Source organism: Anopheles cruzii, chromosome 3, assembly GCF_943734635.1.
Source record: "Anopheles cruzii chromosome 3, idAnoCruzAS_RS32_06, whole genome shotgun sequence".
NCBI lineage: Eukaryota > Metazoa > Arthropoda > Insecta > Diptera > Culicidae > Anopheles > Anopheles cruzii.
This window is the reverse complement of record NC_069145.1, coordinates 10006962-10079050: the sequence shown is the minus strand read 5'-3', so window position 1 is coordinate 10079050 and position 72089 is coordinate 10006962. Positions and strand designations below refer to the sequence as shown.

The following is a 72089-nucleotide window of genomic DNA, read 5'->3' as shown; positions in this document are numbered from 1 at the left end:
GGTATGTCGGTTTCTTATTTTCCCATTAGAAGGTTTGATAATTAAATGAATTGTCGGAGGGTCGAAATGGATATACTGCCTGACGTACAAAATCCAATTTGGAACCTGATACTATTTAACCGATCAATACAGAAGCATTGCATATTAGGTTGTGTGTCGGTGGACCGATGGATTCGAGCAAGTCCTTCTCGTTACTCTGTGCATGAATTGATTTTTCCAAAACACAAAGTGTATCTGAAGTTAAAATCAAGAACTCCCTTTCCTGAAGAAAAAAAAAACCATCTGAGAGGCAAACAAAACAAGACTTCCCCTTCAGGAACAATGTTGCAAACAGGAACGCTTGCTTTTGTGTTTTCTTCAAAAGAATTCAGCACGAGCTCCGTCGAAACCGATGGCAGCAAAACCTCAAAGAGATTCCAATCGCTCATAAGATACCTTTGTTTCGTTTGTTTAGCCAAGCGCGAGAGCTCGTTTCGGTTTCAATTGCTCCATGCGAGTAGGTGACGTTTCCTGTGATTGAAGCACATAATACTGCATGTAAGGGGCTCCGGAGGGCTCGCCACGAGTGTGCAAACAATAGCAACATTGGTCCGTATTAAAAAAAAAATTCAGAAAAGAAGGCATTCCAAAGTATACCTTTCACCGGCACCACATTACTGGGAATGGTTGAAAAACAATAGAACTTGGTGTTGTCCGAAGAAACCTGAAACCAAGATTTCTTTTCTCGTGACGACGGGCTGTTGAACCGATACGAACAAAGAGCAAGTTTCGATTGCGTTCGAGAATGCAGCAGGTTGGGCAAAAAGTAGCAAAGATAAACGTTGACAAACTCAGTGTGGATTGCGTTTAATATTGTTTTTCAAGAAACCTGAAACTGAATATGTTTTAACTGACCACCCTGGTTACGAGTTCTTGATGTTGCGTAATATATGATTCATAGAATGCGGCGTCTTGAAAAATCCAGCAGCGTACGGATTAGTTCCATGTCAAAGGCGTTCAATCATGGCGACTTGCATAACGGTTTTGCTTTGCGGAAAGCATAACAAGTACCACTGCGTTCTCAAAGGTGCTGGCGTCACTCCAAACGCTGTCGCTGTTCGATATCAATCCGATTCGTTTCGCCAGAAGATGAGCGGTTTATTTTCTCAACTACCGAACCACAAACCTCGAACGGGAACGCGCCGGTCTCATGAAGCCCGTTATGCTTCGCCTTCATCGTCAGCACAGAAAACGCACCCAAAGTGGGTCGCTTCAACAGGGCCGTTCAGCTTTTTGACGCGTCCCGCGAGGCCACAAACCCCGAGGGTGCGTTTCCCACAAGAGCGGCCCTTTGGAGCGGTGGGTTCCGGTGGCCTATCGCAAGGCGCGGTTGGGATTTGGCGAGCGTTCCTCCGTCAACAGTGCGCTGGCTCCTGTTTTCGGTCCCCAGGAGGCCGTCCGCAGGGAGCCTGCTGCCGGGTGTGTGTGTGTGGTGCAGGATCTGCATACTTCACCTTCTTCGGGCCGGTGGATCTTCAACAACGCTCCGCCACACTAAAAGTCGGGCGTTGGTGCGTGAAATGCGAACATCCTTGTGCGCCGGTACGGTCGCCGGGCCCCGGGCTTTGTGGAGGATTGTTGATAGAAGACGCTGCGTTTGCTTCAACTTCTAGCCTTGCGGAAAGGAGGCAAAAGTTTGTCGTAGGCTCACACACGGCTCACCTGTTTAGCTTTCTCGTGACGTGCAAACACGTAACTTTCACGACGTCATGTCTAGGTGTGATTTCAAAGGTGGTGCCGAGAGCTACGCTTGGCGATAGCGTTTAGTCATACGTTGACGCGTGCCTCGAAGAAGCGGAATGACACGATCCTTGACACCGCTTTGATCAAGGCCTTATACAGAAAGGTGGACGCTTTCCTGTCGAACAAACATTAAATGATTTGTAATTTTATATGAAAATTTTTCTTCGTTCGATCAGCGAAGATAGAGTGCAGCTTTTCTATGAATGTAATCATGCACATGCACATATAACTACAGTTTTCGGTTTGTCATTTTTATGGTTTTCTTCATGTTAAGAATCGCTTCGTCCATTTCTTCTATTCGTTCCATCAAACTCTACTTCAACAAGCTTGCAAAACCTTCCTATGTGTACCGGGTTTTCGTTCCTCCTCTTCAAACAGCGTCGTTTCATTTTATTTCTTCATCCGTGACCGACATGTTTCGCGTATCAATATTGTATTTCTCATGCATTGCAAATATTATCACGAACGATACGCCGAACTGCCGGTGGTCGGGATGTGTGCTTTGGTTGTGCCGCTACCGTTGGCCAAAAATCTCAGCGGTGAAGTAGAGAAGCTCGACGCCTGGCGCTTCCCAATTTCAGTCGAAGAGAGAAAATAGGCAAGCAATAATGCATGCGACCCGGTACCCTGGGAAACACCAAATTTTTGCCAAGAAACGCGGAACGTGGTCCGTGTTGAGCAAATGCTTGTTCGAGTTTTTGATGAGCCAACACGCGGCAGTGTGCCGTCCGCAAACCACTGGCGAATATTTTCGTCTTTTTCCACCGGGACTCATGCTTCACCCTAATTTGGATTGATATTGATTTTGAATTCATACGGGCTGATTATTTTATGGTTATAAAGTTGAGCGTGTTTCCATGAACAAGGAAGCGTAATATCAACTTCCACGAACAAGGAAGCATGCTTCCCGCAGGTTTGTTTTTGCGTTGCATTTGCTATGAAAATGCTTTTTTTACTTTATGGCAGGCACGTTGCAAAAAAGTTTTGCACAAAGATATTAAAAACAATTCTCTGCTCAACTTTGGGTCCATTTGTCGATTGCATACGTAAATGGCACTTTTGGTCTCCTCCTCCATAATCGATTTTACAACAGTCATAAAGACGATTATTGAAGCGTATCGATCATTGGGCTTTTGTTTGCTACATTCAACGAATTTTATTGCTGTCAGCAAATGGCGCTGTAAACTAATCGATCGAACCCTGCGTGATGCCAGAAAGGATGCCACCGTTGTCCTGCTACAAAATCGTACCCAAAAAGTATGCTCAAAAATCAAAACGTTGCTTTCCGTTTAGTTCTTGTTAAGGTGTTTCCGTGCTTCCAAAAAGCAAACAGCGATCGATCCGCCAATTACACCATTGCGTTGTGACGAATTCGTTCGAACACACGGTTTGCTTGTTTTGCTTTTAGCAGTTTGATTGGCACAACAAAACGGTACACCGTTCCATTCGGGGACATTTCATGTTTTGTAAAATGTGGAACTATTTGGACTTGGGCGTAGGCTCGATTTCGTTGGTCGTTATTTGCGGGTATTGTTTCACCAAAACATGTTACGTCGCTCGAAGCGGTACGCTTCATGCGGTTGCAGCTCTTCCGTTGCTAATTGATTGTAGCGTTCTGGTTATGATTTTTATCGATAACAAAACGATCGCTATGAATCCTTTTCCAAAATCGAACAAAGAGAAAAGAATCGTGCATGATTTATGATGCTGTGGGGTATGTTTCCCAGTAAAGAGGGAAAAATATCAGACCATACATTGTACCGGTCTGTGGCGAAGCGATTTCCATCAACGGCCACTTACTGTTGCTAACTTTTACCCTTTTCCGACTGGGCTCGGGATTTATTGATCAATAAATCTACATTTGCTTATCTACTCTCAATAATCAATGGCAATTGAACAATGGCTTAACAACAACCGATCCGTTTGCCGCACGCCGTTCGAATCATTTCTCGACCTCATAGTTTATTTAGCTAGCCCGGGCAGCCCGAAATGTCCCGGAGCTGCCGAAGTCCTGTCTCAAGGACTTTCAAAGCCCGTTTTCGACCGGAAAACGGGACAGTGGTGAGTGAAAACCTTTTCAAAAAACGGAACCAGGTCCGGTTTCGATTTAAGCCACGAAGCCACTAAGGATGACTGCTGCTGCTGACGTCTTCCCGGGCCCCCCCCCCCCCCCACCGAATGAGTGCGCTTCGTCCGTAAGACGCGCTTTGGTCAACGTCTAGGTACATTCAAACGGGATTACTTCCATTTCAGTGCTTTCCCGACTCGGCCCAGCCCGGCCAGGCTTGAATGGAAAAAGGATCCGCTCTTGACATAAGTTGCCGCACTAGAAACTACACTAATGCCGGTCGGTCGGGAAAGGAATGGGAGAAAAAATTGCCCACCCAAAACACGAGGCCACCCTGGTTCTTGGTCGGTGTCGCAAATCCGACCCTCCGGTTCCATAAAATCGGTTCTTTGTCGCCGGAACGCCGCCGTGCCGTGCGTGCCCACCGGTGTTTGTTCCGCCACTCTGTCCCCACGCGTGGCACCCTCCGTTTTATGGGTGTCAAATTGAATTTTATTGCTTTACATGACATTTAACATTTTTTGGCCCACCCTCGGTTTAGGCGTAATGGCGGACGGTTCGACGATGGAAGGAAAAATCCTCCCGCCCGCGTTGGCGCAGGTGGTTGGTTGGTTAGGTTTCATTACGATTGAGGTTAAGTCGTCGCCGTCGCCGTTGGTCGTTGGCCCCGCCATTGAGCTGTTCGGTGGAGGGGCGAATCCGCTCGTTTTTGGGGCGAAATCGAACAACAGTTTAATCCAATTTCAGTGCGCCGAAACCTTACAACGGATTTCCGGTCGTTCGGTGACTCGGTGTGTGTGTGTGTGATATGTTGTTTTATTGGATTCGTGACGTCGGGTTGGAGGTCGTCAAGAAGGAGAGACACACTTTGGCCGGGCCCTTATCCTTGAGCTCACGATTTTGGTCCGTTGTGTGCGTGCGAGCGTTCGGGTCATAAATTTTAATCACGGGACGTCAAAATTGGACGGGAATCGGATGGATTAACGAATCAGTTTGTAGCGAACCGGATGGGCTTTAATAGGGCGATGAAAAACGAAATCACTGGAAGAAGTATTATTATAGTGTTTGCTTCTAAGTTTTACCATATTTGAAGGCTCGCCGTGTCTTTTATGTTGTTCAAATAATTTCGATTTTTTATTTAATATATTTTACAAGCTTGTATAAAATCAAATGCAAGAGATCTGTCATCGAGTAAAAATGATGGAATTGACACAATTGAGTTAAATCGCTTCACACGAAATACATAATCCTTCTTGGGCCCCACATTGTTACGACATTCGTAATCATGCCACCCAGCGCGGCGGCTGCTGGTTTTTTTCGAGTAATATTCTCCTTCGAATATCCTGCCAGGGCAGTCGGATGTCAAACAACTTGAACGATATTGCCACCGAAAGCCTACCCAATGGCCCATCATCCAGCCGAGGCACTGCGCATCGGCAGACGTGGATCGGTTTTGGGATGACAAAATCTGTTTGAGATTGTTATTGATCCGAACCCCGATCATAGCCCGATGAGCGGTACGTACGAGTGCCCCTTTGGCCGCTGCGCTTTATTCTGTCGGCTCTGGCCCGATTATCCCAACCGCACCCCGTTCGCCGGCAACAAGGGCGGTGTCCTTGGAAAAGACAACCGAACCGGCTTCGGTTCTGGTCCCTGGCGGCGTTCTGCGTCTTGGGACCCGGTGAGGCCAACGAAGGCACACCATCGCCGGCATCGTTTGTTGCCCGCCCACTAACAGGATAAAGGAGGATACTGAGAGCGATTGAGCTACTGTTTGCCTGCTACTTACGCCGGATACCGATGTTGCCACCGGTCGGTCTTTGCTGCTGATACACGGGCTGGATGGTTGCCCGCCATGCTTATGGGAACCATGCTTTTTTGGTGGCATTTGATGTCGCTGCACCTGGCCCGAGGAAGCGCTTGATACCCTGTCCCTTCCGATGCCTGGGGGGTCCTGTGTGACAATGTTGTGCACGGAAACAAGCTTCTCTTAACGACAAGCCGCCAGCGTGCACGATGTTTGTTAGTCCTCCCGGACTCACGGCCGACACGGTCTAATCCTTCGGTTCAGCTGAATGAATTTCGCTTCCCGGGCTGAAGTTTGATCATCGTCGGTTGGCCTCCGGATCACAACTTACTACGGCCTCTCCCTTGTTCGGGTGCATCACCCGAAGTAGAGAAGGGTAAAAAATCATAAAGAGACGAGCGAGTGCGAGCTGATGCTCTTGGCGAGGAGTGCATGTTGATGCCGATTTTCGACAACAAGATACGGCGTTGCAAGTGTTCCAGTTTGTCGTGACATTGTTTGCGCAGGCTGCCACTCGTAACAGGCCTATCCGTGCTGGGAAACTGTTGGCAGGTTAAACTTGCCGGAACCATTTCTGGGGCGTCGTTCGAGGATCGTACGGGTTTAAAAGTTTGTCTTTGCTGGAATTTCGAGCTTCAACAATTATCGACAAAGTGGAGAATTAACTAGTTTGGTGAGCCTGTATCCATGTTTCATATCCAGTAGGGCTCAGAGTGTAGTAATTAGAAATGCTTCGTGATCAATTTAACGTACAATTGATCTATTTTAGTCGATGGTAAACTTGATTAATCCGTGTTCAAAAGTAGAATAAACAATACTTTCCGTAATTCCACTCAAAAGTTCCTATCATTTTCTAGGCAAAGGAGCCGCAACAATTCCATTCCATTCTTTTTCATTCCATCTGGACTTCCGGTCAGTCTTTTCTTTCAAGTGCTTTTGCATTTAAATCTTCTCCCTTATTTTGTCCTCTGCGTTCGGGTTTAGGCGCGTCCAAACTGCCTTCCAGTAGTCTCGTGTTACGACGAGTTTCAGCTAGCCTATCCGGTTTGTCTGCTTTAATCGTGAAACGTCGCAGTAATTAATATTCACGCTTTTCTATTTTTACGACCCAAGGCGTCTTCCTCGTGGACTAGCGCTTTTCCTTTTGTTACTTGGTTGACCTCGTTTTCTTCTCTTTCTTTTTTATGCGTTAATGCGTGAATTTTGTCTGTCGAATTGCAGTTATTGCTGGATAGAATTAATGGTCCGAACAGGCTTTAGTCTCTGTACCCATCACCATTAAAAGAGTTCCCAACTTCATCAACAGTTGATTGACAATGCAGAGCAAGGCAGCGAATGGGGTTTAAGCTTTATACAGGGCCACCTGGCAACACGCAATAAACAGGCAGGCTCAAATGTTGCAAGTCCAATAACATAAACAAAACCTATAAAAAGGTCACCTTTCGCTTCACGGCGCCCAAAGTTCAACGCCATACACGAGCCATCGCAGTTTATTAGCGAAAGAGGTACAACCGGGCTTGCGCATAAATCTTCGTTCAAACACCGTTTTTGCCCTTCCGCGAACGATCGCTTCGCTACGTCAAAGTAATGGGTCACCCTTGGTCCCGGAAATGGCTATAAAATTACTTGCCCAAAATTGTCGGCCAGCCAAAAAACAAGGGGGCGCACCGTGAAACGGAATCCATTCGCACCTACCTTAAAGGTGCGCAACCCCCCGTCGATGGTGGTGGTCAACTGCCCTTCGACAATGCTAAAGAGTCACCCACGGGGGGATGGTCGAGCATAAACTCTTTACGATCGGCCACCAAAGACTTCAACGGGCGCATCACCCATTTAGAATGGCATCTTCTTCACCGGCGCCGGATCCGGGATTGTTTGGGGCCGCGCCGCGAATGACCCACCATCCGTCACCCCCTTTTCCACTTTTCCAATACAATTGCCCACCGGTTTACGGGGTTGGTCCGCCCACCGAGGAGGGTTGGTTGTTTTATCCCGCCGACAAGCATCGGCGGTCGGGAGCACCATTTTATGGCGGGGTCAAATCATTCCGGGGCCCGGGGAGAGAGCACACGCCACAACGCGAGCAAACAAAACAACAAAATGGCACTTAATGGTGGCGTTGGTCGGTAGCCCACCCTCTCCCCCGGGGGAGGGACAGTGCGCTTCTCAGCGGATGGCGTCAGTGACCCCGTTTCTTGTGTTTTGATGACCCAGCCCGGCAGCCTTTGTGTAGGGCTGGGGATGGTTGTGGTTGGAGGATTGGAATTATGCTTAGCAATGCAAAAACCTCATAATCTGGTTGCCGCTTCGCTTCCTTCGGGTGCGTGTGAGTGAACGGGGACGGCGAAACACATAATTGCGAAGCAAGCGAGGACGTCTTCGAGGACAATAAAGCATGTGGCTGCCCGAGTGGGAGGGAACACTTACGGTACGATCATAAATAATGCTGCTCAGCCTTGCGGGGTGGTCCGTTGACGTGTCGCCCGGAATCACTCCAAGCCGGTGGCGGTCGCGATTCCAAGGGAAGATTTCTTTCGAATCTCGTGCGATTTAGCGATTTTATGGTCTCTGCCTTTTCGCTGGCCCCGGCCCCAGCATTACGGTGCTGGGGCCGTAACCACACACGGCGATGTAAGATCGACCATAAATGCGGCACATTTCGCGAACCCCTTTCGCTGGGTCTCCGCGGGCACCATTTTAGAGTCGTCCGCTTTACGTACAAACACCGGTCGTCAAGTGCCCTCGGAGGTCACGGCGCCCGCAACGCTCGCGTCAACGACGATCGAAATGTGAGAATGATGCTTCGGCTACCATTTGGGGCACATTTATTGATCGCGTGTTTAATATCATCCCACCCCCGGGGGGAGGCAACGCCTGGAGACGGCGTCGTCGATTTGGCGCGGTTGGCACCCGAAACGGAAACGCAAAAGAAAGGCCATAAAGCAGCGGAAGTTTAGGCCACACGGCCCAACTGCCGTGCCTAAGCGCAACGCGGGGCAATATATGTGACATCTGTCATTGAGATATTCCTCCTGGGAGGGGTGGCCGGCGTTTGCTGTTTGCCTGCGCACGGGGACTTCCGGTGGTGGTGGTGGCTCGGCTGAAGGCGGCAAACGGCGAAAAACGAACCATCACACGAACATTACGGGGTTCCCGGGGCCGGCAGCATGTCACGCATGTGGCTGGTTGTGTATCATAAATTTTCAATCAAACATAAGTGGAAATGATGAATGATGCTACACGTTAGTGTTGCCTCCGCCTCCCGTCGCAGGGCGTCGCTAATGCGAGTCAGCGGTCCTTCCGTGGAATCGCGGCACCGTGAACCGACCGGGACGCACCCACCGTGTGGCGGTACCACCACCCATATTCGACACTTTACTTGTCAAACAGAATTTTCAGTCAAATATTTCAAATTCAATCTCCCTCACGGTGAATTGGTCGGGTGAATTTGCACAGACTCGATTGCGACCTTTCATGGTGCCGCGTTGGTGGGGGGTCAGCGAGCAGTGCGCAGTGGGGTATGCGTTAGGATGGCGAGTCATCGTTGTTGACTATCAAAAATTCAACGGACGGCTGGGTGGTGTGCGGTGATATATAATTTGTCACTTCGGCTCGGTGGTTTAAAGAGGCTGGCGCCAGTGGGAGGGAAGGGTTTCATACCAGGGCGCACCGCGAGGGCCGGATCATAATTCGGTTTCCGGTGAGGTGGCAGTGCCATTGACACCTAGTTCCGGGAGCCAACGCCTACCTTTTTTTTTTTTTTTTTTTTATATAAATTGCGTTTATTGGGAGTTGATTTCGTAATACATCGAGGTTGATTAATCGAATGGGCTCGGCTAAGGCCTCTCCACATTATTATTGAGAATTATTACACATTATTATTTTCAGGTGTTGTTCGTTAGTGTACCTAAGTGTTTGATTTGTTTTCTTGATATTTTGACAGGGGCCCATTGGACCTGTCTAAGACTTTTTTCCTATGCCTTACATACCTAAGCCTACCTACTGACTAAACTATTTACATTATTTAAACTACTATCTACAACTACTACTACTTTAATCTACTAATTAACTGTGTCACTGAAGACGGTATTTCAATTCTTTGTTTTTACAGCAAGCGGACCAGTACTTTTTGTTGAGTTTTAGGGTGTGTTGAGCTATTTTTTCTATTTTAGCTAGTTTATGTATTTTTTCTGTGCTATGCCATGGAGGCTTATTTAGAATAATTTTTAGGAATTTGTTTTGGATTCTTTGTAACCTTTTTTTGTGGGTATTCGCGCTGGTGGCCCATATGGGAGATGCATAAGTGATGGTGGGGCGGATTATAGTTTTGTACAGTAACAGTTTGTTTTTGTTATTTAGTTTCGATCTCCTATTTATTAGGCTGTAGAGTATTTTTAGGTGTTTCTCGCATTTTTCTATTACGTGTTCGAAGTGTGTTTTATAGGTTAATTTCTTGTTTAGGTGAAATCCGAGGTATTTGACTGATTCTTTCCATGGGATGTTTGTTTTGTTTATTTTTGTGTAGCTAGTTGGGAGGCGACGCAGGCAACTTCTTCGTGTAAAGAAAATTGCCTCTGATTTGTCGGCGTTAATTTTGATTTTCCATGTTTTACAATATTTTTCATATTTCCGGAGGCTGTTGTTTAAATTGGTGACTATCGTTTTGGGCATTGTACTTGAGGAGCTTATTGCTAAGTCGTCGGCATATAGAAATTGTGAACATTTTGTGTGTGTTGGAATGTCGGATATGTAAATATTGAAAAGTAGTGGGGAGAGAACACTACCCTGCGGTACCCCTGCATCTGGGGTGTAGATGTTTGAGCAGGAGTTTCCTATGAAAACCTGGTTTTTTCTATTTTTAAGGAATGATTCTACTAATTTAACGATGTTTTGTGGGTATTTTAGTGTAACCAGTTTGTAAATTAAACCGTCTTGCCAGACAGTGTCGAAGGCTTTCTCGATGTCCAGCAGGACGAGTCCGGTAGATTTTTTGTTATTTCTGTTTGACCGTATATTGTTTGTCAACCTGTGGAGTTGGTGAGTGGTTGACAGTGATTTTTGAAAACCGAATTGGTAGGGTTGGATTATGTGGTTATCGTTTGTGTGTTTGTCTATTCTGTTTGCTATACTTTTTTCCAGAATTTTTCCCAGGCAGCTGAGCAGGCTGATGGGTCTGTAGTTTTCGGGGAGGCTGTGGTCTTTGCCTGGTTTAGGGATTGGAACGATTTTTGCGTGTTTCCATGCGTTTGGGAAGTACCCTAAGTTTAGACAGGCGTTGAAAATATGTGTGATTTGTATTATGGCTTTGTTTGGTAGATTTTTGATACTTTTGTTGTTGATATTGTCTAAGCCGGTGGATTTTTTGGTTTTTAGTTGTTTTATAATCCTTTTGATTTCGATTGGTTTGATCAGTAGGGTTTGGGGAAGTGTTTCTTGGTATGAGTTTTTGGAACTGTGGGCCGCTTCTTTTACTGTTTTCTCCATGGTGCTCTTTGTTTGCGCTGTTATTTTATGAGAGTGTTTGAAGTGTGAGCTTATAGCCTCACATTTTTCTTCTGAACTCATTTGGAGATTTCCGTTCATTTTTAAAGGCGGGATTGTTTGTTTTTGGTTTTTTAAATTTTTTACTATCTTCCATAGGGTTTTGTTGTTGTTATGTTTGGTGTTGATGTTGGATAGTGTTTTGTCCCAGCTTTCGTTTCGTATTATATTTGTTTTTTCTTTGATCGTTTTTTCCAGTGAAGTGAAGCACGAGTTTGCTAGTTTGTTTCTTCGGTTTCGTTGCCATATTCTTCTGAGCATGTTTTTGACTTTGATCATTTGTTTTAAATTTTCTGGGAGTTTGATGTTATACTGTCCAGGTGTGATGAGTGGTATTGATGCTTTGTGGGCGCTTTGAATTGTTGTTGTGAGCTCGTTTATCGTTTGGTCAATTTTCTGAGTGGTATCTAATGTAAAGTGGTTCATGTTTTGAATGTTTACTTCGTTGTTTATGCATTTTCTGAACTGTTTCCAGTTTGCTGAGCTGTAGTCGTAGATCTTTTTCGTCGGTTTTTCTATTGTGATTGTGTGGTTTATGTTGAAAATTACTGGTTCATGGTCGGATGAGAGTTCGGCTATTGTGATAGGTGTTGACATTTCATGATTTCCGTTGGTGATGGTTAGGTCTATTGTCGATGGTGAGAATCTATTGCACTTGGGGAAATGTGTGGGTGTCTGTGCGTGGTGGATGGCGAAGTTTCCTCTTTGACTCAACTCAAACAGGATCCTGCCTGCCCCATTTGACGTTTTACAGTGCCACATTCGATGTCGGGCGTTCAGGTCGCCGCAGATGAAGTAGCTTTTGTTGCTTTTCGTCAGTTTTCTTATGTCGTTTTTGTATTTTTCGAGGTCCTTATTTCCTCCCGGGTGGTATACTGATGTGATATTGATGTTTCCTTTTTTTGTGATAACCGAGATTCCGATAGATTCTATTTTTTCTAATTTGAGGTCGTGAAGAATATTGTGTTTGATGTTTCGCCGCACCAGGATAGCTACTCCACCTTTGCTGCCATCATTTCTGTCTTTTCTATGTATGTTATAGCCGGGGATTGTAAGTTTGATTTCAGGTTTGAGGTAAGTTTCGGCTATTGCCATTATGTCAATTTTATTGCTTTCTAGGAAGTGGATTATTTCAAGTTTTTTATTTGAAATACTGTTTGCATTCCAGTGGCAAATTTTGAGTGAATTTGATTTATCCATTGAAACAATATTTCTGGATGACTTGGAAAATCACTGTGATTTGTTGTTCTTTGCTATTACAGTTTCTCATGAGTGAGAAGGTATCAGTTATTATGTTTGTTATTTCGTCTGCTGAAAATAGATTTGGCCCTTGATTGGCCCACTGTGCGGGTCTGTTTGTATATGTCGAGTTTTTTGGAACTGCCGCTTGTTCACTTGGTAGATGTGGGTGAGACGGCAGGGATGGGAAGTTGGTTTCGTCGAGCTTAGGAGCGGGACGATAGATTGTAGGCGTTGGTGTGCGTTGTGGACGCGCTGGGCACTTATAATAGTTGGCGGTGTGACCGCCGTTACAGTTTGCACACTTTAACAAGTGTTCGGGAATTCTGCCTTTTTCTTCCACCGTTTTTTCGGCGTGTGGGCAATCGTCTGCTTTGTGTGCCCCTGCACATTTCAGGCACTTCGGCTGTGTGTAACAGTTATTGGCTCCGTGGCCGTACTTGAGGCAATTTCTGCACATCATTGGTGTGCCGTTTGTGTGGTAGTGGTTCCATCTTACTTTGCAGTATCGGATCGCGTGGATCAGTTTTAAATTCCCGAGCGTTACCGTGCCCACGGGGAAGTGTAATAAAAATGTGGCCTGATCATCGTACCTCTTGTTTCTGATGTTTAGCTTTTTGATTTCGCTTGGGTAGACCTCCTTTTCGTTTAACGAGGTTTTTAGTTCCTCGATGTCGCAGTCGGCCACACCGCTCAGTACTATTTTTGTTGTTCTACTCTCGGGTAGCTGACAAGTGTAAAATTGCACTTTGCGCGCGTGTAGGGCCTGCACCACCTTGTTGAAGTCGTGTGTCGTGGTTACTTGTACCTGAATTCCCTTTCTGGTGACATTTGTCATGTATTTGATGACTCCTGCGGCTATTAATTTGCTGTGCACATCTCCTACCGATGTGCCCGTTACGTATATCGGTGGAGTTTTTTTAGATTCTGTTTGTGGCGGAGTGGAGTTTTTCTGCTCGTGTTTGGAAATATTCTCCCTTGGTATTTGCAGATCGCCGCTGTCATCCATTGGGAGAGCTTCGAAAATATTTTCGCTAGCCACCGGCTCGCGGCTTCTCTTACTTTCACTGCGCAGCCCGCTCTCTATCGGCCGTTTCAGTTTGCTTGTTGGAGCCATTTTTTTTTCCGGTAGCCGGCCCCTGGCTAGCACTGTCACTGTGTCTAACTCTTTGCTTTTGTTCACTATCACACCTGGATGGAGACGAGCAAACAACCGCTCCCGACGGTGGTTTGTTCGAGACTCCCAACGCCTACCGTAACGTCAATAATGTTAGGTTTGCATTGGTTTTCATTTGCTTTCTGTCCCTTTCTCTCGCTCCCTCTGGTTGCGAATCATAATTAATCAACCGTTGATGACACTATGATGATACGGTAATGATTTAGATACACGTAACGGTAACCAAATGCACTTATTGATTGACTCTTACGTTGGATGATTTAATAAAATAGTCATGATGTTCGATTGCATACTTTTGGGCGCTTTTGTGTGCTACGATTATTTAATATTCTCTCATATTATGGTATCTTTTATTTTTATATTAGCCGATTCGTCGAAGTTCGTTTCGCTCAATGTTGGTTTATAGAAATAAAAGCAAATGTTCATTGTATACAATAACAATTTTTTTATTTATTTTTTTTTTCTATTCAAAAAAATAAACAGCTAATGTTTAAAGCTAATTGACAATCGACAGCTTAATGTAACTTAGAACTAGAACTAACACTAACAATAAACACAACTGGCGAAACGAACGCAGAAGCTGGTAACCGATACTTAAAGGGAAACATTCACGAATACAAGAATTAAACAATCACATGAACGAAACAGTTACTAAGCAGACATGAAAGCAAAACACATCACGACACAGACCAAGGGACACATTAAAGTCAAAAAATGACGAGAAATGTTCATACGTACGACAGAGAACAAGTAACGGGTCATCATGTCCGATGAGGAACGACCACGTATAACTTCTGAGTTCCACGTTTCCTCCAGATGCATAGACAAACAAATCTGATGGTTTTCTAGCTCATGAACAGGAAAATCGAACCAGTTCCTAGGTTCAATCCACATACTTCTAACGATTGTGCGTGCGCCTTGTCATTGCCAAAAGCGAGTCGCTCGGAAAACTGCACACGTTCATATTGAAAAGGCGTGTCCGTCATGTTCGAATTCATGGTAGTAGTATATCTTTTCCTTTGTATTATCCAGTCAAAATGGTGGCTTTGATTATAATTCATTAACTTTGTTTATGGTAATCTGAGTACCATTACAAAGTTTCGGCGGATTAATATTTCTCAAAAAAAAATCTTAGCTCTAACCTTCAACTTTAAAGTATATAAGTAAATCAAGCCAGTTAAAAAATTCTTTTGGATAATTTACTTCTACATCCTGATTTACCACCGTTTCGATTGACGTGAAAGTCATAACTTACCCAGGTATTCGATCGAGAATACTGCAATTGATATTATTTTTACTGCCAATACAGCGAATACTTTTAGTTCACTCAGCAACTGATAATTCTTGTGATTTACTGCTATGTTGTCAGCCAGTTGATTTATAGTCGAGAACATTTTTGCGCACACACACAGACTAAAGTAATTATCTCAAATTATTAAATTTATTATATCCTTTTTAAAAGCAACATAAAATTGGAAAACAAGTTCAAGTCCTTATTTGATGCAGGTTTAATATAGCTACCACCGAAAACAATCGTCTGCCAGTCAAACCCCCTTTTCCCAATGTAAATCGAGACCGTGGATGTTAATGTAAGAGCAGAGAGACAGAGAGAGAGAGCGAACAATAAAGTGTCTCAATGAGTGTTCAGTCAGCACAATGGGGTGAAACTTGCATTAAGGGAAAATTAAATTAATTTACAATTGCATTGTAACAGTGGAAGAGAAAGTCCCGGTGGCAACAGCAAAAAAAAAGAGTGGCCAACCAAACCCAACGACACCAGCGCCAACGCTCTGCCACTTACACTCTCTGTCACTAACGACATGCACGACCGGCGGCCGGCGGCGTGCCTTGGCATACGAAAACGGCTTGCAACGTTGTTTTGCAACGAGCACCTTCCACCGTCGTCGTCAAGACACATACACACAAACACACGCGCACAACGGGCCACAAAGAGCAGTTTCCCGAGAAACAATCATTCCCACCGTGGGTGAGGCGTCGAAAAACGGGTTTGAATAAGTAATTTGCTTCCACAACCACCAGACGGCAGGCTGGCACGTCGGGCAGACCGCTCCGTTATGCAACGCCTTGTTTCGGGTCTTCGGGCTACTTGGACCGATAGTTGGCCCGTGTTTTGGAAGGGGCTAATGAATAAATGACTTAATGACAGCTACGTTCAATGCATGCGTTATGCGTTTCAAATTGCACCCCCGGGGAAGGGAACAGCCAACCCTTGGACGGTGAGCAAAGATTTTATGCTGATTTTCTTGCCCATCGCCGGAACCGGAACAAGCTTTTAGCATTCATAGCTCACGGGCTGACGTTTTAAAACATCACAAGAACCGGATTATCTATCATCGAGTAGATCGAGCAGCACGGATCGATGTTTCGGTGTTCATTGGTTGCTCGCCGGTTGACGAGCTTGTAAAGTGCAACACCGAGAAGTGACCGGGTGTTACTGGCCCCAGGCCGTGCCCAGGATCTTCCCTCGTAAGCCACTTTGCAGCAATTGGCTCACTCTCGCCAACACACAACACGTCTGCAATTGAACCCACAGATAGCTTTCCGGTGAGCTGGCGCTGGTTGGTATCTATTCTCCTACAAACCGGAACGAATTGCGAACCTTTCGTGGATAGTGGGGAGCAAAAGAGCAGCGCAGTGCTTTCCTAAGTGCTTCTCCGTTTGTTGCTCCATTCAGCGCAGAAAGTGCACGGCTGCGGATCGGGCAAAGAACGCCCGAACGGGCGGACTCATTCCTAGGTTGGGCTCACGTAGCCACGCTCACACCTTGCGCGTCACATCCTCCGGAGCCAATCGGCACCGCCCGTCCCGTCCGACCTCGCCGCCGCACCCGATAGATCGACGATGATAAACGGCTTCGGCGGATGTGCGGGCGTGCAATAAATTAAATTTATTTTCGTTCATCCATTTTCCACGTCCCGAAAGTGGCTCCGGCGGTTATCGCTGCACTATGGGTACATACATTTTTTTCTCTGACTCACAGTTTCATTCGTCGTTTTTCTCCCTCTTCCACAGCGCCACTACACTTTTCCGAGGCCGTGCAGGGCATGGTCGGCAGACTGGAGTGCAACATTACACCGGCAATTAGCGGCGACCGGGCGACGCTGGTGATGTGGTACAAGGCGGCCCAGACGATCCCGTTTTACGCGTAAGTACACGACCAGGCTCTCCACGCTAGTACAGCAGCGCATGGCTTCCATCACAGGCCTGTCCCGTTGCACTGTGCTTGCAATTCGCGTCACGCCATTCGCCCGACTTTATGACACTTTAAACTGAATTAACAGAGAGCGAGAGAGACCCATAAATACCAGGGCTTTAAAACGGACAGGCGAGTTGCACGCGGAAAGATGTATGCAGTGCTTTAATGGAGTGCCGATGGCGCTTGCCAAACTTCTGGAGAGGACGTTTTGCTTTTTCACCCTGACATACGACCACATAAGCAGTGCAATTCTTTTATGCTTACGGAAATGTACAAAGCTTCTGAATGCTAGTTTCGAAAGTGATTGTTTGCTTAGGGTATGAGCAAATTTATGAAGGTCCAGGCACATTGAAAGGTGACAGAGTTTAGTTCGCATGATACCACAGATGATGAGTTCCTAAAACATGTTTTTGAATTTTTTTTTAGATAACTTTTTGCTGGCAAATTCCTGAACTGAATACGGCACCCGACATCAAGTGGACAGAACAGTAGATTAGGTACTGAGCAGTGACGTTTCGGACGGGCTGTTAAAAGCAGTCAACTTCTTGAAATTTTGCCTCAATTGAGAGGTTGTCAAACCACTTTACAAGAGTATTTGTGCTCCTTTTGTGGACGAGTACTGAAGTTGGTGGTTTTGTTAACACATTGTTGCATCACACGGAAATGTTGTCCAGCCAACATTTCGTTTCTAACAACCAGTTAATTAGTCTTGTAACTCAGGTTCATCATGTCAAGAGACAAACAGTTGCGCAGATGATGTTTATGTTGAACATGTCGTGTAATGTTGGGAGAGTAAAAACTGAGTACATTGAAGAGCATTCATTCTCGCTCAATTGAACGTTGTTATGATATGTTTCGGATTGACCCTGCCACGGTTTCACGCAAGCCACCATGCGCCTCCATTTGCACGTACACTTTTCATCGCCATACCGAGGGATGTAGTTGATTAAGCTTCAAGATCTTGGTTACGATTGCTGTCCGATGCGCGACGCTTCCCTAGGGACCTTCCAGGGTGGAGTAGAAAATTGTGTCTTCCGCCGCCATCGCCACCAGCAGCACTCAGGGGGCCGGCTCGAGGGACGTTGTTTTCATTTCCGGCATTTTTCCACTTCAAGTGCCGCTTTCGTAACCACACACACACACACAGAGGCAGTTTGATTGTTTTGTTCGGTCAACTCAATGGCCTCCCGAAGCCTTTGGATCGCCCTTCCCGCCAACGGTCATTGTTTTCCCTGCAGGCCGGACCAATCGAGCAGCACAAAGCTTCTTCGCTGGTGTTTGTGCGGCCGCTTGTAGGTTATGTGCGCCGTGCTTTCCTGCCGATCGAAGCCATTTCCGGTTGGTGGTGGGCCAGTGCCAGGAGTCAGGCACTCAGCCATGCTTCCACGGTCGAGCGGCGGGGAAATTGCCAACCCCAGCCCGACCAAGTCGAGCCGGAGCGCCACGGATGAGCGGTGGCCACTGCAATGAAGCAAAAATAATAAATAAATAACGATAATTTTTTATTTGCTTCCTCCGTGCGCGCGTCCTGCGGGCCTCATTCATCCACGTCCCGGTTTCGTCGGGGAGGCTCGGGTTGGGACGCCACGCAGTTGGGACGCCCGGCGAGTCCTTGTCGCCGCCGGGAGGCCCACTTGTTCGTTACTGACCTCTTCGGAATCTCGGGATGGAGGGATTTTTGATAGCATTGCATAAGAACCAAGCGGCCGAGGGAGCGGCGGCCAAATAAAACAAACCGACCGGCGGCGGGGGGCGGTAGGGTGGTAGACAAGAATGGAAATATTATCGGCCCGGCCGGGCCCCGGGTTTGAGTAATCGGGCCGTGAGTAGTGACCGCCGTAGAGCGCGCGCAGCAGCCGCACCGTGTGCGGCCGTGTGTGTCAGCTATTGGCCGCAGGGCAGAAGGGAATAAAACTCGCCTACGGGGCGGAGCGACCCAACATGGGCCCATGGGAAAATATGAATGTGGCCCGGACCCCCGGCGAACCAGATAAGACCATGTGTTCCCAATAGCCGTTTTTTATATACGCCGTTTCGTGTGTGGTTGTGTGTGATGCATTATGGAGGCCGTTTTTTTACGACGCACGAGACCTAGTGCCATCGGCACAGTGTCCTGCGAAGCATTTGCCGGCGGACGACGGTTCACGGTCAGCTGGAAGATGCTCGTCGGTGTAGCGGCACGGCGCATTGGCGAACGGTCCCGTAATTAAGCAGAGCGTTCATAATGTTTTATGATTCCTAGTTATCAAACTGTGTTTCCTTCATTTTATGCACTATTTGGTTAATTGTAAAATTTACAGCCGTTTGGTTCAATAAGAAACGTCTTTCCATTTCATTTAAACTCCGCATTCATAAACGGCGCCTGCTCGAAAAGCGCTTTAACAGCCTGGGAAGTGCCACGGCCCAGCAGGGAACTGTATTATGAATAGAAACATTCAAGAGGAACCCTTTATGGATCACTTCCTTCTGGCAGGGAGGCCGTGAGGAGGCCGTGAGAAATCCCCGGATCAACGGATACGACGTCATAAAGGCGAGCGCCTCTATCTGGGCGCTACAATCTTTCGAACGCTCGTTCCAAGGATCGTTCCGCTGTTTGGCCAAACAAGAAGTTTGGCCACCATCGCTTGCCGCCATCGGTTTGCCGTTTGTTTTCGTTGTTTTTTTCTTCTTCTTCGGGTTGCCGGGTACCAAGTCTTACACCGCGAACCCAATGGGGGCGCAGAGCTATTGTGGTACCCCCAAACAGGGCCAAGTACGTAGAAAATGTGCCGCCCACTCCGAAAAGGATTTAAATTCATTTCATCCTGCCATTTCTTTCCGCTCCGGAGGCTCCGGGGGCGAACACTGGCGACCAGAATCGGTTATTTTTATCTTGATTTCTTAGTTCTTGGTGTTTGTTGTTGCGAACCCATGCGACACTCAGGGGCCAATGGGCCTTGGGCCTAGCGCGACGGACATTTATTTTTACGAAATGCGCCTCGGTGTACAGCTCCCGCGGGAGCTACAGAAAATCGGGCCCCGTTTTGCTGGTTCGATGTTTTTTCACACCGTTGTTTGCTGCTGAATGTGGATCGGTGTGGCCGAGGACCGTTGTTGAAATTTAAATGAGATTTCGATTTTCAAACCATTGTTGGCACCGCCAGGGGCCATTGTACAAAGAAATAATGTTTTTCTGTGCCAAATGTTTGCCATAATATGATCACCGGTAAACGATAAACAAATTTGGCAATAAACGAAACAATGCATAAAGGTAAAATTGTGAACCATATTAATGTTGCCCTTTGGTTTTTGTTAGTTTTCAACAATCTGACTTTTCGGCTTCCTAGTTACACTATCGCAGACGATCGTAAGATGTCATCGATCTTGCCGCTTTTCAATGTCCGGTTGCTTGTTCCGTTTCGCCGTTTAGTTCCCCATAAATAAATAAATAAGCAAATAAATAAATAAATAAACATTAACAATAAATCAAATCGAAATGCAGGATAATAACTTCCTAGGATGATTACGAATTGAACAGGTCCAAACCTCATTGGACCCATGAACAGGTGAATATGTCTTTTCATGGCTTCATAGAAAAGTATGAATAATTCTTTTGAACGTATGGCGTTTCACCCAAAGCCCATTACGACATGTTTATTATGTTTGCAATGAGATCCACCGTTCTGTATTCATTCAAATGAATATGTAACGTGATCTTTAATGCTCTTGGTACAAAATGTTTGCCCGTGCTCGAAATTTCTGGAAAATTGCGCACCGAAAACCGTTTGATTTGAAGACGACGACGAGTTCTGATTTCATTACCTTCAAAAACGAGGAGGATTTTAATATGTTTTCGCTTTCATAGACCGGAGTTTTTCGAATTTTGCATCCCTTGCATGGCGCGCGTACTCTACATGGTCGTCGGCACTACAATCAGCGTTGTAATTTTTACCTTTGAACCACCCAAGAACCTTTGCGGGGGGATCCACAACCTCCAGTGTCGCGCTTCCGTGAGTGATTCCCCGTGTTTTGGGTCCATTTCTCCATTACCATCTACACGTGGTTTCACCGAATTCGCCATCGAGGACCGCGATGTTTACAGGACCCGCCAACCGTATGTCGAGCGTGACACCAGAAATCGTTAGCGCTGCGTGAAAATCGAGACCACTTCCTTTTCATGGTGCGGACGCAAACCCCGCAGACGACTGGCAGGAGTTCTAAGCGTTGGCCGAGCCAGCCAGAAATTGTAGAAAGCGCCACCACCGCCGTCGTGCGCTTCATTATTCTCAATTTGTGTTTTTGATTAAGTTTTAATGAGAAAGTAATTCGCAGAAGTGGTCCTTTCCGGCGGGCCCCGGCGGGTGCATGTTGCGCCGTTGCTTACGGGCGGCATTTCGGGAGTTCATTTGTGGTTCTAGATTTCGGGTCGAGCGCGCCAGCGATGCTTTTATGCAGTACGCTGGCCCCACTCGCTCACTTTGCTGGTGATCAACAAAGTAGCGGATTATGCTTTCCATTTTATCGCTATCAAATTATTATCCCGCGGATAAACTTGAAACACCGCACCGGGACGGCTGGCCGGGGGATGAGATTTCGGGCCGAAGAGCTTCGCCGGAGAGAATTATAGATGATTCCGTGATGGGTCTCCCGGGGAGATTGCTCGTCTAAAACTTTGCTGGAGTCAATAAGTGGGAAAACTTTTGCGTAAGACGGACGACGCGGCAAAGAAGAAGTTGGTTTGATTTATTTTTCAGGAATTTGCTGATCTTTGTTTGCTGATTGGTTTCCGTTGCTTTCTTCCCTTCGACACAGGTTCGACGCGCGAGACACCCGGGAAGGATCGCACCGCAGCTCGAACTCGTCCTTTGACGGGCGCGTCAATTTCTACCCCAGCCGGACGCCGGCCATGCTGGAGATCCTGCACACCAAGGCCACGGACAGTGGGCTGTACCGGTGCCGGGTGGATTTCCACAAGAGTCCCACGCGCCACACGCGCGTCCAGTTGACCGTGATAGGTAAGTGTCCGCAGTCGAGCAGAAAACTCCCTCCGTGACTCCCTGCTGTGCCACGTTGGCCATTACTCAACTATCGCTTAATCCACCGCAAGCCTTGTTGAAACATTGTGAAAACCCTCCAATTTATCCACAAAAATTCGGCAAAATCACTCACATTACTCACCGGCGGGTTCTGTGAAGCCCACCACCAATTTGTCAATGCTTGCCGAGCGCGTTGCCTGCGGGCGTACGTTCAACGCCGTACGCCGGTTAGAATGTAGAACTGCAAGTTGGAACGAACTTGTCTGCTGCTGCCCCGGATCCCGATGGTTCCCTCTAGCCGAGGGGCGAGTTTGTGGCGAGAGCATAACTCTGCCTTCATTGTGCTCTAATTCCCGGAGAAGACCTTCGCCACCTACCGACAACGACAAACTATCTCATTCAAACAAAACCGAAAAAAAAGTACAAGAACAGACCCACAGCTGATGCTGATACGCTCCCGAAAGAGGGTTGCTCCCGGGGCCCGTGGACAAAGTTGTCGCTGATAAAAGTAGAAAATGTTGCGCATTCGCATGCCGTGTGGAGCTGTGGTTATGATTTTGGTGCCGCTTCGCTTCGCCGAGGCGCAGCTGCAAGCCAGCAGCGGCCCAAGTGCAGTGCTCGTGCTGATGGGCGGGCCAAAAAACATATGCTGCTCGCCGAAGACGCTACATAAATCAAGCTAACCGGTTCCGGCCGACAAAAAGGCCAAGCCGAAGTCGACCATATTTTGACTACGGCCGCTACACCAAACCGAACCGTACTCGAAAAGTTGTGTTCCCCGGTGCGGTGCATTTGCCTTCGCGATGCGCCTTCAGGATGTCTGTCTTGCCTTGACCGGGCTTGTTTTTCGCTAGCTCGTGCTCGCTCGAAGAACTTGAGACTACGTTCTTGGGAAGTTGAACGGCATAAAAAGGGGCCACTTTTTCTAGACCCACGACCCACGCGTACGCCATCGTCTTCGGCTGGGGAAGACGCTCCCAAGTACCCAGGCCAGAAGTGGGATCCTCCTTGTCGACGTCGTTAGGTGCTTCAAACCGCCCTGTGACTGTGTCCCTGTTTTCCCGGTTTTCTCCACTTCGGCGATGGGGACCGGGACGCGAAAGCGAAATGGTAAATTCAATTAAGTCAACAAAAGTGGATCGGTTGCTGCAGTGTGGAAGGATTTTTGTGCTTGCCGTTGCACAATTGGTTCAGCATTTTTGCCCGTTGCCCGCCAGAACGCTGAACGGTGCATTCGATGCCACGCCATGGTAGTGATGAGGATGCTTATTTAAAACTGCAACTGCTTCAACTTTGCGTGTTGATCCTGCAGCGGCGAGGATGCGAGCCGTCCGGGGGCCCAACACCGAGACGGTATCGGGGCGAAAGAGTTTACGTACCGACCTGTTTGAGTAGTTCCACTTGGAACAACCGGGCCACTTGGGCACCCGGACCGGAGCGCCAGAGGGGCTGCCTTTGAAATATTGACACATGATTAATATTCGAATTGGATTAGGCTACCAACGGCACACCAGCGGGGGATTAGTTCCGTCAATTGATACTGTGAAACTGCGAACTCTTTCCGGAACGGCCACACGGTACGGCACTTAGCATAATCAATCCAATGCACCTAGTGTTCGGGGCAGCGGCACGCATTACGCATTTTATGCACGTTTTCTTCGCCCATTCCCAGCCCGTCACCGCCGGTTATGCGGGGCGCTGGTGGAAATTTTATATGCATACATTATTGGCCTCCCGGGAGGTTGTTACTGGCGTGCAAAAGTTCTGCCAGCTAACCGTTTCCTATTTTGCATTCCCGTCGATAGTTCAAAATCAATCAATGGCCCCTAACTTTGTTCCAACTTTTTCAACATTCAATTTAGAAAAGTTTCAGCAGAAAAGATGCCTCAAGCGAAGGGTTTTCAAAGTGTAATGAAGACGCAAACTCTCCATCACGGACTGTTTAAACACCAGTCAAGCCCGCGTTATCCCTTTTTTTGACTGTTTGATTTCAAACCATTGACCCACGACTTATTTATTGGACTGCAGCAGCAGCAGCAGCACCGAGGAGCGTTCGAGCAGCGCAACCATTAGAGGGCGGCGACCCCCGAGGGCAGCATTCAAAACACACCCACAGCTTATGCAAACCGGGCGACCGAAGCCACACGGACGCAAGCCGGAGCATTATTTATAACTGCAGTGTAACATTCCACACTGACAGCCATCGGAAGCCCCGAAACAGCATCGTGCAGCATCTCGGGAATGTTGCCGACCGAGCATAATGCTTCGCAGGAACACTCCTACCCGTGCGCGCGCGGTGGTGGTGTTGGCACGCGTGGCCGAGCCTAGCTAGACAAGTCGTAACCAACCAAACATAAAAAACGGTGTGTGTTTCGTTCAACTATCGTTCACTCTGACACTGTGAGCAGGATGCAGCACGCAGAAAAAAAGGATACGATGATTGCAACCAGTTTGAACAATTTTTTTGCCTGACAAACATAAATTCGATGGCCGCAGCCCATGAGGAGTTCCATCATGGCTCGGAACACTGACAAGAACATGCCCCAAATGTAACGCTCTTTTCAAAGCAATTTAACATGCTGGGTTTGTTGCACCATTTCCATTGGTATGTCGCCTTTTCAGAAGTTAATATACTCCGTTGGACGGGTCGATTAAAGTTTCATCGCACGGTTAGGCCTCGCTTTTCGATTGCAAACAAACGCCCACAGGACAGTCCAGTCCGGCGTTGGGCTGGTAACGGACCAACAAGCCGGTCCTTTTGCGCCCTTCCTGCTGCAAACTGCTGCATTCCGCCGGGTTCGGCAATGGCGGGTCCGGTGTGCCAAAGCAAAGGCTTTGGTCGGCTCTCGGTCCACTCGGTTACGGGTGACCATTCGTGGAGTGGTGTAAATTTATTGCAGCCAAATGTCACCGGGGTTTGGTGACCCAAGTGGTTCGCTAAGAATGATGCTCCGTTTATCTGTGGCCACCAAGCGACCACCACCAACGGGAGAGGGATAATCGCACTTTCAAATACTTCTTGCACCGGATCCTATGATGGTCAAGGCCGAGACACGGGCGATCTTGGTGCCGAGGCCGAAACCGTAACATTGCACTTTTGTGCCTCGGTGTGAAGGAAATGAATGTTTCCCGTTAAACAGTGGTTTGGTGGCTGCAGCTGGAGCACCGACAGTAATGGAATCTTCAGCACGTAATGTTTCCAATTTGTTTGGCCGGGGACTTTCTCCAAATTCCGGACGGAACTTGATGACCGGAACCGACCGACCGATGCTCGTTCGCTGATGTGTTTATGTTTTATCGATTTCTCCTCAGTGCCTCCGGAGAAGCTGCTGATAGTGGACGAGAAGGGATCGCACATTCGTCACTACATCCTGGGACCGTACAACGAGGGGGCCACCATCAACATTACGTGCATTTCCACCGGAGGTAAGAATCGGAGTTGATCCTTTCTGAAATCAAAAACTGAATAATACTCTACGCCGCCATTACGTTCAGATTAGACTTCAATCGTTTGTTATCAAACTGCATTACGGTGACTTCGTTTTGTACTTTGGCAGATAATTCCAATAATAAGCAATCAGATTAGTGAACTCATTCTGATCAAGCGTGATTGGTTTGAATGCCATGAATGTTTCAATCCGTAAGGCTTTGATCTACACTGAGCGATTCGATTTCTTTTGCTCGTTGAGTGGTCCTAAAACTAAAAGCTACCAAACGCTTTGACCTCTCATCGGTTTCCGGTTCGGTTTTCCTTTCCAGGTCGCCCATTGCCGCAGGTGCAGTGGTGGTACGATAATAAGGTCATCAACAACACGTCGGTGGTGCTGTCGGACAAGCGTGTCAAAAACACGCTCGTTCTGCACCGGCTCGAGCGGAAGCACCTGAAGTCGGTGTTCACCTGTCAGGCTGCCAACAACAACGTAACGAATCCGATTTCGGCCTCCATTACGCTCGACATGAACCGTAAGTAGCTTAAAGCACTCGCCGATCTTTCGCGTTCCTTTTTGAAATGGTTGATTGTTACCTTAAGAGGATTAGATTTGAGAGACACGAAATATCCTCAAATCCGCGATTAACTGTTTAACAAACCTATTAGAATGGTGCTAATCGCATTCCTAACACCAATTAATGTGCTGATCCTTTACATTTATTTAAAGTACCGTAAGCCAACAATGATTTCTTCTCCTATTTTAAGTTACTCCCAATTACTCGCTTGAACGCAGAACGTGGCCGCTGCAAGTGGTCTTTCCCTCCGGCACTATTTAGGATTCCCAGTTTTTCCTTGTCCCCGTCCCAACGATGTTCGGTGTTCCCGGGTGACTCCCACTTAGCAACCAACAGTGGCTGGTGTTTCGGTCAGCGTCGCCGTCCGGTCGAACCCAGCGATACCAACGGTTCCGAGTAGCGGGTCAGGTGTACCAAAGGTGATTTATCACCACTCAACAATCAGGACCAATCCGCCCGGAGGAGATTGGCCCGAAAGCGGAGCGCTCGGCTCGGGTGCTCGGCTTTGTGGCCATCACCACATCACCGCGGGGACACTTATCTTTGCGATGGATCCGCATTCCGAAGCGGAAACCGAACCGTTGATCCGATCCGGTCCCGTGCACCCGGGCAGCCCGGAAACGATGGCAGATATGCCATCGATGCTTTATGCTGCAACTCCCACGAAGCGTAGGAATGCTGGAAGTGAAATACCGGCTGCCTGCGTCGAGTGGAACTCTTTTGTTGTTGCTCGAAACCACCTCAAACCCGGCCTCGGCCCATTACACGCCACACACGAACGAACGCGACCTCGGAGGGCCTTTCGATGCGCAACAGGAAAAAGGAGTGTTTTTAGTTCCGATGATCCGAATGGTTCGCGGAATCCGTCGGATGGCTTTCACCGGCAGGACCTTCTGTGGTGGCCACCCTGGGAATAGCGTGAAACAGCGAACGGGTAATTTATCATTGGCTTATTTTACACAAAAATCTGCGCTGTATCGCTGACCGCAGCTTTGAAACGGAAGCGAATGAAAGGGCACCTCTTTAGCCACAAGGTTGCGATCCAATGTCCGATGTTTCGCGGTGGATTCATGCTTCTGAGAACCGGATCTGACTTTCGATTAAATGCGATGCGGTCGAGAAAGGAGCATTTGAACAAAAAATAATGTCACCAGCTTCAGACTCTGAGGAGGTCTTTTAATACTAATATATTAGTAACCCGATTCTGTTGTTCGTGCAGAGCTTTCACTTGGTGCTTTAAACGGCTCGGTCCGTTCTACAGTAACAATAAACAAACAAAATAGCAACCCAATTCCAACTCCAATCCCATATTGAGTAGACCAACTCCATTAACTTATGCAGCTTTGATATAAAAAGCTGGGCGGGTTTTCGTTCTCTCGAACCTTCTCTCCAACAGCTGGCCGATGGCCGGTTTGGGTCGTGGTCGCTGCTTTCTTTCGGCAAAAACATTAGACGCCAAAAACAAAAACCCATTTTGTTGCAACAAAGAAGTCCTTCGATTTAAAAGAACACAAAAAAACACCGACTCGCTCGTCGCGGCCATTCGCATCTTGGCGTTGGCGCTTTGGTCGACTTAATCGTAGTGAAATCGTTCGTCACTAATTGATGTCGCCATTTAGTCCTCGCTGGTCCGTGGTTTGGTTTCTTCCGCTTTGTTGAGTTTTCCGAGTGTTTTTTTTATGTTCCATTTTTCGGTGTTCTGTTTTTTTTCGCCGTTCCTTCCGAAAGTCAACGGTCCAGTTTGCTGTCTGTTGCGTAAAGTTCCCACTCTGTGTGCCACCGTTACGTCGTCGATCACTATTCGAGCTTTTCCCGTCCCGATAAACGATTGCTGGAAGCCCGGAAGCCGGAAACGCCAAACAGTTCCTAATGGCTGTTTTTCTGTTTTCCCAAAGGGGAGCGTCCACCAAAGCAATCCTGTCTGCATGGCGCGAGCAAAGTAACACAGTTTTTGTTCCATCTTACGGGTTTCTGCCGTACGAAGCGAACCAGCACTCTCATGGCGTGGCAACCATCCGAACCCATTCGCTGGCCGGTGGCAGGATTTTGCTAATGCACGATGCGAAATGCGACTAATGGACTTTCACTTAAAAATTCATCTCCAATTCGATTGGTGTTCGTCGATCGATAGATCGATCAGCCTTCGCAGCCACCGAGCCGAGACATTAGGTTCCCGTTCTTCTGCCTCGGTTATCTCGTTATCCTTTTTGCTGGACCTGTTGTACTCGGTGCAATCCGGCGGCAAGCTGGCAAGCTGCGTTTGGCGGGCAAAGGTCTTGCACTCGCTTTCCGGGCTGATTGCAAAGATGGTTTCTACCGCAGGCAGTCCTCGGGCACAAGCAGGATGTGCTACTTTTCCGACATTTCGAGGCACCAGTTCCTCCGGCTTGCGGTTTCCGTGTGGCGCCGGCCGGACCGACCGACCGAGCTTGAGAGGAATATCACTCCCTTATGTTAACAGAATTTTTCACCAAGTGGACATCCAACATTCAAACGACGATGTTTTTGAGGTTTTTTTCTCTTCTTCTTCCATTCGCGCAAAACCCAATTCGAAAGTTGATGATGAAGTTCTGCTGCCCGGTTGCCCGATGGCTTGCGGCAGCTCGGCGTAGGCCAGGAATTCAATTATGGTCCCGGACCGGAGTAGTTACGGTATGACGAACTGGAGAGCAAATGTGTTGCATGGGTTTTCTTCTCCACACGCCGAACAGCACACTGTGGATGTGGTTTTAAAATTTCCACGCTCTCCCCTATCGCCTGATTCGTTCAGCCAAATCAAATCACACGACACAACGTGCATGCCGTGCTGTGTGGGAGGGCCGCTGGTTTCGCTGGGGTCCTCGCAATTTATGTATATTTCTATCATTTTCAGTGCGGGATGCAATTGCATCGTACTTTTATTAGATTATTTACACTATATCCGCAACATATTCGACGATGTGCACGGTGCTTTCACCAATGCACTTCGGTTTGATTGGGATTTGAGTTCAGAAATTCACTTGACGAACGAAAATCAAGGTTTTTTTACTCCCAATCAATCGCTTGGCTGTTCCGCACAACAAACCCGCGCAACAATCGCCAATTTGGCTAATATAAATGCGTAACTTTATGACGCACTTTGAACTTTAATTATTGCAAATAAGTAGTTGATTACTTTGCGCAAGTTTGTAATAATTCTTTTCCATGAAGACGGCACGGGAAACTGTTGTCGCGTTACACTTCAAACGAAACGCGGCCAACATTGGACCCAACTCAGCGTGTTAATTTCTTAAACGGTAACGTTCTTTGAAATCGCTGATTAATTGGCCTGTCACTGGCTCGACGAAATCAATTAGCCTGGCCGCGAAATTGGAAATAGTAAATGGGGATTTTCCGTAAAAGCCTAGCGATCTAAGAACGAAAAGTTCACACAAAAAATCACACTTGGAAAATTAGTTCATCCGACGTCCTGCTAGTGACGGTTTTCCCGAGTGGCAGAGGTGTGGCCAACAACGGCTGCCGACGAGTAAGCTGCTTTTCCGTCTAATTAGACCCGGCGTCGCTAAAGCGAAATATGCACGAACACCAAGTCGTCCTTTCTGGGTTTGGAAGAAATTAGCCCAACATTAGGGGTGGGCCGGTAATTAATAAGTTAAACTGGACGGCGGCGCTACAGGCGGCTGATTGGTTGTTGGTGATCCGGTCAGATGATGGCAATGATTCACTGCTCCTGCGAAGGTTCCTGCGGCCACTCTAATAATGCTGAGGTTTGAAAGTGTCTCGCAAAATGCTGAGATAACGATTCTTTCAGACACTGCTTCGATAGGGAATTGTTAGACTGTTTGTGGGAACTACTTCCGCATCTGGATAGCTTACCAACAGCGTCGACTTCGTTCGGCTTCGAAGCTTCGATTGGACCGAGCAAACGAAGAGCCAAACCTACCGAGCGTCGATCAAGCCTAATCGAACTGATTGATGAAGCTAATGGCATTAAGCAGTGATATCGCTCGCACTCGATGAACCGCCAAGATTCGGTGCACCTGAAACTGACACTAAGTCCCTACGACTTCCTTAGCTCAGTACGGGAGCGGTTTCGTGGCAGTTTCAAACTTAGAGTAATCTACTTAACGTCCGCGCGCTGCCAACCGATTTTCCATTATCGACTAGTGCGGTACGCCGTCGATCCCCGGATCGCTTTCAATTCTCGCCACTCCACTCGCCAACAGCCGAAGCCCTCCCGGGGCTTGGGCTCCGGTAGCTTCCTGTGGTCGGTGGTTGCGCACGAGAAGGAAATTTGATAATTTAATTGACTCTGAAAGCGAACTTCCCGCTGAGATTTTATGCTTTTCTTCTTTTTTTGGCGCTACAACCGCTGAGCAGTCTTGGCCTGGCACCAGAGACAATGCTAATCTCTGATGCTCTTCTGTAACATTTAATTTTTACGGACGGGATTGTTAGCCCCGCGCCAACCCCCCTCTCTATCACGCCGGTATCGGGAATCGAAACCATGGCCGGTTGAGTTACAACCGATCCCGGGATTCGAACCACGGCCAGCTGCGCTGACAGCGAAGAGCACTACCGACTGCTCTATCAGCGGGGCATGATTTTATGCTTTTATTAAATAAATTTTTCAGCATCACCAAAGTTTTCTTTCATCGTCATCATTATCATCATCATCGCTCATCGCTCACCGTTCATCGCTCATCGTGTTCCGCGCGTGTGCCTCATCTCGAGCCATCAAAGTAGCCCCTGGACTGTTTGTCATCCGCGTTTCCATGGCACCGTGACGATGAGGGCTCCCGCCGGCGAACAAGTTCATGACGCAGGAAAAGTTTTGTTTGGCCCCGCGGGAATAGCATCAAGAGACTCCACCGTTCGGATGTCCCTTTTTTACGCAGTGTCCCTAATAGCGCCCTAAAGATCCGGCCGTTGCTGCAATGCCCGCTGTTCTCGCCCGGCAACAAAGTGGCACGCGATGGATTTCGAACGAACGGAATCGTTAGCGTTTTCCGTTTCGCCTTTTTGTGATTCTATTTTTCATCCGAACTCCGCAACGCTTTTCCGATTCGATGTGCCGCTCCGTGATAGGCTCCGTGTTACAGTTTTAATCATTTTTCTGCCCGTCACCTGATTTCACCCAACCGAAAGCAGGGCACGCGAACGCGCGGCAGCGAAACGATAAATGTCAGCACAATTTTCCACGATTTCATCCACTCGAACGAATTAATAACGTTTCATCGATTGCGCGCGCGCGAACAAAGGTTGCTTTCCTGTGCCTTCCGCCGACTGTCGATCGATTTTTGGTGGTTTTTATTTTCGAAACATAATATTTAACGACGATGACGGGCCCGCCCGCCTTTATGTAGATGTTAAAAACTGTATTAAATCAACAGCCCGCCGTGAACGAATTGAGTCACGGCCAACATGTGGTCCTTGGTCCCGGCTCGGACGGCTTCGACAGCTTCCTGGAAATTAATTATTAAGATGACCCCCGATGACGGTTGATAATCTGGCGTGTCCGAGTGGACCTTTCACTTGAGCATTCGACTTTATCAATCATGCCCGACGCTCACCGGGCCAGCAGCTGCCCACTCACCGGTGGCAAGGGGATTGGAAAATTATCCCCGTCCAATCGAGCGAATGGAATCAAATTATCATCGGGCCGAAATCTTTCCAATGCATGCCGCATGCCGATAATCGGCCCTCGTCACGGCCATGGAGATGAGAAAATGATCCCCACGAGACTCGGCGCTGAGTGGCCTCGGCTCTAAGTACCATCCAGCACTAGCGTGATCACCAAGCAAGGGGGGGTTGGAAGGGTGGTCTGCCGGTCTCATCTCGGACGGCCAATCAACATCATTAGGCTTGCCCACCCCCCGGCCCGATTGGTGATCGCTTGTCGCTGTCCACCCGCCCCATCAGCGAAAAGTGTCCCCACGGGAGGCGGGATGACGAAGCCTTTCCCGGTGGGCTCAGCCTCGGATCGACACTGAGAAATACCCTTCAAGCCGGTACCGGTTCCCACACATCCCGTCTTTGATGGCCCATTCGGGCCTTTCTGGATCCTTTGGTCGGCTCAGGCATTCTAACGGGTGAGCCCCGTTTTCCCCGAAAGCCCGTGTGGGGCCGGAATTTGGTGCGCACTGCGGACACCTCTCCGAGTGCCGAGTTTCTCCGGAATCTCCAGCGGCAGGAAATGGAGCGGATTAATCGAAAGCAGCTCGAGGGATTTGGAGCTGCCGTGAGCGAAGCCCCCGTGTCGCATTCTGTGCGTTTTGCTGTGTGGCGTTTGAAGTTTCCTCTCGAGCAACGTGCCAAACATATCTGTTCCACCACCGGGCGAGCGGGCTGTTCCGGGGAATCTCGAGTAGGATTAGATTAGCGGCCCTCTTCTCGCACGCGGCCCCCCCGAATGCGGAAAACTAAATCGCTGCATTTCTGAGTCACCGCATCTCGAAAGGGGCATTAATTGTGTGCCCTGCGTTCGGTGTCCGTGTTTGCGTGAAACCATTTTCGCTAACGTCTTCGGAACCGTCGGAATGCCAACATTAACATGTTCGTAACGCTCGTTCATTTTCTCGCCCTTACAGTGCGGCCACTGGCGGTGCGGTTGCAGGGCAAGAACCGGCCGCTGTCGGCGAACCACACCTACGATCTGCAGTGCGAGGTCCTCGGTTCACGGCCGGCACCGACCATCACCTGGTGGAAGGGCAGCACCCAGATGCGTGGCCATCAGGAGACGGTAAGTGTTGTCCACTTCAGTGAAGTTGATTCTCGCCAATCGGAATGTTATCGCCTAAGCCAAACAGTACCCTTCTGGGTAGTGTTGTTCCGTAAGGTTATTTTGCTAATCTATTCCTTAAATATCGCTATAGCTACGCACTTCGTTGATCCTTTCACTGTTCCATCCTTTATTTGAGGGTTTTCTTTTATTGATTCATTGATTTGATTGTACTTTTACATTGTTTTATTTATTGAACAGTCTTAGCAACAAAGTTACTGCTTGTTTGTCGTTGATGATTTCTACAATATTTATATTTTGTTTTGTTTTTTTAAGAATGTGATCTATCTTCATATTAGGCGTTTTTGTTTTGCATTCCCTTTTCGTTTTTCGAAACAAAGATTTTTAAATAATTCTTTTGGTTAATCGCTTTTTGGTGATGATGAGTCTGATGATGATCTCTTACTCTCTTAATTTATTTCTCTCATTTACATTTGCGGTTTTATGATTCAACAGATATTCTATTAATCAGTCTTATCCAAATCCCCGAAAGTGTTAAGTCAATTGATTTTACCAAAGTTGATAAATGTTCCAGTGTTGGCCGCTGCAAACACAGCTCCGATGATTGTGACGGGTTTATCAGACTATCCAAATCACAACCAGCCAATCGGTTGCAGCCGGTTGAGCGGACGCCCGGTGTGCTTCCGCGTTCAACGTTCGCATATTTAATTTAGATGCTCATTTAGCTGCCGGAAGCAGCGGGCTGCAAACTGATTCACTGCCACACGGCCCTGCCCACGGCCACAGTGGCCACGGCACAGCGAATTCATGCAATATGTAGCTGACTTTCTGGTACCCCCGGCCATGTTGCACATGTTAATACATAAATGGCCGTCGTATGACTTTGATGTGGTCAGCTGACCAACATGTCACCCGGCCGTGGAACTCGGAAAACCGCCGACCAGGTCGCCATTTGGTGGGCGCAGATTTGTTGCGAACGGAGCCATTGCATTACATCGTCATCAACCGTTTTGGGGCCGATGGCCGATGACTTGTGACCGCCTGTCGCCCGGTGCAATGTGGGGCACAAATCACACGGACGAGCGTAACAACATCATTAAAAATTCTACCGCGCGATTAAGGCAAAACCATCGGACCGGCATGACGTATGCGTTACAAACCGGCCATTGGCCATTGGTGGTGCTCCGGATACGTGTGTGTCCTAGTTAGAAAAACCAGGCCATTTTATCACCGTTTGTGGTGTGATGGGCAAAGCCTGTGTTGGAGAAGAACCCAAACCAAACACAGAAGAAAAAAAACGAAAACCGGAACACCTACCTATTGCCTGTGTTGGCGCTGGGCTGGGCTGTGGTGTGGTTTTCCAGCCGCGGGACGGGCCTATGGCAACCCGTCGGCGACAGTTGAATTGAAATGAAACATAAATAAAGGCTCGTTGCAAACGGTGGGCAAACAGTCACCATCCTGTCACCGACACTCCTGGTCCCGGATCCGGCCGGACGGCCGAGTGGTGAATTGCTAATGATTTCATTGTCGGTAGCCCCGTCCATCGGGCGTAGTAGCGTCGAGGATCAAAGTCCGCTACTTTAATCGGAAAAACCATTTAAACTCAACCGTGTGTTACACATTGTGTGCTTTTTATCGCATCCAACGGGTTGTCAAATAAAAAGCGAATTATTTGAACCATTCAATGTTGATTGATATCCATTGATTGTTGGGCCAAACTAAGGATCGTAAGCTTTAAACGGTTCGTTCCGTTCCGCGAACGCGGTTCCACATTGACCACAACACAGAAAACACTCAAAGCGACACCTGTCCTATTGTTCATCCGTAACGCAAATGTCAAAACAGCACGGCCGAATAGGGTTGGGGGTCAAGTGTGACACTGTCAACACCTCGGTGACCCCTAATGAACTTCACACTGTCACAATCTCGGGTCGGATCGGTCAGATCTCGTACCGTCTGTGTTAATTTGTCGTGAGCCGGGCGAAAACGAGCAAACAGTGCCAAAAAAAAACGAAAAAGACACTCACAAGCTGTTTTCAAAGGACGCAATAATGACGGTTCATTTAGCGTGCTGGCAGGTGTGAAAAGGCGCGACGGCCCTTTTGTCCTTTTTTCCTCTTGCTCTTGTATTCAAACCTTCTAATCCTGTCGGAGGACAGCACGGAAAAAACGCGGCGTGTGTCCTCGGCGACGGCGAAGGCTATATACAATACTTTTTGAAGCAAGGAAAGAGCGAGAAAGAGAGAGAGAGAGAGACAAAGAGAGAGAGAGTGTGTGTTAAGCTATCTAACGAGGGGAGAACGGCGCTACATCTTGCGTAACTTCCGAGGCCGAAACCACCCATCATCACAGTGCCGGACACCATTTTCGCTCCGGGTTTGGCATCTTTTCTAACGCTGCTCTATCCAATTAGTTGATTTTTATTCGCTCCGCCACATCAATTGTCCCGTCACGAGGACGACGACGCGGACGCTGACGGTTTGGGGCGGACGTCGGTGTCGGACTCAACACGTTGCTTTGGTCGGTTTGGTTCCGACGCGTACCGTTTGTGGTTAAAATAATGATCAATTTTCAATTTCCACTTCCGGTGACCGCCGGCAACCAAACCAGCGCGGTGACAGCGCGGACACGGACGATGAAGTTTGATTGTGTGGGTTTCGTTCACTCTGTTGGATGATGAAACGCTTTCGAAGAGATGATCCGTGAACGGTAATTTATTCGAAGAACGGTGTATTATTTTACACAAAATTAAATACAAATAAGAGGTCCTTTTTTGTAAAACCAATGGTATGGTGGTGCCACACGCAGTGAAAGTGTAGCAGCACCCTAGTGATGCTCGAAAACGGTCAAGTCTTGATCTAACCGAACTTAGTCTAATACCGTAACGAGAAAGTTCTATTCCCTAAGGTTACCAAATACCAGATCTAATAATGGTTGAGCTATTTTTGCTTTACACAGAATTCTATTTACATAATGCCTGATGTTCTGAGAACCTCAGAATATTTTTGTTCGCTGTAACCACCGTTCGATGCTATACATTTCGCCCATGTCTTGGGCAAATTGTTGATTCCTTTCCAGTACAACTTTGTTTTGTTTCGTCGATCTATTTTTCGACATCTTTATTTTTGGCGAAGTGCTGCTCTGCTACTGCACGACCTATTTACGCGAAAAGGTAATAAACTGACGGGAGTCCATCTGAAGAATACAACAAGGGTGATATCGCTTCCTCATTAAAGGGTTTTTATTGCGTCTTTCCCGGCTTTGTCATGCTATAAAATGACTTTACAACGTCTTTGGCCCCATTCTGGTCCTTTTTTTTGACAATACAAAGTTTAAATCAATAATTTGCTCAACGTTTTGCCTGGTTTTAGTAGCTCATGGTACACTATACCCTCCTGGTCACATCCTAACCAAGACCATCGGCTTTCTACCGAAACGATTTGGCTTTGCAGTGGATGGGCTGGTTGGGTCTTCATCCAACAACTTCTGCATTTCCTTGTCTTCAAACCTTTTCACTGCACGTTGTCGTTGTCCTTTAAATCGAAATCACAACTTTTATAGCCGAAACTGTTTCTCGCATGTAGTCATTGTTGGAGCATGTTCACCATAAGCTTCCACAAGCAAACGATGTGCTTGTACCGCCAACCAATAATGAAGCTCCTGATTCTAGTGTAACATCGGCGCAGTTGTAGTTTTTAAGATCAGGAGCTAGTCAGTCAGCATTTATTGTTACATACAGGAAAGGATCGGAATAATAGAAATAAAATAGCGTCCAGCTATCCAACTCATCCTGATACACAATCGTGTGGACATATTGGTAGCATTGGTACGCACATTGTAAGGTTATTGGAAACTTTATTTTAAAAGAACTTTATTCATCCTGAACCACGCCAACCAGCCGCCAGCATGTTAAATATCCTCCTATGCTTTTACTCTTTATTACTTTATGCTATACTCAAACGATCCAGTAATCATAACCTGTACTCCTGCTTCTCTAAATTTCCCTCGTGTTGAGCTTTCCATCACGGGTTCCCACGCACGTTCCCTCGGTGATACGCCCACAAATCGGTAAATCTTTTCCCGCGCAAGCTTTGTGGAGTTGCTTCATAATTTCTAAACTCACCACTCGGTCGGGGCTGAGCTGAAAATTAAACACGAAACCGTCAACCGCTAATGCACCCGTGTCAAGATGTTTGCCCTGATTTTTACGACGTTTTTGATTAGAAAAGCAACACCAGAAGAAGACTCATTCCAGTGGCAACACGGCCAGCATACAATATGCATGCTGCCGGGTCGGGCCGGGCCGGGCCGGGGTCCTTTTTTCTCATTTTAATTTTGCATACAAATTCCCTGTTTGCCCGCGACTCACTCTCGTTAGCCGCTCGTCGGGGTTCTTAGCATGGGCGTGTATTACAACCCCCCTGCCTGTCGCCTGGCAAGGGTCCGTCCGGATTGACAGCTCTCCGCTGCGAGAAGCTGAACGGGAAGCTGCCTGCCACGCAGACCAGAAGTAAACCTGCGAACTGTCTAAGTGTGTCACGGGACGGCGTTTCTCTGGCCTGGCCCTTGCGTACGTCCGGGTCTATGTTGGCGCGTTCCGTGGAAATGAGCATACGCGAGCCGGGTGTGTGTGTGTGTGTGTGGGCGGAGATAAGGTGGTGTCTGGTAAACCATTCGCACGTCATCGTACCCTAAGAAATGGACCGGAAGCATGGGGTACGGTCTCCCTCTCTCTCTCTCTCTCTCTCTCTCTCTATTTGCATGCAAAGGAACCGGAAACGCGTGGCTGCAACCGCACACGGCACACTGTGGTATGTGTGCGCAAAAATCCGCGCCGTGCGCGTGCAAAAGTGCACCGTTCGGGTGACAGCGAAAACGGGCGAAAAGCGAACGGGCAAAAACTCTGGTGGAAAATCGTTGCAAAGACATGCGCCACGGCGGGGGGTGGTGGGCGGCCAGTTGACACCCACAGACCGCAGGAAGCGCCTGCACCTCGTCCGACGGTCCGACCGCTGTGTGGCACGGTGGTGTTGATAGAAAATTGCAATTTGTATGCAAATTTCGTTCCAATAATAACAATAATAATAATACCAAATTTATTACATTGTGACACTGTTTTCGCTGATGCTCCGCTCCGCTCGGGCCCTAGCACGACGGTGCCTTGGCGCTGCTTTGCCAAATTTACTCAGCAACTCCGCGGTTTGGGTTTCAGGGCGGCAGTTTTCCCGTTCACACGGCCCGGCACTTCCCTCGCATCGTTTGTTCTAACGGTTTGTAGTCAGCCCTCCCCAAATCGCGCCACCCCCGAAAAACCAACCACCCGGAAGGTGGTATGTTGCAATAATTTTATGCGGCATGCCGGGGCTGGTGAAATTCCGATTCGGAAAGCGCACGGGGCGTAAGAAAGTTTGCTACCAAAAATCGCGGAAACCCGTAACATGACAAAACAACGGCGTTCCGTAGCTCACTCGGCGTGCGGTGTCTGCCTGTTACCGCGTACGCAACCGGGTGCCCATTTTTTTGCATAAAACTTTTCCAAAGACGGGCCAAAATGATAGAAAACAAAATTAAGACTGCTGGCGAAATGGATACTTTGAAAAAGAAGTTCCCAATATTGGATGGTACACAATCGTTTAAGTTCAGGCACAAGTCTGCAGTAGCAATTGGTTCACCGATTTAATTAAATGTCGATGCTTATTGTACTAGAGGCGATGAGAAAAATGTGTTATTGGGTTTCACATGAATTAAATCAAAGCGAAATATTCATTGCGCAAATTTTATGCTGTGCATTTGGTGGGATATGAAAGGTGTGGTGTATTATGAGCTTTTAAAACCTAATGAGATTCAACAATCCAGACAATGCGTTTGAAGCAAGCTTTGGCCTTACAACGACCAGAATTGGTTGGAAATTGAAATTGGAAACACATAATAAACGGATTTTTTAACATGACAACCCTCGACGACACATCGCAAAACCGGTCGAAACCTGTTTCAAAAACGTCGGATGAGAATTGTTAACACTCACCGGTGTATTCCGTGGGTATTCCTTACTGAACCTCGATTCTTTGTTGTGTTACAATGTTAGATCGAGATCATTTATAACTGGCTAACGTTTGTTCGTTCTAAATACACAAATGACAAATTAAAAAATGGCAAATCCATCCCTTCCGAAGGACTTCCTGGAGGGACTCCTCCGTGGACCTAAACATGCCTTATCGCCGTCGGCATCAAATGCGATCGTTGGTTTTCTCGTCTTTCCGAACCCCTTTTCTACTGGGCGAAAAAATCAGAACAAGAAATTCAAATTACGCTAGTTCCCGTTGCGCCCCTAAGCGGCGAAGTGGGTTAGAACAAGCGGTCGATGCAACGATAGCCCCTTACGAAATGAAAAATTGACTCCTCCTGGCGCGCTCGAGGTGATAGTAACCCAAGATAGCCAAGAGTTTGCTGTCGCCGCCGTTTGCTTCTTCTGCAACGGTGCCCGTCCTGTGCCCCTAAGTAATGGCACCCAACGCGGCAATGGCGGTCCCCGCAGGGAGACGTGTCATCACTTGACCCCGGATGCCACGTGGCACGACCCAGGTTCCCGTGCAGGCGGCGGCAGCGGCAAAGCAAACACTCTCACCTGCAGCTGGCAGCTGTGGAGGGTCGTGCCAAATAAACCGGGAACCCGTGGGCCGGGTGGGCCGGGTGGTCCATTTCCGCCAAAGGGTCCCCGACCGTATGACATCTCGTTACCGGAGGTCCGTTCGCGTGATTAGTTTTGCCACCGAGCATATTTACGATGCGAGGGGGGACAAACAGGGTTTTCGGGTGCTTAACGAACGGGTCGTTAGCGTGTCTTATCGTAGTCGGCAGTTTGGGTGCCCCGGTGCCCTTCTACACGGAGAACACCCAGGGAACCAGGGTCGCTCGGTATGGGAAATTGGAATTCAACGCCATGGCTTTACCTCGCCGTTGTTAATGTTCGCCTGTGTCTTGCCGGTTTCGAGCTAAATTCAATCATTTTTTATGTTAAACCCACATCATAACCTCACGGCAAAAGATTAAATCATAAATGCAAATGCAGGCTACGACCAGCAGAGTCCAATATCCGTTCCGTTCCGGGGAACGTTATCGGCCCACCCGCCAGAACCTTGCGGGCCGGAACTATCAAGCGGGAAAAAAGGGAATATCCCGGCACGTCACGATTTTTGCATATTCTAATTGTCATTGCGGGCGCGCGGGTCAGAGCGCACAACCTGAAGCTTGACCCGACAGCTTGACACACCAATTACAAAGTGCATATGTAATTCTAATCCCACCGTGTGTTTGTGTGTCCACTCTCATCTCTTTCATCTCGCAGACCGACCCGGAGGGCAACATCACCGTATCGATACTGAGCTTCCGGCCCACCATCGACGATAAGGGCAAATATTTGTCCTGCCGGGCGGAGATGGCCGTCATCCCGGACGCCGGCAAGGAGGACGGCTGGAAGCTTGACATCTACCGTAAGTACGCCGCGGCCCCGCGGCTTCCGTTTGATCCTTCGAATGGAGGCCTGCCTCAGCATCCGTGACATCCTGTCTGTCACTTGTGGCCTCACCATTATGCGATTTGAAATTCGAAACATTTCTCGAATAGGAAAACCAAACAAAAAAAACGGCTGACATGACCGTGTCCTGCGACGATCCTCCAACATGGCGCTCGCCACCGACCTTTGATACGTTAATCCTGCGCCTCGGCCTCGGCGACCTAAAGATGAAGATAATTAAAAATTCATTACCGCGCTCCAGCGCACCCGCCGGCAAAGGATCAACGACCCAGCTCGCACTCACACGCACGCACCCGGAACCGTGGACCCCGTGGGTCGCCACCGGCGGTCGGCATCTTGTATTTATTCATTTCTCAAAGCACGGGCCCAACACGGGGATAGCGACCCCACGGGAGAGATCCCCTCGTTGCCGAACCCGCATTTGCAAGACCTCTGCCAAGTTGATCTTTGAGTTCTCATCACCCACCAGGGGGTGGGCCGGGAGCAAAGGAATTCGCTTTTTGCCACTCTCTTGTTGCTGCGCCACTCTCCTGTCCAACCCAACGCTTCGGAACCGGCGGTGGAACCTTAATCAAATCTACGGCCATTTATAGGTCGATTGTTTTCATTTTTAAACCCAACTCATCCCCATCCCCGCTGTGAGTAACTGCGTGGCCCGAAAGAACCCGTCCGCGCGTCCGCTCGTCCTCGCAGTCCTCGGAGTCCTACGGACAGATTGGACACTTTTCCAGAGTAACAGACCGCAGGCACGATGGTTTGGGTCGGGGATGCCGCGGGCTGTAACTGTCATGTCTGTCATCGCAGTGTTTCCCCGGGTGTCATTAAAGGACGGCGGACACCCATCCTCAGCCGGCCCCAGAGCGAGCCCCGCCGGTTGATCCTCTGCTGTTGATGGTTTGCACTAATTCGTTTCCCAGTCGTGTGCTGCTGACGTCTCTCGTCCGTTCGCTCGTCGGCCGCGCACAGCATGATAAAGGGGGAGAAAATTGTATCAACCCTTTGCCCCACCCGTCACGCCCGCCACCCCACCGGAGGACGCTCAGCAGATGTGGGTGATGTAGGTGGCGCTGCGACCTGCGATTGTTCGGAGGCATTCAGTCCCAGCTCACCCACTCCCGGTCCAGGTCCGCTGGCCTGAGTGGGTGACACCGCAAGGAGCCAGTGGGCTCCGATCCGATGAATGCCCGGTCCCGCATGACGTAATCCGTCGGCCTCGACGCTTCGGTTCCGACACTTTCGTGACACCATCCAGCAACTTTTTGTTTTGCTTCTTCGAGTGAGCTTCTTTTGCGCCATTCGAAGGCGTAGAGAGTGTTAAGTACGAACCACCGCGAGACGCTGTGTAGGATTCATCATATTTTCTACCGTAAAGAAACTTTGCTTAAGCATAGACATAACATTTTATCGTCATTAGTTAAAACTTTAGTCTGTGTTTTAGTCTGCAAAATGTGCGACTTTGCAACGTCAAAGAGGTGTCGTTATTTCGTGTGCCTCACTTAATGAAATGCGGTTGAGGTACTTCGACTAAGTAATTCAACTCAATTCAACTCATCGTCATCATCACTAATGGTGAGCTAAAAATGAAAGCTGAGGTTTAATTTGCCTAATTATTAGGCGTGATGCCGTTTAAAATTGTGTTGCATCAACTTGCATAAACAGCGATGGCCTATTCAAACGTGTTTGTAGATTATTTTATGTAAAACCAACCGCTAATGGGATATGCTCAAGAAGGACAACCTCTCAATGCCTCAGGAAGTGACGTGCTTGAGATACCTACAGAAAGTGCAAGCAATGGCACGACGAAACGAGATTCTCCTCCAAATAATAGGCAATCTCAATACTCCAATAATATTGAATAACATCTAAAATCAGATGGTATACAAGTCCTTTCTGTGAATGTCATTTGACGTAGTCTATAGAATACAGACAAATCGGGTTTTGTTTTCAAAACAATTCCGTGCCTAACTAACGCCAATTTGTAGAAGGGAATGGTGTTTTACCACCGGCATGCTTTGAAACCTCCCTTATTCTGGCGAATGGAGCTCTGCTGAACTGTTAGTAAAATCGATGAGGATTTAAAATTGTCTCCTATATGGGGTCTATATCAACATTGTGAAGCAAAATACATAGCCACTATGGTGCATGAATACTATACGTTGTTTCCAAGAAACTTACAAGTTAGTGACTGTAAGTTAACCCGACCAGGAGAACTCGAAAACTCAAATTAATGAAATACACAATTCCTGTCAAGGATGATTACTAGAATCAGTTTTTCATCCTCAGATTTCATAAAACTTGTTGTTTTCTTGTCTAGTGACTGTAATATAATTTTGTATTACAATAATCAGGGTCTTGCTCTCCATTCATCGTCGTCCAGTACAACTGCAGGCTCAGTGAAAGATACACCAGGCAACGAACTAGTTTTCCAGCTTGGATATCCTCAAAGCTAATGCTGATTTTAAATTCATAAAGGTTACACATTTTATGAATACCACCATAACAAAAGACCTCAGCAGATCCAGAGCTGAGAGAAGACATAAAAAGCCTCGGAGTTGAAAAGCACGAACCGTCCATGGATTATCCTTCTCAGCTTGGACAGTGTCGGCTGTCTTTACATAGCCAACTTCGTTTCCTGGCACACTGTGAATGTTTAACGTGACGACGACCCATCGGTGGCCCTCGGCACTAATTACATACAGGACACATGGGAACCCGACCATCCCCAGCCCGACGCCCCTAGAATGCGGGCGAGGCATCGAGAGCAGGGCAGCAGCGAGACATCTTTGCCCTGTTTGGAGCTCATTACAGACCACGCCCGATCGTCGTCCCGATCGGCGACCCGAACTTTGACGGCTTCCAGCGGGCGCGCGGCTCAAGAAGAACGGGCGCCGGTAGCTTATTATTCACGTTTATGGTTTTATAAGCGAATCAAACATCCTGGAGCGCTGAAGTGTAGCAACCTTCCGGGGCGTATGCGCCGCCTCCCCGGGACGAGCGCATTAGCGGCACCATCTCATGATTTATTCATTGTCCGGAACGTCTTCCGTGTCCTACCGCGGTGCTCGGGACATCTCGGGACAACAAGAAACACCAGAGCACCCGATCAATGGCCGTTCACCGTGTTAGGGAGCATTAGAGAACCCCACCGGTCGAAGCCTCGAAAACCGGATCGACCTCGGGTTTATATTAATTAAAACTCGTTCATTCTTCGGTCGCCCCCTACGTTCATAGGCACCTCCGAAGGACACTTTTTCCCATGATCCGTGTGTGTGTGTGTGTGCGGGGGGCGATGATATGGAGTGGCCTGTGAATGATGAAGTTTGATGGTTTTGGCGCCACCGAGCAACCCGACCAGAAGGTTACCGTGATGACTTTGGCAGGGCGGTGATCCGCGTTTCCCGGACTCAGGCGTCGTCCTTTTTCGTCGCCGGAACGGAAAATGAACCATCGGTGAACCAGCTGCGGCCCTCTGACCGCTGTGCTAGATTGCTTCTCCGGTGGTGGCTGGGAATTTGGCAAAACCTATTAGCTACCCTGCGGCCTCCCACCGTCTCCGTCTCTCTTTTGATGTTCTCCCCAACGGTGGTCGGGATCGGCGGACGATGCCGATTAGCAGCAAGCGGCATGCGAGTGCGATGGGTTGGGCATACCTTGCGACGACGATGACGACGTCGATCGACTGACCGGTTTCGACGGCGTCATACGTGTGACAGGACTCTGTGAAACTTTCGGGCCCTGGCGCAGATGAAGCGGTTCCGAACTGTGCGGGGCAGCGCTCCCGTAATGCCATCAAAGCCGTAACGCATGCACCGTACGCCAGACTCCAGTGGCTTTGAAGTTTTTCTTGGGATCGTTGGTGCATTGTGCCCGGGAGCTGGCTCAACCCAGTGCGCTACGTGACCACCCGTGGCCACGTGCAGTTAAAACTTGTATAGGTTAATTTTAATTCGTTTTAAATAATAATTTTGAAGGTTACGGACCGTAAGTCCATCTTGAACCGAAAGCTTACAGGCAAACAGGTGACCTCTTACTGTTTAGAAGCATATGATTAAGTATGCCAGGGTGGATTCAAACGAGCAGGAGCAAGGAGCATCAATGTCCTAATTGAGGTCCCAAAGAAAAGAAGTTTATAAAGGGTTCCATGTTAATCGGCCCAGAAAAATGCGTTTTTTAACATCAAACATGCTAAATTAGGTTGTCAGCGTCATACGAAACACTAGTTAATTGGGTTTATTCCTTTTTTTCGCTTGTGGTTCGACATAGGAACAGACACAGGAAAGGGGGCGCGCCACTCTTTAGCCACTAAAATGGCGCTCCCAAAGAGAGCCATAAAGCCTGGCCGGGCCGAGCCGGGCAATGTCTTTTACAACTCATAATCCGCTGTCGGAACACGGGTCCCGCGGCAGCAACTCCCGGGCTCCCAGGCTCGAACCTGGTGTTCTACGAGCTTTGTTTGTTAATTATTTTTTAACTATCACCGCCATCGCTGCCGCAGGGCTCCCACGTGGCCGGCGGGACTGTTGCTTCCGGTTTCCGTTGTTTTTTTTTTTTGGTTTCGTTTAGTCCCCGGATTTTTCCTAACGCTTCCATCGTTCCCAATCTTCCACAGACGTTCCCGTGGTCACGCTGGAGTACGGCACCAACTACAACTACACCTCGTCCATCCCGGAGGGAGTCGACGTGTACTTCGAGTGCAACATCAAGTCCAACCCGTGGGTCTACAAAGTGATCTGGCGCCATTACGTGAGTATTGTGGCCGACCGCCCGTGCGCGCTGGACGGACGAACAAAAGGGGAGCGCTTCCGGCCCGGGATTATCGCCCTAATGGCGGAGACTAATTTGCTTCGAGGATCTGGGGGTTTGAAAAAAAAACTGAGGAACACACACACATAGAGGCGGAATTAATCCTTATGTTTTATGATAAAGTAACGGGCACTTTGCATTCGTCGGCCCCGGCGGCTCTCCGGTGCAATCGCAATTCGCCTCTTGGTGCTGCTCCCAGTGGTCGGCCCCTTCTTCTTGTACCAAGGCAACGGTCGCACTTGGGTGGTCATTATCTGATGTCGTTTATTTTATTACCTTACATCCCGGCGCAACAGCGGTCCGGTGACTGCAGTCTCCGGATCCGGCGCAAATCATATCGCTCGGACCCCCCGAGAATGTGTGTGTGTGTGTGTGTCCCGTCAAACCGGGATGCCTCCCGGTAATGACTCAACCGCCGCTCCCAGGATGTTCTCGGCGCCCCGGGCCGGAGACCGGTTGTTGGACCGGCTTCCGGCCCAAGAGTCTATTTGTTCAGGAAAAAGGACGACATGCAAAGCCGGCGGAGACAAAGCGGATCACAAAAAGCGGACATTAGGGCACACACACACCGCCACACAGTCACAGGCAGCCCGAAAAAGGACGAGCGACAGGAAGCGACCCGAAAGTGATGCGTAACACTAATTATCTTCTTTTATTGCCACGCTGGATGTTATTAATTTAGAAGACTATCTTTCGGCCGCCGAGGCGCGTGGGTTTAGCAGCCCTCCAAGCCCTCCCCATCCCATCCCCGCTCCAGTCAGGGAAATTAGAACACAAGTGTTAGAACTAGGGGACAATCGGGACGCTAGGCGGGGGGGGGGGGGGGGGGGCGGCTTAATTTAGCCTCGCACCGGAGCGCGTCCCAGATAAAACCGCAGTAAACGGAGTATTTCGGTGGTTCGGGATCGAGCGGGGTGGTGGCCGAAAAAAAACACGAACAAATGCGACAAACCCCCGGCAAGGATCGGACGACGGGGATGTCCCTTTTTCTCGCTCCGAGCCGTGGCCGAGGAACGCCATAAAGCCCCGAAGATGTAGATTAAGTGTGTACCAAATTAAACGTTTCGGGGCGGCTAGAAAGGTCGTCATAATTATGCTCGGTGGCCGCTACCAGCTTACCGGGCCGCGGCCGGGGAGATGATAGATCTGCTCCAGCAATAATCCCTTCGACGGGTGCCACCGGAGGCCACCCACCATTAGGCACCGCGTCGCGGCGGTTGATTTCTTTCTTTGGCCAGGGAATCCTCCGGATATTACTGCGCACCCCCGGATGTTGGGGCGAGAGAAAAAAAACCGAGCCGGGCAAATGACCACCCACTTCGGTCCGCTTCGGGCTTCGAATGTCCTTCCGTTCATGTTTCGCTTCTTCGCTGGTTTCTTCGTGCACAGGGCAAGGAGCTGGTCAACAGCCCATCCGAAGGGGTCACCGTGTCGAACCAGAGCCTGGTGCTGCAGAACGTGAGCCGCAGCCGGGCGGGCCTGTACACGTGCGTCGGCAGCAACCGGGAGGGCGACGGCGAGAGCAACCCGGTCCATCTCGACATAAAGTGTAAGTATGATGCTGATGTGATTGTGCTGATTATGCGCGCGTCCTATGCGTCGGTTTTTTCGGCCCAACACTGCAGATACTGATGCTTCCAACATACTTCCCGTTGATTTCCGTGCCGGCTACTTTCGGTTTGGTTATGTTTGATGTTTGCCTTAATGCGTTCGAGCCTGATGCTGAAATGAAAGAATATGAATTTCCTGACACACTGAAATCAGCATAATATTACATCTTTCTCAAATCAGCACCAGCACATTTTCCCAGAACAACATCTGCAGCGACCCCAGTGAGACATGGTTTCTTCCGCTTCCTCTTGTTGGGTGTTCGTGTTTCCCGACCGATTTCGTTTACTTTCGTTAAGCAATTTCTTAGCCAAGAAACAACAAATTTGTAACTTGAAATTTTATGTTACTCTTTGAATTGTGATATTTTTGGCTTTTTATCTTGCGCTCGACTTATTTACATTAATCCTGGCCAATCCATCCAGCCAGCGTTCTACTCTTTTTGTGCTCAATCCCTTTTCTGTAATTCATATTATCATTCTAATCATTTTAATTACGTGTGAAAAGTTTCCGACCTCAACATGAAGACATTAATAAGGCCCAGAGTTTCTTTGTCAATCTTTTCACAGTTTCTCACTAAACTTTTGCTTTGCTTTGCCCGCTTGGCATCACGTTGTTCAGCGTTGGCCATGACGAAAGTCCAAGACAAAGAAAGGTTCTCCAAAAGTTCGATTTAATATTGGCACATCACCATATACTTGTATAGTCCGGATTTTGGCAATTTTTGCTTAATTTTTCTTAAATATCAAGTTCTTTTGTAATCATGCTAAATAGGTTCGAACTGCCATAAGTCTGATTAATAAATGATGTATTTGATTCTATTGTTCTCGTCTATATCTAAGAACTTTTAGATAAGCTTCAATCGAAATCGAATCCCAATTAGTAGATGTATCTATCAACGCCGTCTAGTGACTAACCGCCGGAAACACTACATGGTCATGGCAGCATTTCGATGTCGATTTTTGGCCACATCTCAAAAATTCACCTAACACCTTGGCCACTCCCGATTACGTCCTGTGGCGTTCATGTTTCCGGTTCGGGTGGTCGGAGTGCAGCAATAAAATCGGCCGATTAACGGTCCGAACACTCCTCACTCAAGCATCGACAAGCTTCGGTGCATTTGGCACTTGGTGGTTTTTGGCGCTGGGCGCCTTCAAACACTCGGCCAGTCGCATTATAAATGGCTCGCTGCTCATAATGTCCTTTGATTTATGCTGGCGACCTCTCGGAAGCATCTTATCACGCGTTCGAGTGTGCTCCTTGCGGTGGTGCCGCACGGTTCCGACGAAGCCGCCTTTGGGCCGCCGGCCGACATTACGCCCGTCGTCGTCCTCTCGTCGTCCACTCTCGACCCGTCTCGACGCGGACCCGCACCGGACCGGAGTGCTCTCCGTTGTTTATTACATTTCACGATTTTCCATCTCACTGCGCCACGCTTCTTCGCGGGCCCGCGCTCGGTCGGTCGGTTTGGCTAAGAAATATTACTTCTTCGGCCTCGCTGATACCTTTAGTTCCGCATCGGAGCGCCCTTCGGCCACTTCGGTCCCAGCGGCGGCGGCGGCGAGTGGCGGCGAAGGAAGCGCAAAAAGAAACCGCTCCGCTCGAAACGCTGAAAGCTTCAGTGAGTTTCTTAATTAGATTTGTGGTGTTAAAAAGGATCGTCTATTTGTTGCCGCTCTTACTGTCAACCACGTCGCCTCCGCCGCCGTCGCCATCACCACCCGCCCGCCGCCGGTAACCGGATCCGGAGAACCGCGACATCAAACCCAACCACCCTCGGCTGACGATGCGCAGGGATCCGGTCTTCCGGCCCGAGGGCCCGGCCTGGGGCTCTGGTGGAATTTTAATTTTGATGGCATCAGCTTCCGGACCGGCGGCCCGGGCCGCGGACCCTTCGTCTGCCCTCCCGGTGCGTGCGTGGATGAAAAAGCTATTTCCTGTGAAACAAAGCCGCAAAGCTCGCCCGACTGATGCCGGCTGATCTTGAGCCGTTCCGATCCGCCTCCGACTGTGGCCGGTTTGGAGTGTTTAAACGTCTCGGGCCAGTTGAGGCGTGTTGTTCGCGAGTTTGTTGGGCTTTTTTCGATGCGCCCCCACCGGGGGAAAGATACGCGTTACGTGGACGTAAAGAGAGTGAAAAACACTCAACTCGGCCACACAAGAAATGAAGACATCTGTAGATGGATTAACAATTCATTCACACCTTTCTGAGCACCGTCTGGGAGCGTTTTTGCCAGAGAGAGAGAGGGATTTATTAGTGATGTTTAGTGTTTACGTCCGAATTTACGCGCGAAGCGGCAGACACTTCGTGAAACGGAACTGGCGATAAATTCGTAGCGCATTAAGACAATGATCAGCCGGTGTATGGAAAACGCCATTTTTTGAGGACCCTCTTCTTGATTATTCATTTGTGCCGTTAAATAGGCTTTTTGTAGGCTCACAGTCGGTAATCGATGTTGGAGACTTTAATGCGTCTGGCAGTAAGACGTTTAAAACGATGATGAGGAGCTCTTTTCATTTTCTACCTTTTTTGGGGCTTTCCATAACAATTTGCCAATGCTAATGTTATGCCAATCCAAGTTCCATTTTGGTCTATTTCTGGCTCAAAAGAGATACAGATACAGGTCGCAAAGAGAAGTCTAATTCAACAGAAAAAATACTTAAGTACGCAGAAGAAAAAATACTTTTTATTATTCGAAAAATAGTTCAAACCATTCGGAGAATTGCTCAAACGAAAAGGCTGTTGCTGCATCAATACAAAATAAAATGGCTGGCTGTCGCTGTCCGGATCCTGGCCCAGGTATTACTGGTGACCAGACTCCTTCATAAAAGCAGATACTAATTCTGTCAAGTTTCGTGCGGTCTTTTCGGTTATTCGAAGTTTCTCCACGTGACATTCCTTTCTGTTGGCATAGTGCCAAAAACACTCCCAAACAACCGTCACTAATAAAGCTGCAAGCTTTGACAGATGAAACACAAATTGTTGTACAATGTTAACTGTTTACAAACCTGATTTAAAAATATTTTTTTTTAAAGAAATGTTGCCATACGATATGTGTTTTACAAACTTTTATGTTTAAAAGCACAATCTTAATCAACTTTGGACAGTCCAAACGGATCAACCAACTCTATACTCCTAGTGTCTGTAATTTACTTTCTAAGCTGTTCGCTTTCAGCTGAGTCAGATTCTTTCGAAGTGTGTTTAATTAAAGCACACAGATCTAGCTAAGTACCTTAATGTTTCGTCAACTTTTTGGCAGGACCCTTAAAGCATGCACCAACGCCGGGCGTAGCTCAGAATCAGCATCATTAAAGCCCCACTTTGGTACCGATTACCAAACCGCACGGAACACGGCTTCCCCATTAACCACAACGGACAGCAACCTCGCATTTCCCGCCGTCCGTCCCCGCCGGTGCCATGGCATTTAGAAAAGATTACAATTTTCGCTCCAAACACAACGCCATTGCGAGTGAGGATTTCGAAAATTGGGGAATAAAAATCAGGATTTCATTTCCTTCATAACGGTGCCTTGACAGGAATCGAAATGGGGGGCCCTTCTACCCTGTGCGACGCCGCGACTTTTGTCACCCCATTTCCCGCGCTTAGCTCTCGCCTTAGGGCTCGGCCCCGGCGAGGCCCACTAAAGTCGGTTAGTTTATTGGCCCAGACAAGCAGCTTCCGGCTTTCCGGGTGTGGTTTTGTGCCACTCATCGCGGCGCATAAATTGGTCGCAGCCAACGAGTGGCAAGTGGCAAGTTAGGGGTGCGTTCGCCATCCTCAATCACGCCTGTCGATGGGACACCCTCTGCTCACCCTCTGTGTGCGCGTGCTTAGTATCACTTCCGCACGGTTTTCATCCATTCATGTCGGGAAATTGTTTTTCCGATCCATCCATTCTCCCTTCCCAAATAATTATCTCCAAGCCAACGTGGCCAACGGAACAACAACCACCCCGGGAGCGCTTGGCGTGGCTCCCCTTGTATCCTTTCCGGCATATGTTACGTTCTGGCAACGAACCCCCGAGTTTGTCTCATTTTTCAAAGACTCCCGAGACTCCCGACCAAACCGCAACTATTGACTGACGCCACTGACTGCCACGGGGGGACATCAGCCATGGAAGTTGCTTATCTGTCGCCAGCAAAAGAAGTTTTCACAACGCTCGCCCGTGTGTCTGTGTGTGGCACACACCCTTACGAGTAAATGAAAAATGTAGCTCGCGTCTCGCTCTTGCGCTCGTTGCGATAGCGCCGACGGAAGGGCGAACGAGAGAACACACCCTTCGGGGGCAGGAAACTGTGGAAAGCGCCAAGGCGCTTTGGTTCATGGCACAATGAAAATAATGATTACCGAGGATAGAAGGAAAACAATCAATTTTATCACACCCACAACAAACGCCAGGCGGCAGCAGCAGTAACGGAAGTGGAAGCAATATCCTTGGCTAGGATCGTCTACGGGCCGCTGCGGGCTGGCCACGCGTACTTGCGCGTGCAGGAGCCACCGTCCCGTGCGCTCTCGCACCTTCTTTCCGGCTTCCGGCGTTTGATTGAATTAACGCAACGCAACCTCGGGTTCGCCGGTCCGCAGCCGATTTCAAGATTCCGATTTTATGACGTCGTCCGGGAGAACGGATCGATACATTACGCAGAAACAAATATGAATTGGGTGCCGCTAGGGGCCTACAGAGAAGATATCTGGGATAGCGCCAGACGTCGTCTTTGGAGTTTGGAAAAAAGGGGCCGTAGAAGGCGATTTCCACGCGGCGGTGATGATGCGTGATATTTCGATGCGCGTGTCCCTATCCGGATGGTGGCCGCGTGAGAGAGGATCTAGCGAACCCAGGCGAGCTAGAGAGAGAGAGAGTGTTGAATTCGTAACATCTGCGCCCGTTTCTCATGCATATCAGCAGTGATCGGGGATGTGGCCACATATTTGGAAGGTGAAATGGAATTGGAACCTCTTGTGCCACACAATGCCCTCCGGCTTTTATTCGGAGTTCTTCGTATTGCTTCAGCTCTACTTTGGAAAGAATCTAGCTTTCTTGGAATGAGCGAAGTCTTGTTAGAGAACACGTTAGCAAATGTATCAAATGTCGAATGGCTTAAGATTGTTTCAGCAGAACTGCACTGATCGGGGTCTAAATTCAGCAACATCGCCCATGCCAATTATGATGATCTAACGATTCTTCGTAGCGTCTTCTACTGCAAACAAAAAATTCAACGAAGCAATTCCGCCGAATTCATTTAATGATCGTTTTCAATGTTTGATGGCTGAGTTCTAAAAATACGTTAACGGCTCTCCGGGGCTTTACCATGACAATTTATGAAATCTCAAGCACCAGTAGTTTCGTTCCTAGGTTCCTATTTCTGTCCGCAATGCTTTCATATTTGATGCCTCAATTTCAAGTGAGCTCGCAACTCATTTGTTGAGTTTTGCCATTTTATAGAATGGCAAATTGCACACAGCAGGGCAGTCTAGTATTGAATGTTTGTAAATCAAAGTAATGACATTTTGATTTGGACGTCAAAACTGTTGACTGCTAGTGAAAGGCTCTCCGATGTGCTGCGTGCTTTTAGCTCTAAATGGCAACAAACAATCGAAACGAACACACATTTGGAAACAATTAACATTCAATCCTTCTCTCCCTTTTATGACCCAAGGCGCCTCGTTGTCCGATGTGGTTCTTGATTGTTGTCACAAAATTTCTGTTGACTTCTTAGATTCTTTGTGCCCAGCATTTTCTCTACACCACCGAGCAGGTTTGGAGTCTGCACATAGTCGATAGGTTTATAGCAATTTCTGGCCACTTTCTGCAGATTCGCATCAGATTTCCCACTCATCAGCCCACTGCTGATGCTGATCGAATTCGACAGAATTCCCTGCACCGGTACCGCCATCAGCGGAAGCTAATCGTAAAGTAATTTTCAGCCACATAATCACGCTCGCGAAAGCCCACGGCCCTGCTGCGTCCACCAGAGTGACACCGAATGTTCATTTAATCCGTGTACCTTCCTTTTTAAATAACCATTAGACCGAGGACGGGCGACGCGAGAGCTTAGGGTAATTAAATGAAAGCAAAGTTAACGCAAAACACTTTTACATTGTAAAGCGGCCGAGCCGAGGTCGAGCGAAAGTGTCCAACTTTTCCACCGAACACCGGGTCCCAACGGGACGGGGCGCGCCTACTTTCGGTACCCGTTCCGAAGGGGGGCACCGAAGAGTCGAAGAAGAAAAACGCCCCGGATAAGGCTTAAATTAAATTCTCCCTAATATTCATTATAACTCGATAAAATCGACCGAACGGCGGCGACAGGCGAACCGAACGTTTAGCAAACGGCCATCTAATTGGATCATTAAGATCGACATCATTTCTGCATTAAACGCCAAATCATTTTCGATTAGAACCGGCCCAACTAGCGATGCGCTACCTCCCGGTGACGGGAAATCCGGAGTTTTTTTGTGGCGTAAGTTTCGCCAAAAACTTTGAGCACAAATTGATACCGGAACCGGAACTAGCTGGCTGGCACTGGCCGGGGCGAAATATTACTTTTCAATTAAAAACCACACCCAACGCCGGGCGGACGGAGGGTGTGTCCGAGTGGGTGGGCAAAAATCTCAGTTCCACCAGCTCCCGGGGTCGCTGTAATTGAAATACCTCCCACCAGGCGCCGGCCGGTCGGCCAGCCAGCAGTCGTTTACTTTTCACGTTGTTACTTTGCTCTCTGTCTTTTTTTTTCGCTTCGCTCCCTTTCAACTCCAGCATGCTCCATTTGTGCCGCCGGTAGACTTCCGTCCCCGCTGGCTCCACTGGCTGCGGCTGCTTCACTTTCCCTGCTCTGTATAATTGAATAATATCGAAGGGCCATCGTTGGAGTTCGTTCGAATTTTCCACCCGAGGCTATCGCGCCCGGCTCCGCGCATCGTACGAGGCGCGCCGAGAACGAGTTCCTAAATTTAATCTCCCCACGAACGGCCACGGCCCCCTGTGCTGCGGGTGGTGGGCCATCGGGAACGGGCGGGCCGCATAAAACCCCATTTAACCGGCGATAAGCAGCGATGCGAAACGGGGCGATGTTTTATGCAGTACAAGGCGCGACACGGACGCACCGTGCCACAATCGTTTACTTTATGGCTCCTGGCTGCCTGCCTGAAACGGGAATGGAAATGGCCCAAAATCCTCTTTCTGCTGGGTGGAAAATAGAAAAACTCCTCGAGAGAGAGAGAGAGAGAGAGAGGTGCTCTGCTGCTGATTACGCGGAAAAAAGCCGAACCGTCGTCGTCGGTTGAGCGCATTATCGGCGCATTAGCGTAATGCGCCGCTGGCCGCATCCACTCGCCGGTCTCCCACGGCCCATCTTGGCCACCGAATCTAAGTACGCAATCAGGCTCGGGAAGAGGCTCACAAGGAGGCCTCTTATCGGTACGCGGATCAGCCCCCCACCGATGGCTGATCGCTGATAGCCGGCGGCCCATCGAGAGGCAGCCCTCCGTTATGTTGCCATTCCCACCAGCGCTGCGCAGTGGCCATCACCACTTTTCCTTCTGCTTCTTCCACCACCGTTACAGTTGCTCCCGTGTGCCGCCCGGGGCTGGTGACCACCTACAACATCGGGCGGAACGAGCTGGCCAAGATCGTGTGCGAGCTGGAGGCGAACCCGACGAACGTCACGTTCAGCTGGAAGTACAACACGTCCGTTGCGGAGAGCCTGGACATTCCGGCCTCGGAGGTGCTCAGTGACCGCACGAAGAGCGTGGCCCACTTCAAGCCCGTCACGGAGAAGGTAAGCCGGCCGTCACGTGATTCCAATGTTTCTTTTTTCAGCCAACTCTAGGGCCTTCTTCACTCATTATAAGCGAACGCCCTGGCCGGTTGCCACATAGAATCCGGCGCCTCCGGAGAGCGAAGTTTAAAACCTGGCAATTACCCGCCAGGAAAGGAAGTCCGCAATGAAGTCGTCTCTGAAGTGAAGTTGGCAAATGGCGTTGGCTGCATAAGGCCGCACGCGGCACACGGCACACGCCATAAAACAGGTCTCGGGCGGGTGATTCCAGTTTCTTAACCTTGTCGCCGGGCGGCATCGCCCATCCGGAAGGCCGGCCGAGCCCCACAGACCGTTTGCGGAACACGGGCTGCTACACCTTGTAGACATGACATTCTACTTTCGCGCCGCACCGAAACCTTGGGGGCTGGACAAAACGGTCAAACTCTCGACGGATCCGCAGCGGCAAAGAACGTCGAGCTTGTTGAGATCGGACCCACCGAAGGACACCAACCCCATCCAAGCGAGCCGAGGCGGCCATTCCAAGAGCGCTCCGAAAAGTGTGCCGCTACACGGCGAAACAACCGACCGACACCTATTATGTTTTCAATTATCATAATTCCTTGTTTACACCTCCGATCCGCCGCCCTAAGAGGGGCCTGCGCTTCAAGGATAAGCCGACTGAATTCACACCACACTAGCCACTAGCCGATTCGTCCAAAAAGGGCGCTCCGAAGGGTTATCGCCGTGAGTCCTGCGGAATGCCGCCATTCCGTGTTGATCCTGTTTGAGGAGCAACCGAAAGACAGAAAAATCCTCCAAATCTTTCAACGACTTCACCGGGGCGGGGAGGGATCCTTTGAAAGGATGGGTTCCGACAAAAAAAAACAACCAGAACCGGCAAACCGAGCGACGAAAGTCAACGAGGAGCTTTTGATGACAGCCGCAAAAGTTTGTCGCAACAGGATTATCGCACAAATTGTGAAGATTGACGTCATGGTCCGGGTAGGCGGCGGCCCTGCCACCCGGTCCTTCTGGGAAATGTGGTGCGGCAAGGGACTTACTTTGGGCCACCGTCGGCCGGCCGAATTCCTTATCGCCGTGGCCGTTCCCGGGCGCGCGGTTCCGGAAACTTTCTTCCCGAGGCGACTTTCTTCAATTCCAAAAGCGCGCGGGCAGAAAAAAAAACATGGCCACGGCAAATCCCGATCCAGCGTCAAGCGTCCTCCGTAATTATCAGGGTGTTCCACCAGCGTGCCCGACAACCCTACTTTTTGTCAACTCTTGCTGCTCCACGCGGCTTAAAAGTTCGTTTCCGGCCGGACCGAACCGAACCGTTCCTTATCCGCCACTATCCTTTCGATCCTTTTGCGAGCCGCTCCGCTATCTGTGCTAGCGGAGGACTCCTTTTTCCCGCCATCATTACACGGAAAGCGACACAGAGAGGGAGAGATAGGGCCGGGGCCGAGAGTGAGAAAGGCAAAAAAGTGTGTGGCGAGCGCATAAAAGGATTTCTCCGTCCGGTCGGATTGGGTTATCTGCGTGAAACTTTCGACCTCTCTCGCCCTCCGCGGACACCGAACGTCGCCACGCCACACCGCAAAACATTCTACGCCCCGGCCTTCCAACCCTCGCAATTCGCGGCAGATAAAAGGCCGGCCTAAATGTTCATAATTTATTCATTAATATTTCAACATCCTAACCTCTGATGGATTGGGGCAACCCGGCAGCATTCCATTCTCGGTGGCCGTACGCGGGCGCGCGACACTGATTTTCGAGAGCCCGGGTTAGGAGGTGGCTGAAAGCGTGCCCACAACTATTTCTGGTCCACGGGTGGCCATTTCGGACACCCCAGACTTTCGTGGAGCGGATTGTAGATTAAACGCAGGCACCGGCCGAATCCGGACGCCGTTGGACTTTGAACTTCGTAACCTAATCAGTTACCACCACGGAGGGCGAGCCACGGTTCGCCAAAACACTTTTCCGGCCCAAAAATGTCCCACAAGTATTTTCGAGAGGCAGAGTGAGAGAGAGAGAGAGAGAGCACAGGGATAATGGTTCGCGGCCAACCTAAACTCCATCACCTTAATCGAACCATTAAAGAAGGTCGAATCTTCATGCAGTTCGCCAAACTCTCCATTTTCATTACGGGACCGAATCTTTCATTAGCCAAGCGAAAACCAAACTTTGAGCCACAAAAGTCAATAACTTGGCACAGACTGTCTGGGTGTGTGTGTGTGTGTGGTCAAATTCCTTATCCGGAAAAAGCTCACTCTTCGCCCTTCGCCCGGACGGTACGCTAGGAGTAGATAATTTATCAGCCAAATGACAATTTCGGTCATACGTCTTCATCAACCGCGAAGCAACTGCAAATGATGTCCGCCGTCCGCCTGCTCGTCCCCTGTAGTCGCTTCGCCCGGGGCCCGACCGTCTGCTGCGACGTCTGCTTTCTGTCAATCACGTCAAAGCCCTTCATTTTTCATCATCCTCGTCGTTGATCTCCAATTTCCAGCCTCAGACTCACACAGCAGAAGAAGTAGAAGGGAGGTTTCCGATTGGGATGGGAGCCATCGCAGCTCATCGATGCTGCTGGGCCGGTGTCGCAGATCTCCGATTTCGCTCAGCTCAGCCGGAGGGAGTGGCCCAAAAAAAATCTGAATATCCGTGCGGGTCCGTGCGGGGAAAATTGTGCTGGGAAATGGTTGTTTTCCCTCGCCTCGCATTCGATGATGTCTCGCAGGCGGAATCGATCGATTGGTCGGCGTCGGCCTAGATTCAAGGCACAGGGAACACATTCCGTAGCATAAGATCCTGCTTTGCTCTGTCTCTTTCAGGACTATGGTACGCTGCTGTGCTGGGGTCGGAACGAAATCGGCGCCCAGACGGAGCCCTGTCTGTTCAACCTGATCCCGGCAGGTGAGTTCGGAGCGACAGTTTTGGGCATAGAATTGTTTTACGATGAAGAGTCATGTTTGTTACAGCCATGAAATGTCATGTTTAGTGTAGTTTCTTTTACAATCATTTTATTTGACAAGATTCCGTCATTTGAGTTAACAGTGGCACGATATTAACACAGGGTCATATTATTTCAATACACTTTCAAGTTATACGTTTGTCGTTATTGTTGTGCTTTTGCCAATAGAATCCCTGATTCTAGCTCTTCCAGCTCCAAATGTCGCCAGCCGATAGCAAGATGGCAGATTTATGTCTTCACCTTCGGCGTCGGAATTGGGTCGTGGCCCAATTTACCAATCATTCGCCTCGTTAGCATAGCCACGGGGCCCGGCCCGTGGCTTCACGATTATTAATTTCAATTTTCTCCCTCCTTTCAACAACTCTCCCCTTCTCTGTCTCTCTCTCGCACAGGAAAACCGGACCCCCTGTCGAACTGCTCCATCCTGAACCAAACGTTCGACATGCTGCAGATCGAGTGCCTCGAGGGCTTCGATGGCGGGCTGCCGCAAGACTTCCTGGTGGAGCTGTACGTGATCGGCAACCGGCAGCTAATGGCTTCGATTAAATCAAAGTGAGTAGCAACAGCCGCGCCATACCTCGGCCCGCACCGGCCCGTCTCTCCGGACGGCGCCCCCGCCAGTAATGTCATCAGGCAGACCCGTCGGGGTCGTATTTTAAAAACGCTAGTGGAGACGCCTGGTGGCCGACTCGATACGCGGTGACGGCGGTGGCGGCGGCCCAAAAGGCGCATTCAATTTTTCACCATTCCGCCGCCGCCGCCACACCATTAGCCCGGAAATGATGAAAGATCCGCCGCAACCGCAGGGCGGCGCTCGGCACCGGCGAACTAGCGCCGCCATTGTGTGCCATTGTGGCTCCCGCCAACAGAATGGACCAATTAAAATTAATTGGTGCCACTGGCAAATCCAACGGTGGCAGCACCAAGAACGCTGAGGAATCGTAACAAGAACCAGACCCCAGCCAGCTTCAGGGTCTCATTGAAACGCGAGCAGGCCCTCGGCCGGGTTGCGCGCCAAAGTGAGGCAATTAAAAATTATTAGCATCGATTTGGGATTAGCATTACGCTTCCGATAATGCCCCCATCGCTTCCGGTGGCGGCATCCGGCCCGAAGCAGCTCCGGGAGAGGGGAACATTTATTTATCATCAGAAGCGAATGCGGAGACAGATAGAAGCGAATCGTCGGATCCGTGCCGTACGGTGTCCTACAATTGGAAGACCTGGTCCGTGTCTCTCGTTATTGAATGCCGCCGGATGCCAAATGTCGTTATTATTCGGAGGAAATTTCAATGATTTCCAGGAAATGCTAGTTGATTTCGGTGGAATGGAAAAGAATGTTTTATTCAAAGCTGTGGCCATTGCTTTCTTTACAAAGTTCGTGCCGTGCAGCGTATTCGCCTCGCCAGGCTGCGATGGGCTGGTCATGTCATGCCGGTGCTTGTAACCGGATAAGTTATCCGTTATTCATCTTCATCGTACTGTTTTGATATCGAATGTGTCCTGATCCTTTTCCTCATTCTCTATGCATTTTTCAAGGACAGGTTCTCATGTTATCCGATATCTGTCTTGACTGTATCTGCTGTAAGTACAAACAGATGCATTTGTCTAGTGCGTCCGTGACCGTCTCATCTATCCATCTTCCATCTTCCATCCACCATCTTCCATCTTCTTCACGGATTTCGCTGTCGGTGTGTCGTATTTTCCTTCATGTTCTTCCTTATAAGATATCGAGCTAGATGGCTATCGAATTGTAGTTATTGCTGAACAGAATTAATGGTCTGCTCAGACCTTGGTCGCCGCATTTGATCGAGAACGAATACTTTAATTTCGAGCCTTTTATGCCCTGAACGTTTCTAGACCACTAATTCATGTTTGAGTATTAGTTATCGATTGAAGCTTTGATCTGGATCACCTGCATTTGCAATCTGAAGTCCTCCAGAGCATTCTGATCACACGAAAGCTTCCGACACAGCATCGAACAACGTTCAAACTAGAGCATGGCCTTTAACCGCAAGGATTAACGGAAAGAAAGATCCAATTCTAGACCTTTATTTATTTTCAAATGTTTACAAAATTTGAGTTGAAATCAATTAGCGTTTTATTCAATGGCCAAACTAACGTTTTCAAATCGGCCTTTGTTAGTAAATCCGCTTAAAGCTCAAACCCAAAACCCATTACTCCTCGTCAATCTCGCATGCGGAACGCGCTCCACAAAATACTTTCGACGCGTCGAACTATTTAAAGCGGATTTCAAGAGCCGAGACGGGCTCCGGCAAGTGAAGCCCAATTCGGGGCGCTATGCGTGAATTTTTCACCAAACTCGTCCATCGTTTCAATTCCCATCACTCTCGCGCGAAATGCCGACTACCGCGGCAATGCGGGCCTCAGGGGCGAACTTATTTTACGGTAAAGGAGTTAATTAAAAAGTTAAACATTCCCAGCGATGAGCGGCGAGGGTAAGGCGCGAGCCACCCTGTTCACCCTTACGAAAGAATACGATATTTTCTTCCACCCAGCGCCATTAGCCATAAGAAACTAGAAAACAAGGCAATTCGCCAGTGAGGCTCCCCATTTTCCGCGCTCGGTAAACGCAAATAAGTCCTGCGAGTCCTCCAGAAGAAAGTAAACACTTTCGTCCCACAAAACACAATCGCCACCGGGGAAACGAGGACGACGACAACACAAAGTGCACCGAAGCTAATTACCCTAGAAGTTGGTCATTTGCAGGCCACCGGGGACTTGTTTCGCAAGTTGGTCACTTGGTCGTTCCAGTCCAGTGCTGCTCGAAGAGTGAGAGAAAATAAAATTCGCCCTTTACCGTTTACCGATACGATCGAGCGCTGATTTTACATTACAACTTCATTCTCCCGACACTCTGCCGGTCCGAGCATTCATGCAATCAGCTTCCGTTGCACTTCGCTGCGGGTTCGACGGAATTAGCTGCCCCGCCCGGCCGAAGGGGGCAAGGTGTTAATTGACGGTGCAATTATCCGGTTCTTTGCTTCTCCGGCGCTGTCAGCGATCGGCAGGCGCCAATTAGTGAGCCTCACCTGAGCGGACAGTAAATAGTTCGAGCGAAAAACAAACTTCCCGGCCACTGCTCCGTCGCGAGCGTCGAATGCTTAATTCGTTGACCGGAACGTCCACCCTTCCTCCCCTTACCTCCGCAGGTCACCCGCGTTCGAGCTGAAGGGTTTGGAGGCGGGCGTCGGATACAACGTAATACTCACTGCCAAAAACTCCAAAGGGTCCAGCGATCCGACGTACCTGCAGGCGTTCACGCTGAAGAACCCCGAGAAGCAAACTGGTACGTGGCCTTTTTTTTCCTAGCGAGCCTGGCGGGCCTGGTAAACTGATCGGCTCCGCTTGTGGCCACCCGTTTTTCAGATCTGTCGCTCGTCTACGCGCCGGCCCTGCTGCAGATCAAACCGTTCATCGGGACGCTACTCGGCGTGGTGGCGGCCATCATCTCGATCGCGTCCATCATCGTGTGTGTGACGCGGCTCCGGGGGTCGGCCGGGCGGGACCGGGACTGCGGTAGCAACATGTCGACGAACGATGCGTCCGGCATCAGCCAGTCCATCCCGGACGCCGATCTGGCGCGGGAGCAGTGCAACGGGAGCATCGACAGCATCGAGAAGAACCCGGACATCATCCCGCAAGGTGAGCGGCGGTTCCCCATCGGCCCTGCGGCCCCGCGCGCCCTCGCCATAAGTTTCAGTCTCGTTCACTTCGCAGCGAAACTGGCGCGTCTGCCGGAAGAAGACGAGAAGGCGTTCGAGTGGCTCAACAGTGCCGCCCATCCGCGGCTGTACGCGACGGCGGCCATGGCCGAGCAGCAGAGCGGGGCGCAGCTGGGTCCACCGCCGCCCAGCACGGCACAGGCCACCTACGACACCCGGGCCTTCTACGCGCTGGCCCGGGACATGCAGCAGCAGCAGCAGAACTGTATGCAGCAGACCGTCTACCCGGTGACCAGCTCCGACGGCCAGAGCTACATCCCGGTGCACAGCGCCATCATTCCGACGCCCATCATCGGTGGCTACGGGATCGACGGCCACAAGGTATGGGGTGCACCTCACCTAGAGAACCTTGTTCTTCTTCGTTTGGGACGCGATTCAATCACCTTGATTAACTTTTCCACAAACCTGGATTGCTTCGATTCCGTTTCCGATTCCGATTGCAGCACGACCTGACGTACGCGGACTTGTCGTCGATGGGTGGTGGCGGGGGTGGAGTCGTCGGTGTCGGCGGGGCAGGCCTTGGGATGCCGAAGCTGAGTTCGGGCCAGCCGCAGATGTACGTCAGTGCCACGCTCGGTCGGCCGCGGCAGTCCGACATTAAGCGCTCCGAGCCGACGATCTACGCGCAGGTGAGTTGGCCACCAACCACGCTAATAGTTACTCATCTCTGACGTGGTTTTTTAGGTTGAAACGAAGGTTGCGAATCTTTTTATTGGTTGACCTAATTCTACCACCTATTTTGGGGGACGCTTTTGCTACCTGACGGTTATGACCTGTTGCATTGGAGCGTGTCATTTGCGTGCACTTTAACTTCATGATGGGCCCTGTAGCCAGATAGGTTTCAAAGTCTGATCGGCCACAACTCTATGCATGATCTGCTAGACTCCGGAACTCCTGTTTAAGGATCGAAATCGGCTTCTACCAGTCCAATTCCATCAGCAAACATGAGCTGACCGTCCTGAACACGTGCTTTCGGCATGTAATAGCTGATCGTAAGCCAAACGCATTTGAAGAAGAGGTTCCTCTTCCTCAAACAACATTCGACGACCTTCAAAAGTGCACCAAAAATATGATGCTCTTTGCCTTTTAATCATATATACTGGGTTGTTCAATAAGTTTCCGATATTAAAGGACGCTGTTACGAACCTAAATTAATTCTGTTATGTTGGTACATTCTTCATATGAAAATATGTGATGTTTTATTTGGATCTGTCGATTCATTCTTTGTTAACACTTTTGGAAATTTTTGTTTGGAAGGTTCAAAAGCCAACGGAAATTTATGGACGAATGTTGAAAGTGTATACGCACTCTTTGCCTTCAATTGGTATAGTTGAAAGATGGGTTGCTGAATTTAAACGTGGTCGTACATGCCTTGAAGACGATCCGCGTCAAGGACGTCCAAAAACAGCAACAACATTTGGCAACGAGCATTTTGACAATGGCAAAAGTCCACGAATTAAAGATCGAATTGTTGGAGCATTCACCGTATTCACAAGATTTGGCCCAAAGCAACTTCCATCTGTTTCCATACTTAAAACAAATTCTCACTTCATAGGAATTCATGAATTGGAATCTAGTGCGAAACAAGTGTATTGATGTTCAGGGTGTGTGTATTTCAAACCAACAAACTGTGCTTTTCTTATCCAACCGCAACACTTATTGAACAGCCTGGTACATGATAAAATGGTCTCTTCATAACTTTTTTTTATCGCAAATGGACAATTGTCTGAAAGAATCGTTTTTCCCATCATCTTTCTCGCTGAATGATACTCGATATTGCTTTCAAGGTCCCAGGCTTCATAGCTCCATACAAAGGGCAGCTCTGGTGAGCAAGAACCCCGCCATTGTGGACTGCTTGGGGAACGATTTTTCCCATCTTGACTCCCGTTCATCGATTCCGCCTTCTTGAGCGTCACGGAGGAGACGTCTGAACACGATATCGATGGACCGGGTCGTAGCGACCGACCTGTTCCCCAGGCGCATCCTCCTTCCCAGGACCGAGTGGATCGTTTCACAACTGATTGGACAAATTTCTCATTAGCGAGTAAACAATGGCGGCACCCGGAAATAGCGTCATCGCGGACACGGCTCGGGTCCGAGTACATCCACCAGACCCCCGCGCTCATGGAGGTCTCGGTGGGGGGCCAGGCAGGCGGGGGTAGCCAAACTAGACCGAGATTCCCTCGGACCGGATCTGCGCGGAATGGCGCGAAGCGCTTACTAGCCGGAAGCGTGTCTGACAAATTCAAATCATAACTTTCGGAACGCCACCAGCAGTGGCGGCTCCCGAGAGGGTCCTGGCACGAAACCGCAAAGGACACGGCGTGCGCGCGCCGGTTCATACACCGCCCCCCGGGGGGGTTGGCCACTGGTGGCGTGAACCGAAGCCTTGAACAGTTCACATACTTTGCATAACGTACACCCGGTGGCCACCGGGCGTCCGGATGATCCGGATACGAGCGAGCATAAATTCAACCGCACTGTCCACATTATTATTTTGTCCCACGGTTGGGCCGCAGGAGCGCTGCTATGCACTTTGTTATGCCGAGCGAGAGGACGCACGCTGGCCGGCCACCCCGTGACACATCCTGCTTCCCAGCCCCTGCTCGTGAGCCAATTTTCGACCGAATGGCTGATGGACTGCCCCGGGTGTCACCAGTGTCGATTGGCGTCCCCCGAGGGGCACTTCCGGCGGTTTCGGACCCCCCGGGCACTAAAAATGTAACCTTAAACAGCGTCACCGTGTCAGCGTGTGTGTGTGCGTGCCGTGGAATTCGGTGTGTCCGGGCAAAGTCGGCAAAGTTTTAATGAAATATTTAAAATTTCATCAACAGTCGCCCAACTCGCTGACGGACGAACCGACGGGTCGACCCCGGCGATGGTTTCCGGTTCGGTTCGGCAGGTGGCCTTTCCGGCTGTGACGTTGGGCCGTGTGGCCAGTGTCGTCCAACAATTCCTGTGGCCAGCGGCGCAGGAACTCTTCGAACTAATATTGCACAGAAGCAATTTATGCCGTGTGCAACGCAACGCGTACATCGATCGGTGAAAGATTGACGTCAACGATTTGGTTTTAGACGGTGGCCAACAGGCTCAAACAGGCGCCACCGGTCAAACGATTGGGCGCATTTAGTAAACGCACAGCTGGGCTCCGGGTAAATCGTAGAATTGTCGCTCGATAAGTACGAAAGGACGTGGACATGTTGCTTATGGGTTTATGGGCCATGGTGTCCATTGCACGGGTATGATCCAAATTGTCAATTGAAACATGAAAACAAACACCAAATCACCAGCTGTGCTTCGAATAGAGGTTCAATACAGATTACTGACTCGTTACTGATTAATTCAAATATTGGGCTTAAGTGAGAAGCCTAAGTATATCATATCATATCAGGTATAACCCTATGAAAATGGATTGTGTAAACAGATGGCACTAGCTGTCGATTTGGTCCTCCTCATTATGCTTTTTTGGCAACACTGCCTTGTTTTGAAATCAAACAAATGATTTCACGTCGAAAACGAATTCAAAATTTCTCCATCATACGTTGATTGGGGATGGAAAGTAGATTTATTTTGAGAATCCCACAAAGAAAATATCATGGGTCAATCCGGCAAAACCATCAACTTCAACAGCAAAATCAGATCGAAACACAACGCTGTATGTCTGATGCGTCCGGAAAGGTGTGGTGTATCGCAAGCTCCTAAAAGATGGCGAAACCGTTAATACAGATTGCGTACGAACGAACGAACGACTACGACCACAAATGGCTTGGAGCTGCTAAAAAAATTCTTAAGAAAAACATTGATACTCGGAATAAAACTATCGTAGGAAATCATAACACTAAGCTTATTTTAGTTCAAAAAGTTTAGGTTTTAAAGATCGAACAATGGTGACAAGCCACAAGAGCATGTAGCGACCGTCGATTGTGACGCCACGCGACTTATTCAGCAAACGTTCGAACACGAGTTGTCAAGCGCGTTGACAACTCGACTTTGGCAAAAATCGAGCATGTGCTCGAATCGACTTGACGCGCTGTCAAACAGGTTAGGCACGAGCCCGCTTGAGACAATGCGTTCTCTCTCTCCGTGGCAGCCAACGAGTGCTGACGTGCCCATCGTGGGCTCCGATACATCGCCACGAGGCGATCGCGTTCAAACGTCCCGCCGTGGGATTAATTACCGAAACCTATAGTCACTCCCCGTCGAAATAAAAATCAGGAACGCTTACCGCATTTCCTACAAGCACATCCTTCGACTATGTGACGCGCTAAGTTGTTAATAGGTTAGGCATAGGCATAGGTTACGGCGACATTTCACGGTCGAGATGGCTGGATTCGCCTGGAACTGGCTGAATTCGCTAATAGATATTTGTCACTTTAAGTCTCAAGTGTTACTTGTAACTAGTTCCAGGGTTGTCCACACTAAGCCAGAGAATAGAAAACGAACAAGAGCCCTACGGTATTGGCTCCTACGGACTAATCTTCGAGTAAAGGGTCCTTAGCTGCAGTCAATCGATCTGACATTATGCACAACATCCACGGACATGAAGATACGATCAAAGTAAAATGTAATTGCGCTAAATTGATAACAGTCTATCAGGTTTTAACAGACTTCCTTTATCAGGGCACCAGCCCAGTTGCTGCTGGGTAACTCAGTTGCTTCCCGTCGAACCGCTTCTAATGATCAGTTTGCTGCAGTAACTGTAGCGCTCTAATGAAACAATTACACGAACCAAAGCGCCAAAAGTCGCTCGAAAAACTAACAATTTATTAACTCCCGGCTCGCACTCAGCTGAGGTGCGCGCGGGTCCTGTCCGCGTGGGCCAACCATTTGCTGTGCGGGTCAAATGCAACCGCGCCCAACCTGCCCGCGTTGCCAGCCGCAGCCCACAATTTGCTGCCTGGTGCCTCCGAAACTGATATTTAATGCAGCGTAGCAGAAAACTGTAACCAACCTGGATGGGATTAGGTTGCGATTTGTAGCGCGAATACGTGGAATTCCACCTCCCCCTTTGCCTGCCAGCCTGCGGAACCCGTTAATCTTTTGGGTAAAAAGTATGTGCTCAACACAGTCACGGTCGAGCTTCGCAAATGTTGCCCCGCAGCCGATTAAATGCAATATTTATGACCCAACGCCGGCACACACGGGCGCACACTCCGGGCAAGCGGGCCAGCGGGTTGTGTGAGTGTTTTACAGCATTATTTGTGCAGCACGCACCAGAAAACAATAGGATTATTAACATGCCCGAAGGGATGTGTTCGGGTTGCAAATAATCGCGCTCCGACCGACGCTCCGGTGAAATAATCTGAATTCCACGCTTTCGTTCCGTTCGTTTCTTTTTCACGCCACGCCACGCCTCGCGTGGGATCGGAAAAATCACCATAAACCACGCCGGGGCAGATCGATCTGGCCCACCACCCGTCGGTGCACTCGACCAACCTCGTCTACACGAACGCGCCCCGGCCCGCGATTCCGATTTCACACGCCACCGGGCTCCCGGTGAGCACCGGCCACCTCCTGCAGCAGCAGCAGCAGCAGCCCTCGTCCCTCCAGTCGCCCCTGCAGCGGACCGACTCCTCCGGGCAGTCCTCGCTGACGGAACGGTACCCGCCGCCGCCACTGTTCGGCGGATCGCTTCCGGTCAGCAATCAGCAGCACGAACCGGTAAGTACTCTGAGTGTGTGTGTGTGCCAGGGATCACTTTTTGGGTGTAAGTAAATGAACGTCCCGAAGGAGTGGATCCGCCTTCCACCTGGGCCACCGAGCAATCCGTGCTTTCTTAAGCATTGTTTGAAGTTTGTTTGAACTTAGTTTACTTTATTCATTTATTTCTTTTTTTACTAATTTATTCATTTGTTATATTGAACAAAAATAAAACAAAAGTGCACATGAAGAGAGAAAAAATAAACAACACTTTCGCACTGATTAATGGATATGTCGAAACTCAATACAGACGAAGCTGTGGCAATGTTGCATGGTGGGTCAAGACTAGAGAAAGATTGACTAGAGTTGACATAAAACTCAGGCATCAGAAGCCTCCTCATAAGCCGCACGAGGTAATCGAGTATTATTTACCCGTTTTAACGCGGGAAGCTCATTTTTTAATAGTTTAACAGATTGTTTGATAGTTCTAGTTCATTTTAAATTCGATTGCAATAATTGAACCATATTAACCTACCGTTTGGTGGCTTCTCGCTTTATTCTCGTAACGGTGTCCTGATCTCTCTGTCGATTGATTGATCGGTTGGTGTGACTTTTACATTTCCCCTCTTCGGAAGGATTGGGTGCCCCGGCCTGCGTCACCGCTGCCCGATTCGGTGCCGTAAATGAGATTGAAACTCGCAGCAAGCAGCCCGGGGTTTAGAGGGGCTGATGCTGACCGCTGAAGCCACCAAACAAATACCAGACGGTCTACGTGCGAATGATTTATGTGCCGTCGGAGGCCGATGGTGGTCACTGTGACTGTGATGACGGCCAGACTTCTGTTTGCTTTCCATTTAAGCTGTCGGCAGATGATGGAACAGAGCTGGAATGGTTTTTGCGTGGCTTGGTTGAGACACTGTCTCCGTCTCTGGCAGACGGGTCAATGAAACGGAATCGGGTGGAGGTGTTTGAGCTGAGTGTTTAGCTGAGACGCCAGATGGATCTGCCCTACATTCGGTAAAGAAAGCGGTTAGAAGTTTTTCAGTTAAGCCGTATGACGTAATGAGGCTAAGCTAAGAAAGCTGTTTGTCGATTAATGCGTTAGCAGACTAATTTGGTGGATTTTGGCTGGGATCAAACTCAAAATGGTCGCCAATGCATTAATAGTGATTATCGTTAAGGACAGCATTTCAACAAGCGAAAGACTTCCCAAAAATTAGGAACGTCTTTGGAGACGGAAAGACGGCGTAATAGCCGAACCTAGCATCGAAATCATGTTCGTCAGGGACTTTTCATACCCACCATCGAGAGGTCTTGACTCAATTTTAGACAGATTACCTAGTGTTCGTATAGTTAACTGGTTCTTTTAATCATATTTATTAATTATTTTAATACAGGGTGCGATTGAAAAGTAATGAGCCTTTTTTTTTAAGCAGTTTTATTAAACCTTTTGGCTTACACAACTAATATTTTTCAAAATAGGACCCTTGAGCGTCAATACACCGCTGGTAGCGGTCCTTCCACTGCAGGAAACATTTTTTAAACTCATCCGCCGGAATCGCGTTCAATTCGGCTGTCATAGCTTTTTGGATCGCCTCGATGGAGTCGAAACGCCTTCCCTTCAGCTTCCTTTTCCGGAGGGGACAGGTCTGGGCTATAGGGAGGGTGGGGAAGCACGGGAACCCCCATCTTAGCCAGTGCAGAGGTGCAGAGGAAGGCGGTGTGCGCCGGCGCATTGTCGTGATGAAGGGTCCAATTGTTGACGAGGTCGGGCCGAACCCGGGCGACGCGGTTTTTCAGCCGAAGGAGCACTTCTTTGTAAAATGCCGCGTTTACAGTGCTTCCTTGAGGTATAAACTCCTTGTGGACGATGCCTCGAGAGTCAAAAAAGATGATCAGCATGGTTTTCACCTTGGATTTCGACATGCGCGCCTTCCAGATCGCTGTTCGTCTTCGACGTCCTCCCGGCCTTCCTTGAACAACTTGTGCCACCGTTTTACCTGGGCACTGGACAGAGATTGGTCCCCGTAAGCCTCCTTGAGTAGCCCAATGGTTTCGGTACTCGTTTTGTTCAGCTTTACGCAAAATTTGATCGAGTAACGTTGATCCAACGATCGCTGCATTTTCGCCACTACAAAATCCTAACACACTTTTAAAACAGCTTTCACGCGCGGAGCGATGTTGACTGCACCGCTGTTGCCAGTGAACTGAAACCGGTTTCCCGTGGAAGGGGAAGGTTCAACCTACATTTTCCTCCACCAGCCGATTCGGTTGGTCGCTTGCCGGACGCTCCGCGCGGGAAGGCTCATTACTTTTCAATCGCACCCTGTACGTTTCTATTTATTTCGTTTTTGTTTCAGCATGTTCAGTTTTCTAATTAAATGTTATTCATTCGGTTTTCGTTTTCTTTTTATTTCACCTTTCTTTCTTTCACTCAGTTCCTTTCGATTCCGCCTCCACCGCCAACTCCACCACCTCCCCCACCAATACCACCACCAAAACCGACGGCAGCAAGAAAATCCGGCGCCCCGACGGTAACCGTGTTCCCGTTGGCTCTGGGTTCATTATATGACCCTTCCTCTCTTTCATGGTAAATCCCTTCTTTCTATCCGTCCACAGCCCAGCTTGTTACAGACGGTGCCAGAGATGGGAGCCCGCGACGCACAGGATGCCCTGCCCTCGGCGGGACTGCCGACGATCGGCGAGGGTCGGTTGCTGAACCACGCGACACGCTTCTGATAGGAAGTGCGCCAGCTTCACGAAACGACCGCACTCTAAGGGTACGGCCGGAAGTTGCCGCACCGATCCACGAGTTTATGTTGCCGTGTAATATGCTCCTCCGTTTCTTGGCCCGGGTGGTTAAACCTGGTGACCGTTCGGGAGACATATTTATGTTTATGATAAGTTCGTAAGGATGCCTAGTCTATTGAAACACAATTAACACAAAAAAGTTCACAATCCGACAAACAGCCAAAATTTTCACAACAATAAACGCGAACGCGAGAGTAAGTGAGTCAGGGCGAGTCCGTGTGTTGGGGTGTAAATAGTGACGACAAAGAAAACGACAATTCAACCGGTGCACCGGCACCGGAACGAGAGCAGCAACTTTTCTACCAAACCAAACCAAACAAAGCCCAATAACCATTTCCTTCTAGAACACTGATTGATTAATCCCCATCCTTCCTTGCGTGTGGCGGGCCACAGTCGTTGGCCACGGCCCACCAGTGACAGGCGTAAAGTATTTAAACAAACAAAACATTGTAACGGACAGAAGGGTGGTCAACAATTGGCAATCGGTCTGTTTGAGTTTGAACGTATTCTGTCTATAATCATTAACAAAAACAAAACTAAAACAAATCCTAAAACCTAAACCGCGGGAGAAAAAAGTCTTTAACAAAAAAGCCTACACGTAAACCGCTCATTCATACGAATAAACGAAAGCTCATCTTCTCTACTAACACGACCGCCCCGTAAGCAGGCGTAAACCTTAAAGAAACCCACAGCCACAGACTGTGGCTGGACTAGAGAGCTAAACGGAAAGAGGTGTAAAGAAGAAAGGCCACCCGAGCAGAGCAGAGAAAGAGCAGAAACTTTCCGGCGCCTTTTGGCTGCCACGGAACGCATCGCGGAGCTCGGAAACATGTAAAAGTAGTTAACTGAACAGCGCCAAATCAAAGTAGATAATCCGGACCTCCGTGGCCCGGGCAGGAACCACGAACCAGGAACCAGGTGTTGAGGGTAGTCAAATGTGTGTAGCCAAACGTGTAAGGGGTTCTGGCGTGGCGCCGGCACTGAAGGTATGGTACAACACGGCAGCAGGCAGCAGGAGCAGGAGCAGTAGGCAGCAGGATCGGTGTATGATATTGTAATTACCAAACGCCCGTTTTGATTATATGTTACAAAACTTCAAACCTTAAAGCTAACATTTAGTGTAACCTTTACCATGCAAAGCGGTGCGGAGCGAGCAAACAGAGGACGAACAATAAAGGACGACGGGCGACGGGCTGAGTGAGGGCGACGTCGGTCGGTTTTTAACAAACTGTAGGCACTGTTTTCACGTCCTCCTTCTCGCGGGTGAAGCGGTGCGTGAGTTTATCAGTTAATACAAACCATGGGGTCCCCGCCGTCGAGTATGGAGTTTAGCAAATCGGAGTGAGGCGAGCGGTCGCGGTGTACGCGCTAGCGCCGACGTCGAAGGGCGCGAACGTGATACGCGGAACGGTTCGGCAGAGTGTTGAGATTGAGATTTAGCAAAAATAAGACAACAAACCAACAAACCAGTTTATCCTCCCCGCCCCCCACAAAAGGCTAGTTGTTAAAGTGGCGCCGGAAAGGCAGGCAGGTAGGGCAGGGCAGGACGTGGGTCAGTTCCTTCCGGGCGCCGGTGCCGGGGCCGGAGTAGGAGTTACAACCGTGGATGGATCGTTTTGAAATAAATGCCAAAAAGCAGGGATTATTTAACTGTACCGTGGGAGCGTGTGTTTCGCTTCGAGCTGCGAACCATCATCCGAAAGTACCATTCATAGGGCCCCTACGTGTGGTGGATCGGATGATCGACTGATCTGTTTGAGTGGCCAACAAAACGCACCTCGGAGGAGCTCTATTTCTTCTCTTTTCAGCGCTCTATCTTCGAATGTTCCAGTCTTTCAGCTTACCTCATGATCTGACCGACTTATGCTGGTTTTCATATCGTCCTTACCTAATAGATCCCCGAATCTAGACCCGTTTATTCCAAACAATAATTAGAGTTTTGTGGTCCTTCCACAACTGACGAAGGACGGACCTGAAGTCAAAAATGTCCAGAAAGAACCCCTCACTAGTTGTGTAAGGTCACAAAAACGTATTCTGTCGAGATTTGCCCACAGTTTATGACAACGATATTGGGATAAAGGGCCACCGTAAAGCATTAGAACTTTTTTCTGGTTTAAATTCAGGACGAACCACCACCACCACCGGAGCACATTTCAAACGGAGCGTTCTGCCTTTGAAGTGAAGCGAAGAGAGAAAAGTTCTTGAATATTTAACTATTGACTGCTTACCAAATTTGCCAAATGTATATTGTGGTTGCCGTGGCTTCAGTTCCATTTCGGTGAAACAATACCAATTTAAAGTCCGTCCGTCGGTTGTCCCGAAGCGAGCGCAAAAATTGGATCCGGACTCCGCTCCGACAGCCCAGGGGCTCGGTTGAAACCAAGAACCAATTAGTGAACCTCAAAGCTTAATTGTAACGCTTCTCAAAACCCTGGTGCGGCTACCTTTCTTTTTCTTTTCCCCATCGCTCCGAAGGCAAGGATTTGGAGCCGCATTCCGACAGCGACCGAACGAATCAGCATTATTTCATTGCTTCATTGGCGCTGCCGCAGTCGAGTCCGCCAGAGCGGATGAAACATGTTTTATTCTATGGTACGGAAACTCAGTGGAAAAAGAAGACCGGAAAATCGGAACACATCTTCT

At 49.0% G+C, this 72089-nt stretch overlaps 1 protein-coding gene across 1 annotated transcript; it reads left to right on the top strand.

The window, feature by feature from the left end:
* The first annotated feature begins 16582 nt into the window (after positions 1-16582).
* LOC128269801 (nephrin-like) lies at positions 16583-69374 on the top strand. Its single transcript, XM_053007205.1, has 18 exons — positions 16583-16586; positions 16648-16780; positions 21623-21825; positions 25159-25272; positions 25606-25809; positions 32421-32572; positions 39921-40065; positions 44719-44852; positions 46302-46461; positions 54085-54299; positions 57113-57194; positions 57645-57804; positions 60423-60559; positions 60640-60915; positions 60991-61316; positions 61439-61624; positions 66393-66656; positions 69255-69374. Exons 1-18 carry the CDS (start codon positions 16583-16585, stop codon positions 69372-69374), a joined length of 3015 nt encoding a protein of 1004 aa, XP_052863165.1.
* The last annotated feature ends 2715 nt before the right edge of the window (positions 69375-72089 follow it).

Excerpts from the sequence above, each read along its gene's own strand:
- LOC128269801 (XM_053007205.1), top strand. Across the intron at positions 32,573-39,920 it reads TGCGTGGCCATCAGGAGACG|ACCGACCCGGAGGGCAACAT; the intron begins GTAAGTGTTGTC and ends TTCATCTCGCAG. Across the intron at positions 61,317-61,438 it reads ACGGGATCGACGGCCACAAG|CACGACCTGACGTACGCGGA; the intron begins GTATGGGGTGCA and ends TTCCGATTGCAG.